The 65392-nt window shown below is 36.6% G+C and overlaps 5 protein-coding genes across 14 annotated transcripts; 2 read left to right on the top strand and 3 right to left on the bottom strand.

Moving 5' to 3' along the window:
* Positions 1 to 12173: 12173 nt before the first annotated feature.
* Positions 12174 to 14939, bottom strand: dimt1l (DIM1 dimethyladenosine transferase 1-like (S. cerevisiae)). Its single transcript, XM_016291512.1, has 10 exons — positions 14755 to 14939; positions 14557 to 14630; positions 14292 to 14378; positions 14127 to 14188; positions 13950 to 14043; positions 13563 to 13612; positions 13161 to 13284; positions 12491 to 12583; positions 12343 to 12407; positions 12174 to 12222 (listed from the first exon to the last, which is right to left on the bottom strand). The coding sequence occupies exons 1-10, from the start codon at positions 14810 to 14812 to the stop codon at positions 12174 to 12176; spliced, it is 756 nt and encodes a 251-aa protein (XP_016146998.1). The 5' UTR covers positions 14813 to 14939.
* A 75-nt stretch (positions 14940 to 15014) lies between these two features.
* pola2 (polymerase (DNA directed), alpha 2) lies at positions 15015 to 20671 on the top strand. Of its 3 annotated transcripts, none has more exons than XR_001610705.1 (19): positions 15015 to 15112; positions 15371 to 15488; positions 16136 to 16260; positions 16389 to 16474; positions 16579 to 16636; positions 16860 to 16969; positions 17173 to 17366; positions 17543 to 17631; positions 17799 to 17951; positions 18199 to 18261; positions 18368 to 18422; positions 18995 to 19119; positions 19235 to 19273; positions 19368 to 19441; positions 19527 to 19635; positions 19846 to 19952; positions 20091 to 20147; positions 20296 to 20394; positions 20481 to 20555. XR_001610705.1 is itself a non-coding variant. In XM_016291493.1 (19 exons), exons 2-19 carry the CDS (start codon positions 15407 to 15409, stop codon positions 20631 to 20633), a joined length of 1806 nt encoding a protein of 601 aa, XP_016146979.1. In that variant the 5' UTR covers positions 15015 to 15112; positions 15371 to 15406; the 3' UTR covers positions 20634 to 20671. The 3 variants fall into 3 exon arrangements, 2 of the variants coding, with proteins under 2 accessions (XP_016146979.1, XP_016146980.1); XM_016291493.1 differs by having other exon boundaries at positions 20268 to 20394; positions 20481 to 20671; XM_016291494.1 differs by having other exon boundaries at positions 15018 to 15112; positions 15365 to 15488; positions 20268 to 20394; positions 20481 to 20671.
* A 428-nt stretch (positions 20672 to 21099) lies between these two features.
* cenph (centromere protein H) lies at positions 21100 to 23756 on the bottom strand. Its single transcript, XM_016291496.1, has 10 exons — positions 23622 to 23756; positions 23183 to 23314; positions 22676 to 22731; positions 22552 to 22588; positions 22387 to 22455; positions 22225 to 22281; positions 22081 to 22144; positions 21917 to 21968; positions 21544 to 21701; positions 21100 to 21427 (listed from the first exon to the last, which is right to left on the bottom strand). Exons 2-10 carry the CDS (start codon positions 23296 to 23298, stop codon positions 21341 to 21343), a joined length of 696 nt encoding a protein of 231 aa, XP_016146982.1. The 5' UTR covers positions 23299 to 23314; positions 23622 to 23756; the 3' UTR covers positions 21100 to 21340.
* A 119-nt stretch (positions 23757 to 23875) lies between these two features.
* On the top strand, positions 23876 to 26592 carry kgd4 (alpha-ketoglutarate dehydrogenase subunit 4). Of its 4 annotated transcripts, none has more exons than XM_016291497.1 (5): positions 23876 to 23989; positions 24634 to 24699; positions 25511 to 25574; positions 25812 to 26020; positions 26169 to 26592. In XM_016291497.1, exons 2-5 carry the CDS (start codon positions 24649 to 24651, stop codon positions 26184 to 26186), a joined length of 342 nt encoding a protein of 113 aa, XP_016146983.1. In that variant the 5' UTR covers positions 23876 to 23989; positions 24634 to 24648; the 3' UTR covers positions 26187 to 26592. The 4 variants fall into 4 exon arrangements, with proteins under 4 accessions (XP_016146983.1, XP_016146984.1, XP_016146986.1 ...); XM_016291498.1 differs by having other exon boundaries at positions 24631 to 24699; XM_016291500.1 differs by having other exon boundaries at positions 23905 to 23957.
* Positions 26593 to 29339: 2747 nt separating this feature from the next.
* On the bottom strand, positions 29340 to 35500 carry mier3b (mesoderm induction early response 1, family member 3 b). 5 transcript variants are annotated; one of them, XM_016291528.1, is made up of 13 exons: positions 35358 to 35500; positions 34616 to 34640; positions 34108 to 34253; positions 33851 to 33985; positions 33642 to 33765; positions 33224 to 33297; positions 32143 to 32212; positions 31887 to 32032; positions 31688 to 31769; positions 31507 to 31601; positions 31289 to 31416; positions 31050 to 31201; positions 29340 to 29823 (listed from the first exon to the last, which is right to left on the bottom strand). In XM_016291528.1, the coding sequence occupies exons 1-13, from the start codon at positions 35364 to 35366 to the stop codon at positions 29378 to 29380; spliced, it is 1632 nt and encodes a 543-aa protein (XP_016147014.1). In that variant the 5' UTR covers positions 35367 to 35500; the 3' UTR covers positions 29340 to 29377. The 5 variants fall into 5 exon arrangements, with proteins under 5 accessions (XP_016147014.1, XP_016147013.1, XP_016147015.1 ...); XM_016291527.1 differs by having other exon boundaries at positions 31887 to 32036; positions 32144 to 32212; XM_016291529.1 differs by having other exon boundaries at positions 31507 to 31598; positions 31887 to 32036; positions 32144 to 32212.
* Between the last annotated feature and the right edge of the window lie 29892 nt (positions 35501 to 65392).

The following is a 65392-nucleotide window of genomic DNA, read 5'->3' as shown; positions in this document are numbered from 1 at the left end:
TAGGCGGCAAATTTTTTATAAGAATCCCCCCCCCCCCCCCCCCCCCCCCCCCCCCCCTCCACCATGACAGCGAGAAAGAGGAATTGCAGCTCTGGAAATCACATCTGACAGAATTTGCTGATGGAACACTGTGATCAGAGACAGTAACAACGTCTGCGTGTGGCGGCATGCTTTGTGTTTGCTTGCATGCTTGAGCGTGGGTTGAGACGCGCCTTAATGAAGCACCCCTGTGGGACAGACATCCTTCAGAAGTGGCAGCTGTCTGTGTGTAATTTTTTTTTTAAAGTCAGTGGAGGCAAGAGGAAATTAGCCTGAGGTCAACATCCTCCCCACGCACACACGCTCATGGACCAATGACACACTGTGATGGAGAGTTAACGAGGCGGCTTAGCATGAGTTTGACCTTCACTCTTTGAACCTCCAGAGAAAAACTCTGATATGAGGCTTAGCAACCAAACACCTCTGCTTGACGAACGCCTGCCTTTGAACAGCAGCCCAGAGTCACCTTGGAGTGACGTATCTGAAGTCTAACGGGTCAAAGTAGAATAATTTTACATATTTCAAACCACACTTTAAAGGTGCTATGTGGGTGATATGATACAATATAAAATTGAAAATCTGATCTTTCCCTGTCATTTATAGACCCAAAAATGTAAAAAAAATAAATAAATAAACATCTCATGAAATCACTTGGCAAGAGCAGTTGTTTTTTTCTGTGTTGACATTTTTATTGAAACAGGAAGTGGGGATACTTTACAATAAAGATCAATCAGTTAACATTAGTTAATGCATTTATTAGTTAATAGCATTTTTTAATCTATAGGTTTATGTTAGTCCATAACTATACTGTTGTTCATTTGTTAATCAATGTTTGTTCATAATACAGAAAGTAATGTTAATTTATAAAACTTGAAATGTAAAAAAAAAAAAAAACCTTGAAAAATGTTGCTCATTGATAGTTCATGATACCAAAAACTGAACCAATAGTAAAACATTACCCAGGAGTTTTGGACAAGAAGTACCAATAGATTGTCCCATTTCATAGTCAATAGGCATTATATGTCACAGCAATGAACTACCGTTGGCTACTTACTAGGGGGAGGGACATTCTCATTCTAGAGAGCATTTGATTGGACAAAAAACTGTGCAGTGCAGAACGAGTCATCAATATTTCTGGTCCATTTTCCTGGACAAGACAAACTGTACATTTTAAATGCGCATACTACCATTCCTAAAATGTATAACGTAACAAAAGTTTCTATTCAAAAGAAAAGTTGTTCTTTTGAATATTCTACAATACAACTGTTTTCCACACTGCTAAACATTAGAAATGTTTCTTGAGCACCAAATCAGCATATTAGAATGATTTCTGTAAGACCATGAGACACTGAAGACTGGAATAACGACAGCTGAAAATTCATCAAAAGTGATTATATTTTAAAATATATTAAACTTGCAAACAATTTTTAAAAATCATAATTATATTTCACAATATCACTGTTTTTACTGCAATTTTATCAGATAAATGTAGTTTTTGTCAAATTCTTTCTATCTGCTAAAGGTTAATTTAGTAATATTTTAAAATATATTAAACTTGCAAACAATTTTTAAAAATCATAATTATATTTCACAATATCACTGTTTTTACTGCAATTTTTATCAGATAAATGTAGTTTTTGTCAAATTCTTTCTATCTGCTAAAGGTTAATTTAGTCAACTTTTAGGAGTGTGCTAGCATAAAAATGTCTTCAGTGCTAATAAACATGGAATAAAAGCCACAGGGAGTAATCTGTGAAATTTACCTTGAACTGGCCTGCTCACGATTTGTGGGACGTGGAACATGTCCGATTACAGTAAGCACACGCGCAGATAGCAGCCTGACACTCAATTAAATGAGTGAGATTCCCTTCCGCTTGCTCTCCTGGAGACATAATTGCTATCTAACAGCCTAGACCTTGGCACTCAGCTCTACCAGAGAGGGTTTAATGGTGTTATTCAAGAAGAGAGCTGACATTCCTTCACACCTGAATTTTAAATTATCAAGAAGATGGCCATGCCGCTCGAAGACGAGGAGAAATTACTGCATTTGTGTTTGCTCAAGTACACTTACCTCAAGACTGAATTAACATCATATATAGGATGTATCTTTTAAGAGTAAGTACTAGAGTTTTATATGCTGAGAATGCGATGCTGTAAATGTACAGAGCAGGACTAATATCAGAGAAGATTCACAGTGAATGCCTAGCTAACAGGAAACGTTCTGTCAAGGTTCTCTCAAAGTTATAAACAAACATTATTTAATAATTAAATAATTAACATTAACAGAACATTTGTTCAAAGTTATCTGGTCATTATGTACTCAAAATATATTCTTTATACATATAAAAAACATTTTCTGAAATGTTTTTGTTGAATGTTTGTCTATACTCTTATAAATAAAGGTGCTTAAAAGGTTCTTCACAGCAATTCCATATAGAAGAACCATTTTTGGTTCCACAAACAACCATTCAGTCAAAGGTTCTTTAAAGAACCATCTCTTTCTTACCTTTTTGTAATCTGAAGAACCTTCTTTTGCCACAAAGAACCCTTTGTGAAACAGAAAGGTTATTCAGATGTTAAAGGTTCTTAATGGAACCATTTAGACAAAAAGGTCCTTCTATGGCATCGTGAAGCACCTTTATTTTTAAGAGTGTAACGTTTTTAAATGTTACTACTTGTTTCAGTATTTTTAGAGAACATTCCCATAGTGTTTGCAAAATTGAATGGAATGTTCCCTTAACATTCGTATAAGAAAAAAAAGCATTTAAAAAAAACTAGATGTGTTGAACATTCAGAATTAACTAAACATTAGCTAAACATTTTCAAAACACATTTATGTTAGCTGTGTTAACTGTGAACGATGTGTTCCAGTTTTGGCTGAGCTGGGCATACTTGGAGCATGAATTTAAAAAATATTAATATGAATATCAAATCATCTAATTTTTTGCCACAGGGAGAGATTATTCCCCTTAGTCTGGCATTAAATGCATCAAAATCTCAATCGAATTCATCCCCTGTGGCATTCTACAGCATTCTAGAACACTCTAGAAGACCGAGTTCTAGAGCTTGCACCCGGGTGAGCGGGGTTGTTTCCGGCTGGCAGAACGAGGGCTGCTCACCCGCTCCCCAGACGCCTGTCCCGCCCCCTCTGGAGGTTCAGAGGCAGCCTGCACTGCACCAGGAATTAACCACAGCCGGGGGCAGCTGGGTGTCTAGAGGACAAGCTTTCAAAGCTTCTCGCCATCAAAGAGGGAGCTAATTCATTCAAAACCACAGTGTAAAGAAGAGAAGAGAGAGAGGAATTGAGTTTGCATGGCAGGTTCAATTTTACTGGCATCTTCTGAATCCTAATGACTGGAAGTGGGAATTGTTTAAGTAATATGGGCACTTAGCCAAAGGAAAAAGTGGTATGTTGTAGTAAAGATACTAGCAATCACCCTTAAAACATTTTTGAAACATTTCTAACAAAATACTGTAGTTACCGACATTTTTTGTTTTTTTGATTCCATCCAGTCAGAGGATATTTTGAGCCCATTTATAAAAGGCATATGCATGTTTCTCTGTGTGTTTGCTGTATTCAGAATTACCTGAAAGTCTTGAAGAGTGTGATCTTCAGTCATTTAGTGTATGATGCCCAGTGTTTGAAAATCTGCTTTGATTTTAAAAATTGTATAGTGATTTCCAGCATTTAAACTGTTAAAGTAGCCTTTAGAATTATTATTTCATTTTTACTTTTTTAATGACAGTGGTGGATAATACCAAAGACTATAGAATACACAAGACGTGTCACTGGTATAGTTTTGAATGGGGAAAAATGCAACGCTCAATATGGCCGCTCAATCGCAAGAACAGTTTAATATGTTGCAGGCTCATTTATTGGTAATAAATAATTGATAATAAATAATATTGATGATAATAAATAATCAAAAAAAATGTGGGCTTGTTTTGGGCTTGTTTTTGAAGCAGCGGTTGCTTATTTGTCTTGCGAGAGTTGGCAACAGTGCTTAGGACTGCGCATGCGCACTGGCTGATCTTGCCTGAAAAATAAGCTTTTTATAACGCTATTTGAGGAAAAGAAACAACATTTTTGACACAGTTGTTGTCAGATTTCTTTGGTGATTTCAAATATGAAATTTAATCGTGAGCTTTGAGAACAGTTTTGGAGAATTTGATGTTTCCCCATTCAAAGAGATAGGAGCTGCACTTGCATGCCTGAGAGGCGTTTCAAAGATGGCCGCCGAGTGACATGACTTGCCTTAAAGGGGCTTTGATAATACCAGTTTACCATATCTTACAGTTTTTCTCGATTGCTAACACACAATTCATGAAACAATTCACCCTTTTTTCACAACTAAACACAATCTCAAAACTAATCACCAACTTGTGCAAACTTCAAACTTCCAGGACAAAATCAAAAATTTTAGTCACTTTTGTAAGACTCAAACTTTGGCCTCAGATGGTACACAAAGCTGTCAAATACACTGACTATTTTCCTGCCTAGAGAGATCAGTTCAAAACACTGTTACAAAAACCTCCTTTTGGGAAACAGGAATCCTTTTGCTAGTCAATGTCTACAGTATGTAGTATAAATAGAGAGGTGCAGATACAGTAAAATTCTGCAGGAAAGTTTAGTTTCATTACACTGCAAAATGATCTTACAGTAGATGAAAAGCAGAAGAGAAATTTTCAAAAACCAAACAACAGAATATACAGCAAACACACATTGGAATATACTGTCAGTTACTGTAAATAAATAAATACTTTATACAAGTTTAATATGCATTACAGTATTGGTACAGTAATATCCTTACATATTTGTTATACTATAGCAGTTTCTTAGTCTGGCAAAATACTTTTTCTGCCTCTCCTAGACAGTCGACTCTCAGTTCTGCACAAATACAGTACATGTAAGAAGTACTTGGCAACAAATCAATTCAACAGCTCCGAGTTTGAGGGTTTGTGCTACAGTATTTACAGTACAAAGAATAGTGAAAGTTATCTCATCTGAAGTACTGCTACTATGTAATGTAATTGTAATGTGTAAGTAGTGTAAAAACCCTGTAGATGAGCAGGCCAGCTTTCCTTATGGTCATTCCATACACAAGAACATGGTCAACTATAGGGCTTTGTATTTCATCAGGATCAAGTGACCTTTGACCTCGCCCCCTTCATTTTTCTTTTCTCCTCCTATTCCTCTTTGTCTCCCACTACTAGGATTCATTTTTCAAATCACATAATCACCTGTGCTCTTGTTCATATCATCCTGAGATTCTGACTGGTGTGTCATCAGTTTTGCTACTTAATGTTCACACGTGGATAAATGTGTGCTATTTGTGTTCATTTTGTGATTCTTGAGGTAGTTATATTGTGTGTTTGTGTTTTCTAAATGAGAATATGGTTAATCCAGTGCAAAATGATGTCGTTCTTGAGTAGAGTTTTGCAGAAAACACTAAGCAAATTGTAACGTGTGAAAACAGGTGAAAAGTGTTAAATTTTTTTGAGAAATGTGTCTTTGTTTCGAGAACTGTATGAATGGTTTGGAAAATTGTGCCAAATGAATCAGTTACAGTGTGTTAGCAATCGAGAAAAACTATAATAGTAGCAACAAGTTATAGTATGTTGGCAGAAATTACATATTCAGCTCTCAAAATGCAATAAATAAATCAATAAATATCATTATTATTATTGTTTTTGTCATTTTAAATAACTTATTTTGTCACATGCGGGCCAGGGATACTCACATGAAATAGATAATGCTGGGAATGGAATTTTTATTTTACGTGAAACAATAAGCACTCCAGATTTCAAGCTCCACATGGTGGTCACGTGATCTCACAATATTACGTGATTGTCTTCCATCCACCTTAAAATAAAATATCCAGTTCATGTTTTTAATTCACATTACTGTAACATGTCTTACCTTTTGGCAGACTAATCAAATATTACAATTTAAAAAAGAGATTGCAGTTGAATTTAATTTGGGTACTGGAAAGATGAGGTCAAGTTGAGCACAGAGCATTATGGCATACAATGTTCCGTGCAGTGCGCTGTGTCATACCCTGCACATTGCAAATGCATCTGGGTATTCTATGTGCAAAAAATGTTGCACAATTTACATATAATACACAAATAGTGCAGAAATAGTAAGAGAAGTATGTTAGTATGCTACTCTGAATAAAGCCAGAATTCCTTCTTGTGCCTAAAGGGCACTGATGTTTAAATTATGAAAATTAAAGTTGCAGAATGCACGAGGCTGAGCTTCACAGCCTCATAAAATCCATGCCTGTTATAGTCAGCGGGGCGAGCGCAGGAAATACGGCTCTCCATTCAATCTGTCTTTCTCTCTCCCTCCCCCTCCAAAAGACCGCCATGCCACAGCCTCATGACATCCCTCAAACCTGCTTGAAAGGGGCTGCCCTGACAGGTTGCTGTGGAGAGGCCTATCACAGCAAGGCTGGCTCTCAAAAACTCCAGATCATCGTCTCCCATGGGGAAAATCTTTCTCTCACTAACACACACACATACACACCTGTCAGGATCTCTTAACTGGTGTCTGGCTAACCTTGGGCAGCTGAAAAGGCTGAACAGCATTTTTTTTCTCTCTCTCTCTCTCTCTCTTTCTCTAGTAAGCCCTCTCTCATCCCTCCCTGCGGACCATCAATAATGCAGTGTGAATCCCTCCCTTATATGATTTATCAGGAGCAGGAGGGGATGAGGCTGCCCTTTCTGTATGTGAACATCTGCAGACATCAATATCCGACAGGGGGGCGCAGGTCAGACCCCAGCCGTGCTCCTGTGCCACGTCCCACTGAGCACACAGGGAATATCCCACTGAGCACACAGGGAATACCTCAACGTACAGCCACGCCGTGCATTTCAAGCATCCGTTAGTCTGAGAGAGCGGGAGAGGAAATATATGAAGAGAAGGCAGACAGGCCTAATCATCAGTGTGAAAGCTCTTAAGAAATTAACTTGTCACTGGGGTATCACTAATTCAAAGGTCTAGTGTGAGATCACATTAAATTAACAAGGGAGTAATGTCAACAGCATTTAATATTAAAAAAGTGAAATATTTAGAAAGAGAAGAAATTACATCAGTATTTCAATATACTGCAAAAAATACTTCTTGATGAGTTTTTAATTAGGTGTTTGAAAAAAAATGGTAAAAATCCTTAAAACAAAATTAATTTACATGAGAAGCAATTCTGCACAGGATATACAGACTTGTTTTCACATCTTGTTTATCAGATAATAACTTGGTTATATTTAAAAAGTGAGAATTAAAGGCCAGTGCAGGCAAAATACTATTGTATTTAAGATACATTCTCTGAAAAACTTGCTTGAAGGAAACCTTTTAAATGAATAAGTGTACAATGATTTATCATCATCATCATTTCATGTACTGCAAAATAATATTGTCTTAATCATCACTTTTGATGTTTTCCAGTAAAATACCCAAGCATCCATAAAACCAAATAAATTAAGTAGAGAAGCAAAATGCACTAGATATAAACGCAAATTACAGCATTTATTTCTTGTTAAATAAATATTTAGATTTCGGTTTAAAACAAAAAAAAATTATTATTGCCAACTTATTTAATTCAGGATATAGTCTCTGAAAATCGACAGTACACCCCAAAATGGAAACTCTCATCATGTATTCACCCTAATTTCATTCTAAACCTGTCTGGCCTTCTTCTGTAGAACACAAAAGAAGATATTGGTGGGGGGTTTTATAATACGAGTCGATAAAGTCAGTGGGGTCCAATATTTTTTAGACCCCCAACATTCTTCAAAATATCTTCTTTTGTGATCAGCAGAAAAAAGGACAACATACAGGAATGGAACAGCATGAATTTTGGCTGTAAGTATGTTCACACATTTTGAAAATACATATAAAATATAATAATTACTTGTACACGATGTTATGATCTTCTCCACATCAGTTCCTGTCCTCTCTACCCTAATAATAATTAAAAAGTCAACATTTAAAAAAAAATAAAAAGTGCTTTGGGACTCTGACTACCTCAAATGCTGGCTAAATGAATAAACGATTTCAATAGCACCACAAATTTACAAAAACACATTCTGACACATCTAAGATGCAAAATCTATAATGGATCCCAATGTGATAGAATGACTCATCACAGCCAGCTAACAAATTCAATACTGCGATGAGATCCTCATCGTGACCTTCTCGTTGATGGAGTCCCTTTAAGATTAGCTTATCATGGCATCAGTGTCTGGGGGTCGTTAAGATCGTCCCGCACCATTGACTCTGACAGCAGCTAAATGCTACAGTGAGTATTTATGGGACACCCCCACGGTCTGCTGCAGCCAGCCAATCAGAAACGGCCACTACATTCATTGCAACACAGAGGTCAGTGAAGGCAAGAAGAACTTCTACAACTACAATAGAAAGCAATAGTGACTTTGAAACATCAGATTAATCCATGCAGCGACTGATGCTTGAACCACAGGTCAGATATTTCCCATTGCCTCCAGTCGCTCAGAGTTCTCCTTTATTCTGTATCACAGAGAGTAATCAAGAGAATCTAAGCGTCTGCCCCAAGTGAACAATTTAATAGGGAAAAAAGAACCAGATACAGTAGAAAGATAGATAAATAAATAAATTTCAAAGTCAAACACGTTTCACAGGATCAATGTGTAGACTGGGTTGGCATGTCCTCCGGGTGCCAGACTCAAAAGCTCTCTTGCTTTACTTCAAAGAAGACATTTGAATTTCTAATCTCAATTCTATCAGCAGGCCTGAGGCTTAGCGACTGGTATACAGGAAAACTAGGACAGTATCCGGGCAGCATGAGAGGGATTCACACCTAAAGCCCAATTAATAATTTTCATCATGACTTCAGGAGCCAAGCAGAAAATGGAGAGTCTGTGCAAGGATAATTGAGTGTTTGTGACTCAGCCGGAAAGTTTCTAATACTGCTGAAAGCATTTTGCTGTAAGGCCACAAAGATTTCTCAAACGATTCAGTCACATCTGCCGCAAGATAAAGCGATATGTTGTGAAACAGTTAGAGAGGGATCTTTTTAAATGAGCAGGTGCAATGCAAAAAAAGTTCAGCTGCACTGCAGGATGTCCTGCAATAAAAGATACACCTGTTCAGGTGACATTTAGCGCCGGAAATGTCAAACATAACTGTGTGTGCTGCTTAATTTCATGTATTATGCATCGCTTTAAAATATGTGATTTGTGAGGAGTGTTAAGAGTCAATGTGGGGAGTTTCTAAACTTTCATAAAACTTAAAATGTATCTCCATCTCTTTCAATGCATCACTGATGCAAAAATAAAAATGAGTAAATGAATCACCTATTCAGTACGGTTTAAAAGTTTAGAGTCGGTATAAAGAAATTAATACTTTTATTCAGCACGGAAACATTAAATCAAAGGCATTTATGTTTCGTTATAATGTTAAAAGATTTATATTCCAAATAAACACTGTTGTTTTGAACTTTCTATTTATCAAAGAATCCTGAAAAAAAAGGATAAGGTTTTCTACAAAAACTTTTAATCAGCACAGCGGTTTTCAACATTGATAATAATAAAAATGTTTCTTGCACACCAAATCAGCATATTAAAATGATTTCTGAAGGATCATGTGACACTGAAGACAGGAGTAATGGCTGTTAAAAATTCAGCTTTGCCATCACATGAATCAATTACATTTTAAAACATTTTACTATAGAAAACAGCAATAATATTTCACAATATTACTGTCTTTACTATATTTTAACCCTTTGGCCCTCTTCGTTTAGGAGTCACACTTGCCTCCTTCGCGGTCAAAGGTGACCGAACTGCAAGGAGGGATGGCAGAGGATCCCCAAATCCAGGTGTGAACAACTTGTTGCATCTTTCCCAAAAAGACTCATGGCTGTATTAGATCAAAAGGGTGCTTCTACTAAATACTGAGCAAAGGGTCTGAATACTTAGGACCATGTGATATTTCAGTTTTTCTTTTTTAATAAATCTGCAAAAATGTCAACAATTCTGTGTTTTTCTGTCAATATGGGGTGCTGTGTGTACATTAACGAGGAAAAAAAATTAACTTAAATGATTTTAGCAAATGGCTGCAATATAACAAAGAGTCAAAAATTTAAGGGGGTCTGAATACTTTCCGTACCCACTGTATATCTAGACATTCTAAAAGACTACTTTTTGTCAAGGTTGAGATATTTTTGGATAGATAAGTATCAGATTTTACATTATGATTACAGTCAAACATTAAAATCTTGTTAGAAAGGCAACACATAGAAAGCATTTTGTTACTCATTAAAAAATCTAACAAAATAAGGAATGGATAGTGATAATTCAAAACACTTTATACAAACATTTTCTAATTTAATTGATATTTTATTCAATGTAATTCAATAAATGTTAATAAAACTTCAGAACAGAAATGAATTTTTTTCGTATTTCCCATTCATTTCCTATGTCGGTCATTTTTGACCGCGAAGACGTCAAGTGTGACTATTTTTTTTTATTTTTTTTTACCCTTTAACATATCCTAATCATGTCCATGATTTTTTGTGTGTGTTCATACTGCTAATGTGACAAAAGTCACCAAGCATCATCTCATTCTGATAAAACTAAGATTTTTTTAAATTTCAAAATATAAAATTTTTCGGTCAAAAATGACCAAAGAGGGCCAGAGGGTTAAATATACTGTAGTATATGTATAATCGACTCTATTATGAATGCAGCCTAGGTAGCATAAGAGACTAAAAAGAAACCTATCGACCCCAGAATTTTTAATGGTAATGAATGAAAAGGTAAACAATGAGTAAAAGTGAACAAAGTAAACAATATGAAAAAGTACAATTCTATCTATCTCTCTGCTCTGCCTGTGCATGAGCTCCATCAGGCAGTCAACACAAACTCTTGTATTGACTGACAGTAGAGGCCATTGTCACTCATGTGAGGTTGTGTACACCTGTTGAGCTCCAACTCTTAAATCAATTCCTTCCTGTTCCCCATAGAGCAAGACACCGGAGTTGAATGCATGAAGAAGCCTACCATAAAATACGGATGCAGAAAAGATACTTAACGAACACCCCTCAAAAAAAAAACAATAAAAAGTATTTTTATGAAGCAAAGTGCATCATACTTACACCATGAAATCATCTATATCCATGGAACGTGCCCTCTTGTCGCTAAACTTCGACTCTTGAAGGATGCTTTCAATTTTCTGAGCAATGTTGAAATCCTGTTGTATTTCCTGTAATACAATTTGGAAATGTATTTTAACGCAAGGGTTTCTGCACGCTTTAAGAGGGTACATTGTTTAAACCAATTAAAGAAAATTAAAGGAATAAATTAAAGGGAACGACATGTCAGCATGTTCTCTAAATGCAAACCTTTTTTTTTTTTTTAAACAGTGTAAAGAGAATATGTGAATAACTTTTACTCTACCTTCAACTACCTGCCTAATTTTTTTTCCTGTGCAAACATCTAAATCAAGATACATTTACTTCATAAGCAAAATGGCATACAGTAAGATAACATGTCTTGCTTTCTGAGGAATTGTTCAAAATAAAGTGAGTTAAAGATTAAAACAATACAAAATATCTGCAAATGGGCTAAAAAAAAAATCAACTTAATTCAAAGGGAGAAAAAAAAGTCTTCATTCCTTCTTGACAGACATTTGTTTGTGTTTTACTCAAACACTTCATTTTGTTCAATTTATCAGAAAACAGACTTCAACTATGTTCATTTTGCATCTCAATTAAATGAAACTAGTTTAAGGCTGTACTTTACAACAAGACATAAATACTAAGAAAGACCATTTTTTTTGCAATGTACGCGACATCTAATGCAATGACTATGAATTTAGGACTTTCTGCCTAAATTTGTGGAAGGGTGTATTAATGCTGCGTTCAAGTCCTCCTGGAACGTTCGTACTTACGAGTTGACAAGTCATAATTACGACGTCAGGTGCGTTCAAGTCAGTTTAGTCGGCACAAGATGGCGGTGTACCTTCTTTTAACAAATTACAAGAAAATACAACATGGTCTGCATTTTTTTACTTGGATTTCAGCTGCATAACAAGAACAATTTAAGTTTATAGGACAACTAAACTATCAATTTAAACAAATTACCGTCAACTACAGCATCTATCGATTCCACCATGTATTCTCCAATAACTGTTCAACCGCAGCAGACCTACATTTAAAAAAAAAAAAATAAATAAAAAAAAAAGGTCAGTTCCATATCATGACTCGCCAGCTTCTTAAATTGATTACTATTGATCACTCAGCAAAACGCCATTTAGGGATGTCTTACTTGAAGGCAGCACTGAGTGTTTTGTTCTTACGGACAAATGCAATTCTGACAAGACCATCCCATTCCTATAAATGTGGAAAAACAAGACTATATTATTTTCAATAACTGTAAAGTCAGTATACACACTTTATTTAATAAGGACACTTACCTGGAAGTTGATAGGCGGTGGAGGATTTTTGGGCTCTATCCTCACCACGCTGGACTCTACTTTTGGAGGTGGTCTGAAATTATTCTTTCCCACCTTCATAAGCATAACATTTTAGTGCAAGATTTTACATATGAATTATGATGAGAATGCATTACGGCTGCACAATTAATCGAATTTCTAATCGCAATTACAATTATGGATGCCACAATTACGTAATCGTTCAAAGCGGCAATTAATCGTTCAAAGTCCACTTATGTTATTCTGCACGCTTAAGATTTTCAGTAAGTAAGATTTAAGTTTTTTTTCTTTCTACATGTTATCTTAAGGGTTTTTCCATTGTTTTAGTATAACATTTTAATACCAATCATATTTGTACTTTTTTTTTTATAATTTAAAGAAAAAACCAATCCGATGTATATTTGACATTTGAGGCTTAATACTATTGAAAAGTACTAAAAGTTTTCAGTTAGTGTTTTCAGCTTGTTTATTTTCATATAAAAATACAGCATGCAGTTGCATCGAACAATGGCGTAAACATCATTCAATGTAAATTGTGATAATCGTAATTAATAATCGCAATTACAATTTCAAGGGAATAATAGACAATTATGAGTTTTGTCATAATCGTGCAGCCCTAGAATGCATTTAATTAATCTGAGCAGGCACCAACCTTCATGAGGTGGTCCACACGGGCTAGGAGCTGTGTGTTGATGGACAGCCTGCAGTATAGCTTGTCCCCAGGTTTAGCCACCAACCGCATGGCAAATTCCCTCTGAAACATCAGCACAGCACACCTACAGACAAAATAAATACAAAACTCAACTCAAACTGATCTAACATTTCATTATTATTTTCCATTGTAATGCAGTGGGTTTTAACTGGTTTTATAAAGTCGTAGACGGTATAATGGGGAGAAAATGAGCCACTCTTACAAATATGAACGGAAGAAATCATAATGCTCAATATGATGGCACTATCTTTCAATTTAAAGTGTGAAACAGTAGTTTGCTTACTCTATTCTACATTCACGTTTACAGAACCAGCCTGAAAAACAGTTTCTCCAATTTCTTACCTAAAAAACGGCCTGTGAAGTAACAGCTTGAACACGAAAGGTGATGATATCTAGAAAAAAAAACTCAATGTGAATACCAGTGATTTGTTAACACTTTACAATGAGGTTTCATTTGTTAACTACATTAACATGACAAATACTTCTAAAGTTTATCTTAGTTAGTTTCTGTTAATTTCAACATTTACAAACACGGCACATTATTAAAATCAAATCTATTAATATTATCTATTGGACCTGAGCTAAGAAACAAAAAACAGCAACAAAAATAATAAATACTGAAACATTAACTAACATTAACTATTAAATAGGACCTCGTGAAGCGTTACCACCAGTAACTCTTAAGACAGATCTACAGCGAAAAGAAGAAACAAATCTCTGAACCAATACCTGATATGGCAAGTTAGCCACGCAGACATCAAAAAAGGGGAGCTCTGTCTTGAGGACGTCTCCTATGAGGATCTGAAGCTTGTTTTGCATTGGACTGCATTGAAAACAGATTTTTCGGTCAAACAGGTGCTGAGATCTTGACAACAGTGGCAATGAATGTGTATGAAAAACACTCACGTGCACTGGACTCGTTTTTGAAGCTCAGCAACAAGCCTGGTGTCCAACTCACATGCAACCACCTTTGAATTATAGCAAATGAAGTAATTGTGTGAATAATAATAAATAAAAAAAATATGCATAGCTACTGAAAATCTAACAATAAACATTTAATGTAACATTTACTTTCTTGGCTTTCTCCAGAAGTTTGACAGTCATGTTACCAGTTCCAGGACCAACTTCCAGAACCACATCTGTTGGTCGCAATGCTGCCTGCAAAGACACTTGTGTGTTAAATCAACACACAGATTATGTTGTGCTGATACAATGTGGTGACACTGACACATACAGAAAGCGGTTATCTTCTTTAGCAGAAAGATGACTTGCCAGAAATATAAAATGAAAACGACAGAACATTTTACAGACCATTTCAAAATTCCACATTACCGACCTTCTCTATGATGCCGTTGACAACCAATGGATTTTTTAAAATATGCTGACCAATACCAGTATTGAACATAATTCCTGAAACAGATCAATAAACATTGAAAGTTTAAACGTCACAATAAACATTCTTTATGGTCCGAAAAACAGGCTTCATTTTCTTAGTCATACAGCATACACAGTACAAAACATGAACGCAACCTACCTTGACTCTTCACCTCCTGGTGTTGTCGAGATTTTTTCTCAGCTTTAACCTTCGGCATTTTGATAAGTTATGTTTGAGATTCCAAATTGTCAAATTGACAGTACAACTCTGCGTATACGTTTACTGTATCGTAAACACGTGCAGCAACTGCTGGCTTTAGTTCCTTCGGTTTCTCTCAGCTGATCGGATGGAAATCAGTCGACAGCCTCAAGCTCCCTCTGGCGTCGTGGAGGACACGTGGCGGAACCGGAAGTGACCTTCCAGTGCTGTTTTGCGGGTTCTTTTTCGCGGCAATCCGAACGTGATGCACAGATTGAGGAGGAATATGACAGCTGATTTTTTTATGTTAATATAGAAGGTAATGTTTAATATTACTATATAATCTGTGTTAAAGATAAGTTTCTTATTTCGAGCTTTATCTTCCGCCGAATAAAATTGTATTTAACGTTAGAAAGCAAAAGAGGTTGTCAAGTTGTTGTGTTTAGCGCCAGTTCAGTGTTTTGTTTAACGTTAGCTGGACTCTAATATTTCTCTTTGATACAATTGCGACTGATGAAATCTGTTATTCGGAACATGTAACGTTATGCATCTTCTTGCTTCTGTTCTTAAGTTACAGATTCTTCATATTTGAACATCGGAGGACACAATAACAATGGCATCAGTCACTGCAGAGGACATCAAATGTGAACTGGACACTTTCAACATCGCCTTCAACAATGACACTGTAGATAAAAGTAAATGTCAAGTTTTTTATGTTGTTTTAATTTGTTATAGTATAGTTTGTGATAGTATTATAAATACGAATTTAGTGAATATATGTAATATACAATAAGAAAAGAATATATAAATGTGTGTATGTGTACACACATATATATATATATATATATATATATAGGTGTGTGTATATCTGTATGTATATATATATATATATATGTATATGTATATGTGTGTATATAATAATAATGTATATATATATATATATATATTTATGTATATGTGTGTGTGTGTGTGTGTGTGTGTGTGTGTGTGACCCTGGCTTTGAAAACCCAGCTCATTTTTTTTTGGTGTGATTTACGGTTTTCTACATAAAAGCATCCTTCATAAGGTAAATAACATTCTGTGAAAATGTAACCATGATTTAATATTGACTGAGTAAGACCATGTCAAAGATTGAAATCATAGTGAAATTAATGGTTGAAATCAAACTTTGATGCTTGTTATCTCATTATTAGATATTGAGACTTTAGCCTGGATTTCACAGAGAGGGTCTCACACACGCACACATATATACATATATATATATATATATATATATACAATATATATTATATTATATTACACTCTTACAGTGGTCATATGTTGTAATAATTGTCTCTTGTAGTGTTGGAGCAGTGTTTGTGTCACAGGTTGAAGGGGGATGAGATCGTATTTGAGTGGTTTGCTTTCAGCTCCAGTAGAGACCAGCTGCCTCTCACTCTTGGTAATCTGGACCAGTTTGAACATGAAGTTAGTATAAGTGTGCAAAACATGGTAACTGCAACACAGATACTGTAAGATCTCCAGAGATGCCTTAATGAATAAGAAACCCTATGTTTCCCTGCTTAATTTGTGTACTGTTTTTGTACTCCTTACAGATGCTGAACAAGAAGAAAAAGCCTAAAGGCTCATCAAAGGGAATCCAGTTTAACAAGACAAGAGACATTAATTCTATCCAGGAACTGTATCCTTATCGCTCAAACAATCACTGGGTTGAATTTGATGCAATTTTTAGGTATTTTATTCACTATAAATGCTCAAAGTAATTTTCTTAACAGAGTCGCACAGAATCCGAGCAGAAGAGGAAGAGGAGAGCTTGTTAGATTCCTATTCAACACCTGCCAAAGTAAGAAAAATTGGAGACAGATTAATATGGGACGCTTGATGGAAATGTAGATGGATAGATAGAAAATCTTGTATAGCTCAGCTCTTAAAAGTAAACCCAACTATTTCTTTATTTGATCTGCTTAAATGCTGTCATTTTCAGTATACTGAAATTGTCTTTCTTGGAAACTGGATTGGTAAGAAAGCACAAATGTAAATGTATTCCTATCTCTATGTGACTGCAGGGCTCTCAGAAGCGTGCGCTGACCACCCCAGAACATTCTCAGTCCAAGAGAGGTGTGGCCCGACTCACCAGTCCCAGTCTATTGCTGTCACCTGCCAGCTTTTCATCAAGGTAATAAAATCATCAAACATTTATTCAGATTTGAATATATGAGGTCTTTGAGGAAAAATCGTTAGTGCAACCATAACCTGACCTTCCAAAAATTACCTTAAAGACAGTGTGGAATAATTGGCATGGTAACCTTTTAACTTCCAGATGATATAGTCAATTTAATATAGTTAACTTTAATAAAGTTGTGTTATGTGTTTGTGTAGTGCAACCCCTTCTCAAAAATACGGCACGCGTTGTGGGCGAGGAGAGGTGGTTTCGTCGTTTGGGGCAGTGCAGGGTCCTCGCTGGACGGGTAAAGGACAGAGCGCTGTGAGGGTTGAGATGCTAGAAGGAGGAGAGAATTCACTTATCAGCAGCTACAAATACATGTTCCAGAGACTGAGAGACGTGCGGGACGGTGAAGCCATGTTCTTGTTCTTTTCCAAATGTGCATTGTCATGTTGGATGTGGATTCTTCCACAATTACTGCAACAGTTCTACCTGCATGGCGGGATGTAGATTTGTGTTTGTGTTGCATGAAGCATACAGATTGGCTTTTTTGATAATTATATATGTTCTCTATGTTGTCTGTAGTTTTGACCGAAACGATTGAAGAACTCGGAGAGGAATTGCGAAGTCATTTTAACATAGAGGAATTCTCTCCAGTTTCATTACCTGTTCAGGTACAAGCACAGACATTATCGTGGACATTATAAAGAAAAGAGGCTAAATCATTCTATTTTTGAAGTGATAAAAAGGAAAATATCTGTCTGCAAAAGTTCATTCTGCAGTCTGTGGGTATCCATTTGAACTAGATGTGATCTAATTTTTTTTACTCTCTCTCTTGTAGGATAGCATCACAGTGCTGGGGCAAGTGTGTTGTGACAGTAACGGGAAGCTCAATACCCAATCTGTGCTGCTGGAGGCCAGACAGGAACAGGGGGGCAGACAGGTGCCTGTGGATCTGTCTGAGCTCAAAGAGTTCTCACTTTTTCCTGGACAGGTGAGATACACACCTACTATTTGATACATATTTTTTCTTTTTGTTTTATGTTTGTATTTATCTTATTACGAAGTAATATTTTTATATTACATATAATTTTCAGGAACCAGAATTTTTAGTAATTCACTTAAAATTCTGATTATTATGTATCAGGGGATGTATTTTTCCCCCATCTTTAATAATTATGCAATGTGTTTGGCATATATTATTATCTATATTAGCAACATTCTATTATTCTCTTCTGTAGGTTGTCGTGATGGAAGGTATGAATCCCTCTGGGGAGAGGTTTGTTGCTACCAAACTATACGAGGTATCTCTCGCAATTGGCACTTTTTAAATGAAACCGGTTTGGGTTAAGTTCGAATTTGGTCGATTGTGAGTTATGATATTTATTCTGTGATTTGTTTCCCCACCAGGGTATTCCCCTGCCTTTTTACTGTCCTTCCGAAGGGAAACAAGAAATGGATGAGGGTAAGATTGGTGATGGACAGGTGAGATACACACCTACTATTTGATACATATTTTTTCTTTTTGTTTTATGTTTGTATTTATCTTATTACGAAGTAATATTTTTATATTACATATAATTTTCAGGAACCAGAATTTTTAGTAATTCACTTAAAATTCTGATTATTATGTATCAGGGGATGTATTTTTCCCCCATCTTTAATAATTATGCAATGTGTTTGGCATATATTATTATCTATATTAGCAACATTCTATTATTCTCTTCTGTAGGTTGTCGTGATGGAAGGTATGAATCCCTCTGGGGAGAGGTTTGTTGCTACCAAACTATACGAGGTATCTCTCGCAATTGGCACTTTTTAAATGAAACCGGTTTGGGTTAAGTTCGAATTTGGTTGATTGTGAGTTATGATATTTATTCTGTGATTTGTTTCCCCACCAGGGTATTCCCCTGCCTTTTTACTGTCCTTCCGAAGGGAAACAAGAAATGGATGAGGGTAAGATTGGTGAAAATGTATTAAGAACTTCCCTGTTGAGATCAATGCTCATATTAAACCCTTCATGACACAAATTCTCAGTGTCTGAGCCTGTGATGGTCATGATGGCTTGTGGACCGTACACCCCCTCTGAAAGTCTGACCTATGACCCTCTGATTGACCTCATTACTATCATCAATAAAGATCATCCTGACGTGTGCATTCTGGTAGGTATATTTATCTCTCGATCATAAGAGTATAACTGCTTTTAGGGACATCTTAATACAATTTATTTAAATCTGAAATTTTTGACTAGTAATTAACCATTTATTTCTCTTATAGTTTGGGCCTTTTGTTGATTCCAAACATGAGCAGATTGAGGTAAACCAGGTTTTGTGTGTTTTTGAAATTCCTGTACTAACATTTTTCATCATGGCCACAAATGTAACCATTTGATGCTCAACCATTTCAACAGAAAAACCAGGTAACAGAAACATTTGAAAACATCTTCAAGAGATGTGTGGACAGCCTAGTAGAAGGAACCAAAGGGTGTGTATATACATTTTTTCTTTGCGTCTTTAGGAAGTTCTCACAATGTACAACTGTTTTCATTGCATGCATTCTTTTATTATAGGTCAGGATGCAGGTTAGTGTTTGTGCCATCTCAGAGGGATGTCCATCATCATTACATTTATCCTCAGCCACCCTTCAACCTGAGCAACCTCAGCAAAGATGATTCAGAGGTGAGATGATTAGCTAAATGCTTTGAATCTAATTGGCCGTCTTCTTTATTTTTAAGTGCTGGTGATTTAATATCATGAACTTATCTTTGTGTTATTCAGGGCAAACGTAATTAGAAAGGCATGGCTTTATTTAATGTCTTAATGCTTAAACTGAATAATTAAACCATTTCTGTCTACTCTTGTTGTTCAATATACATTTTCCACCCCTAGCGAGTGACCTTAGCCCCTGACCCCTGCACACTCCTCATTGGTAATGTGACATTTGGCCTGACCTCTACAGACATTCTGTTTCATATGGGAGCTGAAGAGATCAGCAGGTAATGCTAATAAACCAGCTAGTAATTATTTCATGAAAACAACCTAAAACTGACATGTGAATTTACATTATTTCATTAATGTTCAGTGGAATGAGTGAGCACAAGCACTGATTTACGGTATAATTATGGTTTTTGCAGTGGCACAGGCACAGAACGTTTCTCGCGGATCATGAAGCGCATGTTGACCCAGAGAAGGTTAGAGCATTAATTTCTCATCTTTAAAATGAAATTACCTCCGATTTGATTTGTAGTAAAATGTTGTTTGCCTGTGCTCTTCTCTGCTATTCCTGAGATTTCATTTCATTGTTCTTTTAGCTACTATCCTCTCTATCCTCCTGCGGAGGAAGTCAACATGGATTATGACAAGTTTCAGCAATTCGGCCAAATGAACCTCACACCTGATATTCTTATCGTTCCTTCTGAACTACGGTATTTCATCAAGGTAAATCACTCACATTTTCAGATACCATGTCAAATAAAAGATTATATTAATTCTGACTGGAAAACTAATTTAGCATTATTTCTCAGGATGTGATTGGCTGTGTGTGTGTCAATCCTGGTCGTCTCACTAAAGGACAGGTGGGCGGGACTTACGGAAGGTTACTCATTCAGCCAAACCCTGTGCTGGTGGAGGGGAAGAGAGTGAGCCCATGTATAGCAGGACAGGTGGTGAAAGTATGATACAATTTACCTTTCCTACTGCTAGAACTTTATTAAATCACGTCTGTATTTTTTTTATGTCTGTATTAAAACTTTTCACTTAAAGTGACTGGAAAATAAAATACTTTATAAAAGGCTGTTTTGTCCAGTTGTTTACCATGTCATCAAAATCAAAACCTTTCTTGCACATTCTTGGTGTTATCAGTACTTGTTATTCCGAAAACAATGTCATTTTCTTCCTCTTTTCTGTATCATTGACATTACTTAGACCAGTGGTTCCCAACCCTGGTCCTGGAGGCACCCCAACACTGCACTTTTGCATGTCTTAGACTTAGACCACTGACCTAGACAACAGGCTAATGGATAATGTTCATCAAAAGCCAACTAGCCATTTAGGCATTCAGGTCTGGCTTGATTCTGAGTTGAATTGGCCATTTTACTTGTTGAATAACCTGTTTCGCTCAAATGCATGGCATTACAGAAGTAAAACTGGTAATGAATGTGGTTATATATAAACCTTTATTATAGGATCAGCCTGAACTTTATTTTAAAAAGTAAAATCATTGGTGAAATCAGTTCATTTATCTCGCATTCAGAATGCTACTAAAACATTCTCAAATGAGCTGTTATAAAAAGCTTAAATATACATTACACTGAACATGGTAACAGTGAGCACATTTACAGGTAAAGTATATACATTAATTGGAGAACTGTGTTCAAACAGGTCTTTAGTTGGGAATGTTTTCTAGTCCCATTGCAATGTCCCTTAATTTAGGATCATCCCTCCAGTTGACTTTACTGGCCAGTATGATTCCCTGAAAGCAAGATTTTTATGACAAAGAGGTTCAAAATGCAACGTTTCTAAATAAATAGACAGCAAGGTAGATAAAATTTCAATATGTACACAAGCAAACATTGAGAAACCACATACCCGCAACACATTTTGTAAAATGGTGGTGACCTTCTGGTATTTCTGTAGGACCGCTTCTGCTCTTTCCTTAGCTCTCTGTTGAACTTCTCCTTGGTTCTCCTTCATCTGTTTCAACTCATTTATCTCCTGCATTTTCTTCTTAATTTGTCCTTTTAGGTCTAGGTAAAATATGAATGAGATTATTTTCTACGAAATTGCAAAATCACAGCAGAAAATGCTTCATTAAAATAGTAAGTAGGGTTGCAAAGGGGTGGAAAATTTCCAAAAATCCCTGGAATATTCCAAAAAATGCTGGAATGTGGCCAAAATTTCTGGAATGTTACTGAAATTTACTGGAAATTTTCCACTTTTTTGCAACCCTAATAGTAAGTACCAAGTCTTTCTTTTTGGATATCTGTGATCTGGTCCTGAAGCTCTCGTGTTTCCTGGAAAAAAAGTTGTATATGTTATATGGCCATAAAATTGTTTACAAATTGAATTATTCATAAAATGACAATGCTCTTTCTAAAACATACAGCAGAGCAGGGATTGTCCCACCTTTAAAATTTTCATGGTCTTTTCACAGAGCTCTGTGTTCTGATGGGTCAGTTCTTTAAGTGCCCTGTATAATGAAAAATATTATTACAGTAACTGAATATCAGACTACATAGATAAGATGTATTTAAATTAGGATTCACTCACTCAGCATCTGCATCATTCTGAATCATCTTTTCAGTAATGACGTTCCAAATCTGCATTCTACACAAAAACAAAGAATCACTTTGGACACAGCTGGACATTGGATTGCAAAAAAAATAAATAATAATAATTTAAAAAAATTATGTGATACCACAGCATCTTTACCTGTTCAATACCAGCGTTTTGTTGAAATATGACAGTCTTGCCTGCTCTATTTCACTTTCATACTTGGATCTACATAGTTTTAAATATATGAACGTCAGGTTATTTTGTAACATATTGTATATGTACAAAGTAAACATACATATTCATAAATTCAAACACACTTACAGATCTGCATCACCTTCACATGACTCTTTATGTTTTCCTTAGAAACAAACACTACAGTTAGCATTAAGTTAATTATTAGTGGTCAATATAAGTGTCGTTTATTCAAGCATAAATTTAAGCTTACCCATGCTGACTTTAACATTCATTTCAAAACACTGATTTTCCATCATTTCTTTCATTCTTGAGGAGAGAAAAAACAAGACATAAAAGAAACAGACCGAGTATAGTTATACTTATCTATTACATATTGTGTATATGTGAAACGTACACCGTTCAAACTAGGCTGCTTATGTTGAAGTGTTTGGGATGTGGCTTTTAATGATGAGACCTTTTTTGTAATCAGGCTCTCAAAAAGTATATAACAATTTGGATATAGATTTATCGGCCAACATATCGGTTATCGGCTTTCAAAAATAAAGAATAATCGGTTATCGGTATCGGCCAAAATTTCCATATCGGTGCATCCCTAATCCTAACAATCCATACATCAATGGAAAGCTTATTTATTCAGCTTTCAGGTCTCAATTTCGAAAAATTTACCCCTATGGTTTTGTGGTCCAGGGTCACATATAGTGCTCTACGCATTAGTGCAAGAAGATACAAATAAAATAATACAATAATGGAAAATCACTTCAATAAACGTGTGGGTGTCACCCCCTCAGAAGCTGATGCTGAATCAGGAACACTGTTGTTTATTTCAGCTGGATCAACATCTGAAGAGCGTTCATCATGATTACTGAGACTCATCTTTGTAACGTTATATCTGTGCAGAAATGAAAACACCAGAAATCCTATTCAAAGTTCGGTTGAAGGTTTTAGAGACCCTAGATATAAAGCGTATATAGATTTTATTTTAGATTTATGATACAAAATAGATAACTGATAACAACAGCAGGTTAAAGCATCAGTAATGGCTGTCAAATGAGCTTTGAACAGGTCCAATGTTCCCGCAGCGTATAACCAATGAATTCCTTTGACTTCCCAGTTGTTTACAATAACCGTATAAGGATTTTTTTTTTTAACTACACCAACCAAGTAAGCGTATTTAAACAACTCTCCGTTTCACTTACCGTCGCTTCTTGTTCTTTCTGTTGCTGCTTTTGTTTACTAATATTACTTTTTATTGCAAGCTTCCAAACCGCGCGACTTCAAATCAGTCTTCTTCTTCTTCTTTTTGTTCAATGGCCGTTCACTCCTTAGGAGTATTACCGCCACCTACTGCTTTCAGTCTAAACTGCCGCCTGGAAGTCTTGGCGTCACGTGACTGTCATGTGACCACGGTGATGATCCACGAAACCCCGCCCACCTGCATTAATCTAAGCATGAGCAGAATAAAGGGCTGGCCGTCACAGGCCACGATCAGCCCAGTGTTTAGTGTGTTTCGGAGGTCAAGATGGGAAACTAAGGTTATAATACAATACGAGATAGCGTCTTGTTGGTAAGACTGTATGTTTATTGTGCTTATTAAGAAGCGTGGCTCTATAGATTTGAAATGTAGCGTTATTTTAAAGGCAGAACCACTTGTGATGAATGTTAGCAGGATGAGCTATTGTATAATAAATTAATTTTACGCTTTGCTGCAGTAATCTATTATTGATATGTGATATTAAAGCTCATTAATTAGAAAAATTCGCATGTACGTGTGCATGAATTGACAGCCTGTTTCAAGTTCATTCCATATGATTCAGTAATGTGACCGCTTCTCTGCTCTAGACTCGCACTTTATCAGTAAAGGAAACGATTGTAGTTATTTCTAACTAAATAATGCAACATTTAAGCATTAATTGTCCTTTATGATAGTCCTTACATGCCCTCGTCTGGTTGCCAAGTCTAAAAGCAGAAGCGATCAAAACGTTAGGTCGAGTCTTTTCAGTGAATCAGTTGAGTCGGTTTGTAGAATCGGTCTGAAGAATTCAAGTCAATTGTTGAATCAGTTCTTTTCAACGAACTGTTCAAAAGAACCGATTCGCGGAAATGACTCTGACTTCCCATCGCTGCTTGTTTGCAGCGTTGAGTTCTAATACAACCGCGCCCTCTTCAGGTTGCTAATGCATTCACTTTGTGTGTCTGAACCGGAAGCAGTGATCGGATGTCGACATGGGAAGCAAAGTGAGTGGCAAGATGGCAGCCGCCAGTCGGGTCGTGCAGGTAAACAGTCGCTTCTGCTTGTACACTGTTGGGTGCGGGTGCGTTGTTGAAACGATGATCACTTATCTGCCAAGTATTTAGTAATTTTGATTTTGAGTGTTTTTACTTCACCAAATCGCATTGATTTCCCTGGTTTGACAAACCAAGTATCTTCTCTGTATATTTCTTTCCTGTAAACCACAATGCCATCTCAAGAGCACACTAAGCATTGAGTACAGTAAATGCAATAAAATGCAGTCTCTAAAAGGTTTTTGAAGCATACATACAGGGTTTAATTAAGATTTAAAGAGTTTTAATTCACCTTTCCAAAATTTAAAGCCTTAAAACATCTTAAATCAGAGCAGGAAGTCATAAAAATCCATAGTCGTGGCATTGAATGTTGCAGGTATTGTGAAAAATATAAAGCATTATGTCTTGGTTTCTGAAACAAACATCCAAATGTACTTCAATCAAGATGCATTACTTGAGATGCAAAATAAAGATATGAAGTCTGGTTTTCTCAGAATTTGAACATAATGAAATGGGTTTATGATTTAAAACAAGAACAAATGTCATTGGGGTGTGAAAACACTCTTTCCTTAAGTTGATTTTTTATTTTTATTTTTTTTCTGAGCTCACTAGCAGATATTTGTTTTATTTTGAACAAATTCGCTTAAAACCATACTTTGGGGGTTGGGGAAAGGGCTTAAAAATCTTAGGTCTTAAAGGTTCAGAAGTCCACCTTAAATGTACCACCTTAAAACCTTGTAGACAAGTCACTTGTGCACAACTGTTTTGTTTTACTGTTCTCATGAGATTTATTCATTTGCAGGTTGTGCGACCTCATGCACCTTTAATTAAATTTCCAGATCGGCAGGGCATCCTTAAGCCAAATGGTCAGTAACAAGCCTATATGTTGCTGTCATTGAATTTAGCTTATCCATTATTTTGGGAAATACAGTATTTTTATTTGTTTAATACATTAGACGTTTTGGTCTCAAACGCAAAATAATAGAAAGTGCAGTAAAATTAAGACGACAAACATTAAAAAAAAAAAAATCATGGTAGCAAACATTAAAGCTGGCTCACCACTACTTTGTTGGTAACACATTTTCCATGTGCTGTATTTCCAGTACAAGAGGCACTGAAGGTGCTTGCAGCCAGTCTCCCACAGATCTCCCCATCCGCACCTCCACCTACAGCATCAATACCACCTCCACCCAGACCACCGGGACCCATCAGCCGACTGCCTGGCACCCCTGACAGCATTGATGTAGTTCGAGGTCTCCCTCACAAATACCGCAGAAGAACCCTTGCTTTAGATGAAATGGACTACATCCAGGTTAGTGTTCACTTTAATTTGAAATGACAGTAAAGAACATTTTGGATTTTTCTGAGGCTAAACAGACAAAATTATGAATGCTAACAAGATTAGTAAACAATAATGGACATGGACAAACCACTGATAATAGTTTTGTTCTTTCTTTCAGCGTGGTGGGCCAGAGTGACTGTTGTCTGGTCCAGTTCATTCAATCAGATTCTATGTCAAAATCAGTTGCCTGACATTTTTTTTCAGTATAAGAGGAGTTCATAATATGTTATGCAGCAAACCAAACTAATTAAATTAGTTTTATTGTACGTACATATTATTTGACAACTGTAAAGCCTGTGCATGGTTGTTTCATTATTTAGGTGCTCTGTATTTACATTAAAATGCAGAACTCTTTGCCTTCTTATTCTTCAGTCCATCCATAATGTGTGTACACTGGCTAGCACCTCTAATGACCATCATGAACAGAGTTTATGAATTTCCTCTTCCATTGCATTATATGTTCTGGATTCAGAGAAAAGCACTAATCCGAGTGCCAGCCTATTCTACAGGTCTAAACAAAATGGAGTATTGTGAAACTGAACAATTAAAATATTTACAAATTTGTGAAAGCTTGTTGCAATTTCTTTTTTTTCTTGTTTATTTAGCCAACAAAATTATTTTTTTATTTTTTTATTTTTTTTTTTAATACTGGAGTGGGATGTCATGTTTTCAGTCAAATTACCACACATTTGTTTCCAGGGTTTTTATTTCTGGAGCTTTTTACACCGAGTAATAAAGTACAACAAAAATACAAAAGAATGAAAAACCAAACAAGAAGCAATACAATTATATGTACATATTTTATAAACAATAGCGATATCTGAATAATTCTGTAATTAATTATGATTGTCTGTATATATGGATATACATTTATAACCCCCCCCCCTGTTGAATGTGAAAACCTATTTAATAATTCTTTTAAAATTCTAAATTAAATATATAAAGCGCGCGCACACACACACACCCAAATCCACTGAGGACAATTTACCAAACTTCTCTCAATAATTTTAAGCTGTAAAATGTTTACTTCTATAGGTCAAAACAACCTGTACATTCTGGTATTTTAGTTTGTTTTTAAATTGAAACAATCTGCAAATATTTGGGGATAAATGTGCTTCAGCAAAACTGAAATTCACTATCATTTATAAAAAGTACTAATACATAATAGTAGGAGCACAGACACTTAAAAGTATGAAAATAAAAACTTTTTATATGAGCACCAAGTACTACATTTGTTGTATGTTGAGCATGATAAAGTTCTCTGCTGGATGTACATACTGAAAACATTTCAGACAAAACAAAAAACTGACAGAGTAAAACACTTTGTAGGCATCTACAGATCCATTTCGATCATCGTCTGTATTCGCAGCTCCAAACATGCTACTAACAAGTACTTCTCGAATTAACAATGTAGATGCACAAGACTTTCAACTCGACTTATAATTGCAACTGCAGTGCATTTAATAGAAAATAGACTCTTCACATTACTAATAGCAGCCGTTAAGTATCAGGAGTAAGAATGACGGTGAACAAATGAAACTCCTCAGTCTACTGAGCAAAGAGATGAACAAATGGCTTTAAATGGGAGTGTTCATAAATTATTTCCATTTCCATTTTCCATCTCTCTCCAAAAAAAATCAGCATGCATCTTTTTGACGTCTCTTACTGCAGTAAACAAAACAAAGATGAAAACAAGCGATGAATATTGTAAGACTCACAGAAGTACAACAATCTATACATATCGACATATTATTGCCATAAACAAGACCATTTTTTCAGCATTCTGCATTGCCCTAATCAAAGTCAGGGCTTTTAGTATACAAATTAATTCTATGGTAAATTGTTTTAAAATGCAAATAGCAGGAAGGTCTCGAACTCGGAGGCGGTATCGGTTCTGATACAGTGCGGCAAGCTGACTGCTTTTTGGCAATTAATATTTATCAGCTTGAAATATGTCAAAAGGATCAACAAGAGTCCAATCTGCTTCATGCATACAATATACAACAACGGTAAAGAACTTAAGACAGTGAGCTTAACATAAAGAGAGGTAAAGAGTGATTAGCAATTAGCTCAATTAACATTCAGGTGTTCTCAGTACCCCTGGCAGCTACAAAATATACATAATGCATAACTGAAAAAAAAAAATAACACTGGTTTAATCGGTACTAAAGCGCCTGCAGTTTAGAGCACCAGCAGAAGTTGCTGATGATTTGTAAAAAATAAAATAAAAATAACCTGTGATAGTAATGTGTAGCATCTAAACAGCTTCATAAGCTCAAAGGGGGATCATAAACATCACTTCTCACAGTCTAATATTTATACACAACTAATGATAATACTGTCAAGTGCAGATGACTGCCCTCTAGAGTCAATCTGTCTAATATAATGATATTGAAGCTTACATTATTATTATTTGAGTGCCAAATCTTGGACAATAAGAAAACTTGGGGACTGGAAAATCTAAATTATTTTTACAGTGCGCAGTTGAGAAAGATTCAATCTGTGTTCATTTCAGTCATGCTACTTGAGAATTAAGCAAAACATAAAAAGGCATCAACCAAAAAAAAAGTTTTAAATGTTCGGATTACCACAATAAATTGAGTTTAAAGCTTACACTTAAAAACATCCTAACTCGAACACCAATCAATAACGAGATCCAAAACCTCATTTGGATAATAAAAAACATGGATATCTCAAGGCTTCCTTAAAAGAAAAAAAAAAAAAAAGAGGCCAAAATATCTCAGCAACTAGAAGTGCTCTTTGCTGCTTTGTTTTTTGTCTTTTGCTCCATAGAAATCACTATTTTCAATTACAAAAGCCAGTTTCCTGATATACAAAATGCTACATTTCCCAAGGCTTAGTCTATCTCGTGTGGTGTAAACACTGGAAAAAAAAGTACCAAGTTTTGAAACAAACACATACATGGAAAATCCTAAAACATCAACAACAAAAAAAATGCAGTTTCGGTGGCAGCGACAACTTTGTGAGACAGTAAAACTTAAAGATGCAGGTGTTGGGATGAGTACAGTAAGAGACCACGGCTCTCTGCTCCAGCATTTAGGTTTAACTGTATATCACCGAAGACAAAAAGGATATTAAATATCTGAAGGACCAGAAAAATAAATGGCTATTTAAACTCTTGAGAAATCAAGATTTCTTAGCTCTGTGCAATAAAGACATCACTGATGTCATATTACAAAAACAAACAAACAAACAAAAACCTGACCAAAAAGTATATTCATATATATATTGACATTTTTTTTTTATTTAAAAAAAGAACTAATAGTCAGTGAGCGGATGAATGTGTGTCTGGATGACAGAAGAGAGTCAGTCGGACTGAAGTGCAGTGTGTTGGTGGTGTCGTGAATGAGAGCCGAGAAACCTGTTAGTTTCGCTGCTCCCTATGCTGCTGAAGTCTGTGACCGACACTGCCATTGTGGCGCCTGTAATGCGATGTGCGCGTCTGCCCTCGAAGTCCAGGTTAGTAACAGACACGTCGTTGATGAAGGACTCCGAAAGGCCCATCTTGAGCCTCTTGGAGGGCCGTTCGCAGTCTTTGGTGCTGCACATGCTGATCTGGCCCAGGTCCGAGCGGTAGAAGCCAGAATCCAGCATGTTGAGGCAGCCGCTGTCTCCGTTTGTAGTATAGCTAAGCTGATCATCATGGTTCAGGGCTCCTCGGTGTAAACTCTCCAGAGGGGGGAAGTACGGGGAGTCTAAACAGCTTATGTCTCCTGGACCATTGCACACAGTTGCTACGCTGTTACTAATGGCTGCGAGAACAAAAAGGGGGAAAGAAAACAATTTTGGGATATGTTTGAGGAAAAACAGGGATGTATGAGAAAGAAAATCTTGCTGATATTCAATAAAAGTGTTTCCTACAGAAATATGTTTGGTAAATTAATGTTTACATTTTTATTGAAATGAAGATGAAATTGGGATAGTTCACCCAAAAATTAAAATTAGCCCATGAATTACTCACCCTCAAGGCATCCTAGGTGTATATGACTTTCTTCTTTCAGATGAATCCAATCGGGAGTTATATTAACAATTGTCTTTGATCTTCCAAGCTGTTTAATGGTAGTCAGCGGCTGTTGCAGTGCATCAGTTCAAAAGAAGTGAAATAAAGCCATCCATAATAAAAAGTGCCTCACACAGCTCCGGGTGATGAACAAAGGCCTCCTGTAGCAAATTGATGCGTTTTTGTAAGAAAAATATCCATATTCAAAACGTAATAATCACTTTAATCTAGCTTGCGCCAACAGTTGTACACGGAAGCAGTTCCGGGAGCATGATGTAAGATGTCGGCGTTGCACACGTGCCGGTGAGTCTCGTGAGAACCAACGTTTGTTAACAGGAGCAAAGGAAGCAAAGTTTCCTTACTTTAGCAAAGGAAAACCAGTCTCCTCTTGGCTTATATGGAAACCCTCCGACATTCTTCTTTACAAATTCGTGATTGTTTTGTTTTGATCTCTCCCCTGCGCTTCCACGCTCGTCACTTCTGAGCGGCACATGCGCAACGCCGCCCTCATACATCATCTGCCTGGAACTGCTTCAGTGTACAACAGTGAGCGCAAGCTAGATTAAATTGATTATTAAGTCTTAAATATGGTTATTTTTCTTACAAAAGCGCATCGATTCGCTACAGGATCCGTTTCTGTCAAGGGAGGGTTGTTTCCCCCCCCCCCCCCCAGAGCCGTGTGAGGCACTTTTTATTATGGATGGATGCGCTTAATTTCACTTCTTTTAGACTGATGCACTGCAACACGTGCTGACTGCCATTAAACAGCTTGGAAGATCAAAGACCATTTGTAATATAACTCCGACTGGATTCATCTGAAAGAAGAAAGTCATATACACCTAGGATGCCTTGAGGGTGAGTAATTCATGGGCTAATTTTCATTTTTGGGTGAACTAACCCTTTAAATGAAGAGATGCAGCTCTGGTTCATAAGAATAATTTCTTGATGAATCTAGACTACCGTGGCAGCTGAGTTCACCTGTGAGGTCACTGGCAGTGATGGAGTTGAGCAGTCCGAGCTGTTGCTCTGCCGATGCCTCCATCCGTCCCCCAGGTCCTGCCGAACACACCGATGACGAGCTGTCCACCGCCAGACCCTCCGCCTCGTCCACCAGCCTGTCCATCAGGTCTCTGCAGAGGAAGCCAACACAGCTGAGCCCAACAATTAAAATTTACACACAGGCACAAGGAACAATAATTACACATCCCAGTACTTACGTCACACCCGGGTAACAACTGTACTTCTTTTTGCCAAATCGGTTTTGTTGAGCAAAGTAATCAAAACGTTCAGACTTTTTCCACATATAATAAAAAGCCACACATTCTGCTACAGTCCGGGTCTGAACCTGAAAAGAAATAAAATAGAAAAAAAGCAATGAGAATACAGACATTCACAAGACAAATAAGATAAAGGTGAAGTGTGTAACGTTACTTGCCTTGTGTTTCTGAATAAGATGGAAGTTTTTCTCGTAAATCTGCAGCGCATGTTCAAAGTTTCTACATTCATCCTCTGACCACGGTGGGGATTCTTCTATCGAAACAAGATAAAGAGAAGTGAACATTTATGCCATTACAGGTACAAAAGATTTCAAGCTGGTCATGTACTGAACAGCCTACCTTTCAAAGTCTTCACATTACTGCGGTATCGTGTCAGCGCCTCACGGGTGTCATAATTACATTTCAAAAGCTCAAACAAGGCCTAGAAAGGAGGTCATAGAAAAAAAATGCAATTAAAACCATAGCAGCATCTCTCACATGGGCAAAAGATTTTCACATTAATTATATTAATTAATGAGAGTATTTAGAGAGCACAGACCTGTTCGTTATCTCGTATGTTTTCAGATGTGGAATTTTCTGTACTGTCGTCTGTAGACTGTGACAGCACTTCTCTGAGGTAGTCTTTCACTTTACACTCTGACAGTGCGTCAGGACACCACAGCAGCTGATCCTCCTCCTCGTACACTTTAAACAACACATTAAAAATGGTCATTTACAGTTATTGCAATAATTTTAAAGTTAATTACAGATCATTTCAGTTGAAAGTCACACTAAGCAATTTAAATACAACTTACCTTCATCATCATTATATTGGCTAAGCCCCACTGGAACTTCTGCTTGATACTGAGATCCAACCATTATTTCCTGTGTTTTAGAGGAAAAACAAATAATTCACTTTAATATTAATTTATTTAATTAAATAATTATATTGTTTTTCAAAAAATAATTTTAGTTAATACTTTTATTTAGCAAGGATGCATTAAATTGATCAAAACTGACAGAAAAAAAAATTCATAATAAACAAAATATTTCTATTTCAAATAAATGCCGTTAATTAAATGTAATACTGTTTTCGATGCAACTGTATTCAAAAGAGATGAAGAAAGCTTTTGAGCATCAAATCAGCATATTAGTTTAATATCTGAAGGATCATGTGACACTGAAGACTGCTGAAAAATCATAAAAACATTTTTAATCTAATTAATTACATGATGTGGCAATTAATTAATTGCACATCAATTTTGGCTGAGAAATTACTCCCAAAAGATCATTTAAAGTCATTGTTGTGTAAAGCATCAAACAGACATTACAAAAAGTAGCTTCAGCAAGAAATATTTTGTTTGATAAAATGCATTAATACATATTCTCTTTTGGACCATGAGGGTGAGTAATTGATGACACAATAGTCCTTTTTGGGTGGGTGAACTATACCTTTAATAATTCATTTTATTAATATTACTATGGAAATATGAAATTATTTCTTTAATGAAATGATACTCTAAATAATAAACTAAAACTGCCAGTAGATGGTGGTAAATGTCTTAACGATTAAGTCAGAGTCATTTATTTATTAATTTGATTCGTTCAAAAGGCTGATTCATTCATTCAATTAAATGGTTCTTTATGAATGGTCCATTGAATCATTAGGCTTGTTCGACTTGAAGCGGACTGATCGTTGTGTGACATCAAAGTACCGCAAGAGCTGTAGAGAGCAGACACCGATCGATCCGTGCATGCGCCGCTTCAAATCCACGCCAAATGGTTCACCCAATTATTGCCAAAAACAAGACCCTTTATTTTCACCGTAATTAATCTAATTAACGCATTAACTTACCAGCCCTAATTGAAATAGTTATCTGTATGAATGAGACTAACCTTTCTAGAATCTTCACTGCTTACACAGTCCTCCTCCCCCTCAGATTCTTTATCACCATCATATGTTGCATTGGCTAGAAAAAGAAACAAACAAATTCAGTTCATTAAATACATTTGCAGATACCTTTAAAAAGGACAAAAACATTAAAGGGGTCATATTACAGTTACTTTAGATATCACGTTTTTCCCTGCAGTCTGCCTATAAAGTTAAAGTTTACTGTGCAAAAAAGTAAACGTAATTATGACCACTTACCACTTTCTATGTGGAAATATGTTCTCTATATTGAGTAAGTTTATAATAAATGTAAATTATTAAACTATAAACACCTCCAATAGTGACAGAGGAAACATGGACAGTTTAGTATTATATGAAGACACATAAACTGTACTAGTAAAAGAGTGTAATGAGTCTCCTCACATCTGAGTGTTCTAGGGAAGAAGTCGGTGGCCTCGTGGGAGGTAACAGAAGGGGTCAGGTCATCAGCAGAGGACTGGGTCTCCTCCTCATAATCTCCTGACAAGAGATCTTTCGCTATCTCCTCCTGCAACAGAACACCATTAGTGATTTCATCTTATAATTTTTGTTGACAATTTCCCCTGGCACTGAAACAAAATCATGTCAATTACCTTATCCAGGGTCATGTCAGGCAGATCATCAGCTAGTTCAACAGATGAACTGTCCATGCTAGATCCCGCCCCCGTACTGACTGATGCCTCATAACGATACATAGCCAACAACTCCTCGATCGGCATGTTCCCCTCCTATCCAAAAAAAAAATACAAATGTGTCAAAGCAGAAATATTGCCCTTATTATCCAGATATTGCAACATGAATCATACAGTTTTTAATGAGGAAATAGTGGATTGTTATGAATGCACGTTACCCTCTCCAGGTCTGACAATTCTGCAGAGAAATTCTTCTCTCCCTCCAAAAGCTCTTCCTCCTCCAAAGTTCTCTCATCGTCATACTCATGAATTAACATCTCAGCTGTTGGGTCAAAGTCGTGATCCTCTGAGGACAATGAGCCAACTGGGGGGAAAAAATTTATTGACTTATTATAGTACAACATTTAATGGAACATGACAGAAAATGAAAAAAAAAAAACGGCAAGCAACCAAAAATATTATAATTACCTAATCTCTTGGGTTAGTTAATTTTTTTAAAGTATTTTTCAAAACATTTTTGAGTAAATATTGTGTAAAATAAATGTTCGCTTCATGCTAATATTTTGCTAATTGTATTGTATATAATTAGATTTTTTGTATATCCTTACATGAATCAGTATTGGCTATTGAAAAAAAATACAGTTTGGTCAACTATTATTTGCAATACTACTAAGATGATGATGATAATAATAATAATACACTTATAAAATTAAAAATGAGGCCTACCAGGGCTTGAACTCCCAAAGGAAGCCTGTGCAGACAGATGTAAATTAAAAGAACAAAGAAAAAAAGGGGAAGAAATAGGTTATCACATTATGCAAAATACATTACAGTGCAATGATGAGCATTAGAAAACATATAAAACCGAATGAATATTCAAATAACACTAAAAGTAAAACCCATGGCAGTAAATGTACATCAATGTCAATGGAAGCCTGTGTCCCTTTTAAATATTGTCCTGATAAAAATAACGCTTAACTACTTATTAATGCATCAGAGCTACATTAATGCCACAAACCAAACAGCCATCATCTCTATACGAATGCTGTCATCCTCTCTAAACACTGCAAAAACCCACCGACTCGCACCATAAACAAACCTTTCCAGCAAGTTAACAGACAACATGCATTATGTTAAAACAGGATGAAGCCTAAAAAAATCAGATGCGTCATGAAAACGACATTTATGTCGAATAACGTATCAATTAAAGGCGAAGATTTCTTGTTTGTTTGTTTTTTTCCTGAGCTAACGGGGATGAGATTCAGAGGCCTTTCCGATCCAGATAGATCACTCTTCATTTAAACCGGTTTACTATCGTCGGTTTCACACAATTATTGCTATAAACCCCCGGCGTATATATATCAGGATCTATTTTTACGCATATATATCAACGAAAACCACCACTATCACAGTAAATCGTTAAAGAGATGGATTTAAAATCGAATACTTTTCCAGCTATCCAGCTTACCTCCGCCATATTGGTGTCTTTGGCCTCATAGGTTGGCTGTGCTGCAGTACCCGGATGTGCACAGGGAGCCAATGACAAACGCAGTACTTTTGGCACACTTTTCAAACAGGTTTACAGCAAACCGGGTTTTAGATTTAGGCTGTTCATTGACCTCACAGTAGTCTGTATGGGTTACACTTGATAATTAGCTTTGAGATTTACATATGTATATTTATATACAAGTTTGTCATACACATTCACTTTATTCAACCCCCCAGATTGCATTATAAATAATACCCTAGGTAAGGATAAAATTAATTAGGCGATAGCCTATAAGTTATGAAGAAAAATAACCATACTAATAAAGATGTAAACAACTTAAACAGAAGTCATGATGCTTGCAATGTAGCATTACAATATGTTTCTATGCAATAGTCACACTAAAGGTGCCATAGAATGGAAAACTGTATTTACCTTGGCATAGCTGAATAATAACAGTTCTGTACATGGAAACGACATACCGTGAGCCTCAAACACCATTGTTTCCTCCTTCTTGTGTAAATCTCGTGCATGCAAAAGACCACTGAAAAATAGGCGAATCAGAACATAACACCGACTAATAGTTACGCCCCCAATATTTACATATACCCGCCCATGCTCTACGCTAGCCGGACCTGCACAGCCGAATCATCAGAAGTTCTGCAGGTATTGTGAAGAAACAAACGAGGATAATAGCGAAAATGGCAGATCATGGAAGTAAACGTTATGTTCCAGTCTGTGCAGCAGATGTGATGTGCAGGGATGGGTTGGTGCCTGTATTCAGAAAGCCACGGAAAACAAATAACGCGCGTTCTAATAAAATAACGCGAGCCACTAAAGGGACATGGTTAGCTGCTTGCTAGCGGTAGCCTGTTACATTGAGCACATAGTGAAAGTAAAAAGCGATCGTGCATTTTATATACAGTATAATTACCCAACGATATAACTGCGAGAGACAGTATTGAAATATATATATTTCCCTGTTTCCTTCCTGCTGTGTGAGCTACTGAAATGAGCCGCACTGTGAAACAGCCAATCAGAGCAGAGCTCAACATTGAGCCGCACTGTGAAACAGCCAATCAGAGCAGAGCTCAACATTATTATTCATGACCCTTCCAAATAAGGTAAAAACAGACCATTTCATTCTAGGGACAAATCCTAGGGTTGTAAATGGACATGTAACCGTTTCTGGAGATGTATTGCCCTTACCTAAGCCACATACCTTCTATGTAGATATCAGAGAACAATTTAAAATATTGCATCAATGCATTCTATGGCACCTTTAATCTATACACCCAGCTAACAAATATGTTCTGAGAACGTTTTGCGAATGTTCCCATTAAATTACGAAAACGTTTCTGAATATTCTCTGAACGCTCAAAATGTCCAGGTTTTTAAATGTTTTTAAAAAAACTTTTTTTTTTTCTTGGTTATGTAAACGTTTTCATAACCTTTTTTTTTCGTTTTGGAAACATTATGGAAACGTTACTTTTGAATGTTCTTTCAAGGTCCTGAAACTACGTTAGTAACATTTTAAAAACATTAGACTGATGTCCGACTGAAACGTTTCAGTAAAAAAAAAATGTTCAATAACTTTTTTGTGTTAACGTTTTGTGAATATTTTGAGCACAACTTTGAATGAATTAACATCATTGGAAGGATGTTTTGTTTTGCTGGCTAGAGCTCTATATAATAAAGATGTTTCAAAGAAGCTTTGCAGTAATAAACAGTGTTGCAAAATACATAAATTATTAAACAAATTAAATTTCAGATGTAGCCTAAAGCTCTACAGAGGACAATAGTTTCATTTTAGTTCAATAACTGTTTCAATGTTGCAGTTCATCAGTTATATAACAAACATACAATTATTCGGCTCCAGTCAGTTCAGTATTATTCAGTTCAGATCGATTACAGTGCAAAGTTCATTGATTATTAAACAAGTGCATAGCATCTATAAGCAGAAGGCAACCGTATCGTACATATCATATATTTGTATCTATGTATATATGCCTACTGACAATTAATATTAATAGATCTCTGATGACATCCATCTAACACGAATGAACATTTCACAGTATATGATGCCAGTCCTCCACATTGAATTATGCTCATGAATATGCTGTCCAGCAATGCCCTAGCAACCACCAGAAATATCCTAGCAACCTAGCAATGCCTACAACCCTTTAAAACTTCAAATTTATTTTCCAGCATTCAACCACATAAGACTGTTTTTGAACTTGCAGCCAAAGCTTTGTCAAGTTTAATAAATCTTTTTTTTTTCATTAAAACTGAGACCATTCCGTAACTGAAGTGAAAATAATTTTTTTATTTTAGCTAGTTGCCAATGCATAAACAACACTACTGTACAGCAGTGAGCCTATATAATTCTCTAAGTCTCACAGTTGCATTATTCCACAGGGTGGCAGTAGTAGCCAACACTGGACATCTAGTACCAAGGCACTTATTTCAAGTTTTCATGTTATATTTGATATATTCTACCAGAAGAGAAGCAGTTAATGTATTTGTTTGACAGTTCACTCTTTTCCAGTTTCTTCAGCCACCTAAACGGTAGCAAACTGTTGACAAGTAAAAATTTTGATAAACGTTTGTCATCTGTTTAAAAAAGGCACAGCTTCTGTTTCTTATACCATTGTAGTACTTTTTTTAAATCACTGCCATTTCTGCCAGGCTGTCTGTGATTACTCTGACCTCAGTTCACAGGAACTGACTTGATATGTTTTTCTGTTCTGCAATGACGTCAGTCCCAGACTGTAGTAGTACAAGGTCATGCATATTTAATACAGATTTACTGTTTGGTTGAGCATGACATTGACTACTAAAATCACATTCCTATAATAGTGTGAATGAAAGCATTATTGCAGGTAAAGTAGTTTAGACCTGCTTTAAATTGATCCATCTTGACCGATTTCTGTTTCAACCCAGTCGTAATTATACTATATCGTTTTTAGCATTATTTTTTTTATTCAAATTTAAATGCAATAAGCTTTCAAATGTTTTCATTTTTACAGTACATTTCGGAATATTATTTAAAACATTCACTGGAGCATTTTATATAGATTATCCTTATATACAGATTATACAGGTTAACCTTGGAACTTAAAATGACCAAATCATCTGTACCAAAGTTTTTATGCTTGCCAAGTGTCCCATGTATCTACATAAAACAACTGACAAGGATAGGAAAATTATACCCAGACCCCTTGCAGGGTATCTTAGCTTGAAATATAACAATGTGATTTTGCTTCAGACATGCTAAATATAGACCATGCCCTCCCTTATCCGTGAGAAACAGGAGGTTTTTATTTTAGCAACATGTTCCTCTCACCGGGTTTAGACACTAATTGCTAGTTTTTGTGCACATTTCCTCTCAGTATTTGTTTATATTGTGCACTGGCACATACGCACCACTGCAGAAAATATAAAAGATCTTTACCCTGTTGAAAAGACCAGCATCAATTTCATGCCAGTCTAGGCTACTTTATTTGGGTTAGTGGTGTTTTGGTCTAGCTGGTGGACCAACATGGCCACGTTGTCTTCCTTTGGTCAACCAATTTGGTTATCTGTCTTTGACATTCTGCAGCCATTACTGAAGTTTACAGTAAGGATTCTTTGATGAACAGAAGAAATCTTTCAATTTAATGTGCATTGATGACTTAAAAATATATAAGCATTCTGAGCTGGGTGTTCGTTACATTTCACACCATTGTGCTAGACTCTGTTCCTTGCGGAAGCTAGGAAGTCCTGCTGCAATGTTTCACACTGACCTGAGCTTGGACCCAGCTGTCTCAGGACACCTTGTCCTGCTTTTGATGACCCCCGGAGCAAGGAAATGCAGAAAGACCCCCGCCTCAGCTGTTATCATCACACATGTCAAAGTGTCACATCTGTTCTGTCAGGCTCTCCGGTAAGGCCACACCAGTCCCTCTATCTTTTAATGTTTTATAGAAAAAAATTCAATGTTTGTCACAAAAGTTCTATTATATATATATATATATATATATATATCTGGGTCCTCCTTGGTAGAAATCGCGGTACGGGGGCACATAGACCGGACCGAAAGGGCACTTTAGCGCCAGCAATTAAAGGGGCAGGGGTTCGAGACCCCCTCATCCCCCCTGTGCACACCACTGGCATGAATCATATCTCAATCAGATTTTTTTGCATATGTTCTATTACTATTCTAAGCAATTAATCAAACTTAGATTTTCAGATGGCAATAGATAAAACGGAATACATCACATAGACTGCAAGATCTACATGTTGGCTACCAGATCTTTATATAGGCTACCAAAACATAAATACTTTTTTACTTTGCCCAACAAGAGTTAGCATCTACATCATCCAGAAATCATGGTGGCAATGTAATCTAGTTCAATATGTTTTCAGTCATGCATATCCATTCCTGTGGTATAATAATAGAGGCAGGTGAAAGGAAGTGAGGTTTCAATTGCACAATTTTACTGCACTTTCTAGTGACAAGATGACGCAATGATGATTTGTAGTCCTAACACTCAGCGGTCTGAGCTTAAAATAGTGTCTGCCTCACAGCAAGAAAACATCAACAGATTGTCATTTTGACAGTTTCCCATCCATTATCTTCCCAAAGCTGTCTAAATTCATTGTGTTGATAAATGCGACAGTGGCCCAGATAGAGCTTTTGTGTGACCATTTTGCCCCTAGATAACGCTTACATAGTCCCATGCAACCCCAAAAATATCTCCATAACAATGAAAAATACATTCCAGGTACAAAAGAATATTTAGATAGATAGATAGATAGGTTTTGAGCCTCTTTTTTGCTTTACATTTGCTATTTTGCATTGACGTCCTCTGTTTGGACTCCTTTGGACTTGTCACATGGGGAACTTCCTCCAGGTTTCCGTTCCTCTGTTTCCAGGACCACTGAGAAAGGATGCCACACATATCCTCTGCAGATGCTTCCAGCTTCTTTTATTCCCTAAGCCCAATTGAGAGTTTAGTGTATGCATTTGTATGCAACTCCCACTTCCTGTTATCAATGCACAAACAAGACCTACAACACAAAGGCAGCCTTATGCATTTTCCAGAATCCAATTAGGAAAATTTAGATATTCAATTGTAAAAGACTATTAACTGAATCCCTTCTCCATTTAGCATTACCTACATGTTCTTTTTAAAAGGCATGTGGTAATTCATGTAATTCAGTGATGTAGAGCTATTAAGTCTTGATGTCAATTTGTAGCCCACCAAGTAGGATAATTCACCATGGCTTCCCCAGGATTGCTAATGCGTTTTAGAATAGCATTTGGGTTTACTTATAAAATAAGATGTGCGGTTAATTTAGCATGATGAAAATGTTGTTTTCTTAGAAATTCTTCAAATTTTTAAATGTTTCTGAATTATGCTCACCAACACAACATTTATTTGGTCAAGATACAGATATATGGTGAAATATTATTTTAAAGTATTACAATTTTATAATATTTAATGCAACTATTTTCTATTTTAATATATTTTAAAATGTAATTTATATTAGTGATGGCAAATCTGAATTTTCAGCAGTCTTCAGTGTAACATAGTCCTTCAGAAATCATTCTAATTTGCTGATTCAGTGCTCAAAAATATGTCTTATTATTATCAATATTCTAAACAGCTGTGCTGTTATTATGTCTTTGTGGAAACTATGATCCATTTTTCCCCACATTAACCATTCTTTGATTAACAGGAAGTTCAAATGAATAGCAATTATTCATAATAAAAATCTCTTAAAAACATTATAAACATCAATTTTGATCAATTCAATGCATCCTTGCTGAATAAAAAAATCTACATCAGCTTTAAGTATGACTGTAATTTATGTTAAAATTGATTTTAACCAATTTAACTCATTTTAAAAAAAACAATTAAAACATTTAGGAGGAAACCAATGGCTTGAAACTGTTAAAGGGGTCATATTATGCTTTTTTAAAGATCATTATTTTGTGTATTTGGTGTAACAGAACATGTTGACATGCTTTAATGTTCAAAAAACACATTATTTTTCAAATACTGTACATTATTGTAGGTCCTCTATGCCCCGCCTCTCTCAAACGCTTCGTTTTCTACAAAGTTTTCTACATTTGGGCGGCATTATGCTAATATTTCCACATAGTGAGGTAGATATGTGGGGGCGTGTTAGAACGAGCCATTTTAGGGGGGCGTGGTCTTAACTTTGATAAAGAATATCTCTTTGGTTTTGAGACTTTAATCTTTGCAACTTCAGGGATCTTATCTATGCAAAATCAGCTTGTAACACTCCAAAGAGAAAGGAAAACTTGAAATCGCATCATATGACCCCTTTAACTGAGTAGGGGTGAGCCTCCTAAATTCTCCTATATATTCCCTGTGAATTTATAATGTAGCAAAAGTAGTTGAGACTACATGAAGAAGTTGAGGAAGAGTGAAAGACAGTTGAGGGTTACCGGGTTTCTCGTCTGATTCACGGGAACATCAGAGAGAATGTGGGCGGGTGAATCTCCCTGCTGTATCCATAGAGATCGGATCCCTCATAAAGCCCAAGTTTACGATGCTGGCCTGCGGTCTCCTGTGTCCACACTGCTTCTCTCAGCCAGGCCTTTATGAATCACACCACTGCGAGCTATAGCTGGGAAATTCAGATCTTGATGAACTGTGAGTATATGTGCACTGCCAGTGTAGATGTAGGAATGCCTATTTGTATGTGTTGTGCCAGTTTAAGTAATCTTAATACTGTGAGAGTAAGAAATGTATCCCCCAGCTATCTCAATTAAGGCAAGGTTAATTCAAGGTAAGCCTGATTAAAGAAATAGTTCACTCCAAACTTCTTTTGATATTTTGAAGAATATGTCACTGGACAAAATTAGGTAGCTACAGATAGACAGGACAATATAATGATAGATAGAACAATAGTGATGGATGGATGGATGGATCGATACATAGATGGAACGGCAGACAGAACAACAAATAGATCACTACAAAAAATATTTTCTTAGTATTTTTGTCTTGTTTTCTAGTATAAATATCTAAACATTCTTGAATCAAGATGCATTACTTGACAAGTAAAGTGACTTAAGATATTACAGTAAGTCTTGTTTAAAAAAAGTATCAACATTTTGTTAGTTTTTGCTTAAAACAAGTAAAAATATCTGCCAATAGGGTAAGAAAAATCATTTTAATTTAAAGGCTACAAGATTATTTTTCTTACCCCATTGGCTTGTTTTAAGCAAAAACTAAAAAAAAATTGATATTTTTTTTTCAGAAAACAAGACATGATATCTTAAGTCATTTTACTTGTAAAATAAATGCATCTTGATTCAGTAATTTTTAGAAAACAAGACCAAAATACTTAGAAAATCATTTTTTGCAGTGATGGATGGATAGACAGAGAAAAAAATCAACACAAATAGAATGATAGAATAAAGGATGGATGGATGGATGAACAAATCGATACATAGAAGGAACGGCAGACAGAATAATAGAAACATTGAAATATAGATAGATAGATAGATAGATAGACAGACAGACAGACAGACAGACAGACAGACAGACAGACAGACAGATTCATTTTTGGAAGAATTATAACTTGCTTCTTAAGTTCAAAAACATTTCTAAAGATCAGCCATCTGTGTTCCTGGTGTGACCTCACTTATGTGGGAATGTCCTGAGAAAGCACCATGCAGGAACGTGTGACTGAAATGAAACTGTGCGCACACTGGTTAGTCATCATCACTTTCCAAGCGCAAACGGGGAAGCCGTTAATGCGCTGATGTCATCTCATCATGCGAGCTTGTTGTCTTGCATATATTTACTGGCTTGTGTTGAAATGAGAAGAAAACATGTCTAGCTGAGATGTTTATGACGAACGTTTAATAACCGCTGAAGTTTTCCAATTAATTGACTGAAGATCACAGGAAAGAGCACACAAAGTTTCTCTTTCCTTTGATCAGCAGTTCTGCAGTTAAGCTGATGCCCAAAATGGGAAATGATATGCCACAATCTATGGCATCAAAGGTATGTTCTTCCAGGCACAGCCGTGAATTACAATAACTCTTCTGACAAGCCAGTACATGGAATGTAACTTAACTTGATTAAGAGTAGTTTGCAATCCATCAGATGAGTTTACTGTAACCTCAAACAATGCAGTGATACAGCTGATTTATAAGTACCAGCTATGCGGACAGAAACTAGCATGTGTATTTTTCATTCTTCAGATCCTTGCGATTCCATTCATTTTCTGTTTGACAGAGGTATCTGGTAAACTCTTTCTGTTCTGTCCGCTTCCGTTTCAGCTGAAATACCAAAAATTTAAGTTTGATGTGTTGTGCAGCAGGAATGTAAAGTAGATCTTGTTAAATCCCATTAGTGTATTTTATAATGCTATAAGTATATTGAGTGCAGAACATTGTATTTTGTAGACTTCTACATTACTGTGCATGTCTGATTTTTATATTACCCATTAAAACCCAAATTCCTGCAGCTTTCTTTCGGCTGTTGTGCAAAGTAAGGCAAACTAGGACGTCACCTTTGTCTCAAGCATTCAATGCGTTTCAATGTGAGGTCGAACAATAGGTGAGGTCACTCTTTCGAGGCAATGTTCTGTGTGCTGGGAAAAGAAGGGCAGGCCGTGGTGAGACCTCCTGACCATCCAGCATGACCAGCTGCTTCAGCAAACAATGATGTGAAATGGAAAAGGAGAAAACAGGATCCAGAGTTTGGGAACTCCCTTTGCCTGCAATTACAACACGGTTATCTGGGTTAGAGACCTTCGGTGGGAAAAAAACAATGACACCAGATCACAGCAGGTCATATATAGTGTTTATCACAGGTTTATCATGGGTTTATGCCAGGTCAGTACACACAGCTTTTAAATATTTAAAAATTATTTATGCATATATATATATATATATATATATATACTGTACACACTGCTCTGCTCACAAGTTTACATACCCCTTGCATAAGACAAGTCCACAAAACAGCGTAACTTAATTTACAAAAATCAACCAGTTCAAATGTGTAAATGGAATCTTAATTCTGTGTGTTGTTACCTGGATGATCAATGACTGTTTCTTGTTTTTCAAGTCTATTGTTTGTTCTGAGCAGTTAAACTGCTCCTACTCTTCAGAAAATTCCTCCAGGCCCTGCACATTCTTTGATTTTCTAGCATTTTCTGCATATTAGTACGCTTTCCAAAAATAAAAAACTATTAGAAAAGTTAAAAAAACATTCACTGATGGAGGCAACACAGTGCACTAAATGGAAGGGGTGTAAACTTTTGAACAGGATGATGATGATATGTAAATGTTTCTTGTTTTTTTCCATTTAGTACTGCCCTTCAGAAGCTATATAAAATATATAGTTGTGCTCATAAGTTTACATACAGAATGTGCAAAATGTTAATAATTGAAACAAAATAAGATCATGAAAATTGCATGTTATTTTTTTTTTATTTAGTACTGTCCTGAATAAGCTATTTCACATTACTGATGTTTACATATACTCCACTGAATTTATAAAAAGACCCCATTCAAAAGTTTACAGACCCATCTCAATATTATGTGTCATTTCCTGGATGATCCACGACTGTTTTTATATTTTGTGATAGTTGTTCATGAGTCCATTGTTTGTCCTGAGCAGTTCAACTGCCTGCTGTTTTTCAGAAAAATCCTCCAGCTCCTGCACATTCTTTGGGTTTCCAGCATCTTCTGCATATTTGAACCCTTTCCAACATTGACTATATGATTTTGAGATCCATCTTTTAAGGGACTCGTACATAACTATTACAAAAGGTGAAAACATTTACTGATGCTCAAGAAGACAACTTGGGGGTGTAAACTTTTTAAATTGGATGATCAGGGTAAATTGTACTTATTTTGTCTTCTGGGAAGCATGTAAGTATTTATGTAGCTTCTGAAGTCCAGTACTAAATGAAAAAATATGATCGTTAAACAAAATGTGACCATGGAGCACAAAACCAGTCATAAGTAGCACAGGTATATTTGTAGCAATAGCCAAAAATACATTGTATGGGTCATAATTATCCATTTTTCTTTTATGCCAAAAATCATTAGGATATTAAGTAAAGATCATGTTTCATGAAGATATTTTGTACATTTCCTACTGTAAATATATTAAAACTTAATTTTTGCATTGCTAAGAACTTAATTTGGACAACTTTAAAGGAGAAATTTCCTCAATATTTAGATTTTTTTTTTTTGCACCTCAGATTCCAGATTTTCAAATAGTTGTATCTCGGCCAAATATTGTCATATCCTAACAAATAATACATAAATGGAAAGCCTATTTATTCAGCTTCCAGATGACACAAATGAGAAGAATTTATACATGACCATCCTGTTCAAAAGTTTCAAAAAAAATTCTGTCTACACATGACCATCCTGTTCAAAAATCCCCCGGGTCTTAATGTATTGTGTTGCCTTCTTGAGCATCAGTAAATATTTTCACTTTTTGTAATAGTTATGCATGAGTCCCTCAATTTCCCTCAGTGTGAAAAGATGGATCTCAAAATCATACAGTCACTGTTGGAAAGGGATCAAATATGCAGAAGATGCTGGAAAACCAAAGAATGTGCAGGAGCTGGAGGATTTTTCTGAAGAACAGCAGGCAGTTGAACTGCTCAGGACCAACGAGGGACTCATGAACAACTATCACAAAATATAAAAACAGTCGTGGATCATCCAGGAAATGACACATAGTATTAAAGGGGTCATATGATGCGATTTCAAGATTTCCTTTCTCTTTGGAGTGTTACAAGCTGTTCGTGAATAGATAAGATCTCTAAAGTTGCAAAGACATATTCTTTATAAAAGTTAAGACTGGTCCACGCCCTCCTAAAACGCCTCGTTTAAACACGCCCCACATGTTTACGTCACTGTGTGGGAAGATTTGCATAACGCCGCCCAAATGTTCATGCAAAGAAAGAGGGCGTAACTTTATTGTTGCTGCCACCACCGCCGCCTTGTTGTGATGCTGTGTGTTGTGTTGTGAAAGCGAAATGTATTCGGCCAATCACAACACACTGGATAGCTGGCCAATCAGAGCACACCTCGCTTTTCAGACCAATGAGCTTTGTAAAAAATTGACGCGTTTCAGAAAGGCAGGGCATAGAGGAGAAACAATAATGTACAGTATGTGGAAAATAATGTGTTTTTGAACCTTAAACCGCATAAACACATTTCATTACACCAAATACACAAAATAATGTTCTTTTTAGCAACATCATATGACCCCTTTAAGATTAACTTTTGAATGGGGTCATTTTTATAAATTCAGTTATTATTGTCTTGTGGAGTATATGTAAACATCTGTAATGTGAAATAGCTTATTCAGGACAGTGCTAAATAAAAAATAACATGCAATTTTCATGATCCTTCTTATTTTGTTTCAGTTATTAACATTTTGCACATTCTGCAAGGGGTATGGAAACTTATGAGCACAACTGTATACACAATTACCAGAAGACAAAATAAATAAAATTTACCCCAATCTTTCAACTGAAAAGTTTACATCATGCACTTTGTAAAGAATATTAATAAAGAATATTTTTTAGACTTATGGTCTGAGATACAAAGATTTGTAGATCAGAAAATTGAGATTTCAACAAGATATAAAAACTATAAAACTCTCAAGTTTCCACTACATTAATCTTCAAGTTAAGAGTGCTAAATGATGCATGACGATGTGTAGTTCACACGACTTCCTCATTGGCACCTCCTTCTCAAACTGGCACTTCTCTCCGACACACAAAGATCCATGTGCAATTCAGCTCTGAGTCAGCAGCACTGAGCTAAACTTTTCTCGCCCTGTCTGTCTTGGCCTGTGCACTATGGTAAACACCAACCAAGCAAGTTATAGTTAAGGTTAATCTAACAAAAAAGTATTGTGGTGGTACTTTGATAGTGATGGTGACAGAAAGTACCATATATATACACCATGATACAGAATGATTACCATATTCATATACCATGCTATTTACTTGCAGTACTCAAAGTAATTCAATGAATGCCGTAGTATTACCATAGTGCATGTAAAATACATCATGGTGGTACAAAAAATCATGCTGAAAATGTCAAAAATAGTTTTGTAATTCAGTTGCAAAATGCGATTTGTGCCTAGAATGTGAATGCAGCATGCAAAATTTTCCCATAGAAAACCATTACAAAGAAAACACTTAATTTGGCTTAATGCATTGTGATGTTATAGGAACAAATTTAGAATACAGCTTAGTAATAAAACATATTATGTGCAGCTACATGACGCCAGAATATGAACGCAACATGAAAAATTTTCGTGCTAAGCGTTTTCCCATAGAAATCCATTAATTAATTAAATGCTTAACAATTTTTAAATTTTTGCATTCATATTCGGGTTTTGCATCATCAACAAGGTATACTGAATTTGATCTTTTAAAATCACTCTCTTACTATCCTACATCAAGCCACGTTGAGCATTTTAGAATGTACCACTATTTTTAGTGATTTAAAAATTGTGGTGGGCAATGTATACAACGTATATTTCACATATCTTTTTTCTTCTTGTTAGAGGTGATCTAAATATTCAGATGGAAAATTGCCAGGCCTGTGCTGTAGTTCTACAGCGGATGTTTTGCCCTCCAGCACTCTGCGCCAGTCACATGACAAAAAAAAAAAAACTATGAATAAAATTAATGTGAACTTGAACTTAAAGCTGTTTAAATAGCAGTAGGAAAAAACAGGAACCAGCTGCAGTAATGCATAAGGGAGGAAGACAATGTCATTGTTGAAAAAATCTGTCTGTCATCTGTCAACAAGACAAAAAGAAACATAAAACAGGCTCTTATGTAATATTTCAGCAAGGCTTTGTATGTATAAAAGCTTGTATGAAGCCAGTAATGATTAACAAACTAGGAACAAATCACCAGCATCAGCTGATCAGCATCAGCTGTCCTCATACACTCTGAAAAATGCATGGCCAATTAAAAAACTAAGTGTGCCATCACGGTCCTACAAAGACAATAATGTTAAACTAAAGCATCAAGTCATGCTGCCTTAACATCGATTACAAACCTCAGAACATTCTGTTCCCTGGACTCGTTGCTGGTACAAGTACTTGAGACACAGTTCAGCTGGCTGGTTCTGAGGAACATTAAGGATACAGATACTCTTGTTCTTGTATCTCTGGGCTCAGCTTTGCTTTTTTCTCCTTCTTGTGAAAACATCACATTTGTATTCATGTGAAGCATTCTTTGCAAGAACACAATATAAAGGAGTAATTTTATTGCAGGCCAGTGATTAATGGATCTGGATGAAAAGTCCAAGCTGATCCTATAATTAAAGAAGCTGAAAGAGCAAATGGGTCACATCAGATTATTACGAAAATAGTAATGTGGTCCAAATGTGTGTGTGTGTGTGTGTGTGTGTGTGTGTGTGTGTGTGTGTGTGTATGTGAATGCATATTATATATATATATATATATATATATATATATGCACTGCATATACTGTATATATTATACCATGGTCTGTCAGAACACTCGATTCTGATTGGCTGGCATGCATAAAAACCATTTAATGCACAGGTAATCGCATCGGGCGGTTCAAAGGAGTCCTCTCTAATATGGAACATACTTGGAGAGTTGAAGTGCAGAGGCCCTAATGTCTTCATCTCAAAATGACAGACACGCAAACAAACCTCTCCATATTTAACATGATTCTTCCTGCCTCTTATTTAACAGATTGCAGCCAGGTTACAGACATTGTGTCCTTACATAAGGGTGGAAGGAAGGGAGAGACGATTGGAAGGGACTGCAATATCATCCCTTCACCCTTTCCTTTCAAGTTTGATAATTAATTTAATGAGGGTAAAGGCAAAGAAAAAGACAAAGAATATAATTGCTATGAGTGCAGGAAAATTTCATTAAATTTGGAGTAACTCTTGGAGACTCTTTTATTGTAGATCTGTTTGTCTGAAGGATCATTAGTAGAAGTTTTGTTCTGAAAGTAGGCCTACATTTGGTTCTTATTTTGACCAAGAAAAATGTATATGAAACTAATTTGATATGTTACTATTAAAGGTATGATGATACAGTTCACTCAGGAAAGGAAGAGAAAGAATGTTGTTACAAATCTGTTTGACTTTCTGTCTTTCCTGTAACAGAAAAGTTTCAAGAGTTTCAATTTGATTGCCTAAATTGTATTTTTGGCTTTGTTTCCCTACTGTTTTCACACTCTGACTGAAAAGCACTTTGACCAATATCATGCATGCATTGTACAGAATTGACCAATCGTGGAATGCGAGAAGGTGGGATCTACAGAGAACAGTCAAAAAATGCAAATACGCATACATATATGAGGAATGTAGTGAGCATGTTAATATGAAAACAAAGCCAAAACCTGGACATTTTAGACAATAGAAAACCCAGCCAAGACACGTCCAGGATAATGAGGATGTATAGTCACCACATTTAATTCATTGAAAATAAAAATAAGAAATGTGTTCTGGGAAATTAAGTGCTTTTACACTTTGGTCCACAAATTGTTTATGAAATATATAAATCAATTTCTACACTCTAAAAAATGCTGGGTTAAATACATCCCAAAGCAGCACAAAATAATTTTTACGGACTTTTAAATTAAATGTTCTCTCCTCGTGGAATGGCCTGCCCAACTCAATCCGAGCAGCTGAGTCCTTAGCCATCTTCAAGAATCGGCTAAAAACATATCTCTTCCATTTTTATTTGACCCTCTAACTCAATTCAATTCAATTCAATTCAATTCAAAAATTGCTTTATTGGCATGACTGTAAATGATACAGTATTGCCAAAGCTTAGTATACATGTACAAAAAGATAATAATAAAAATATAATAACAATAATAATAATTAAATGAACATCACAGTAATAGAATTGAATATTATAACATCTTAGAAATATTAAACTGTAACAAATTATAACGTGTGAACATTTGATACCACAGTCTTTAACTTACATAGAAACACACATACATACTAAGGATCACTGTGGTGGACAGTAGGGTAACACACTGAGGTCAGACACAATTCACATTCAGCTGCTGTCTTTCTCTCTCTCACACACACACACACACACACACACACACATTCATCTGCTGTCTCTCAGGCTGTGGCACATCCACACGTATCTCGCAGCAAGTGCTGCTGTCTGTCCCTCTCCTAATACTATCTTTATTTGTTCTGTTTCACTAATGGCTGTAAAGTTCTTTATTAAGTTGGTGAATTTGTTGAAGTAGAGGTTTCTTATGGATATGTATTTATGACAGTGAAGGAGGAAGTGCAACTCTGTCTCGATCTCTCCTGTCTCATAGTGAGCACACACTCTTTGCTCTCTGGGTAACCAGCTCTTTCTGTGTCTGCCGGTCTCGCTGGCTAGACTGTGCTCACTGAGCCTGTACTTGGTACTTTTAGATTGTTTGTTAATTTGATTTATTTTGATGATGCATTATTTAAGATGCATCCAGAATTTGAGGGACCTTTTATGAAAACCTGCTACCTACATAAGTTTTTTATTCATAAATATAGTGATTCGATTCTTCAGTTCTTCAGAATTCAGGGCTTGGATACATTTTTATACACTGTCTGGAGTCAATTTGTATCTCTGCTGGACCTGATACATTTTGCAGGTTTCCAGCTTGTTTTGTTCTGGTGTGTGATTTGTTTTAATATAAATGTTAGTTTGGTTATGGTCAGAAAGTGGAGTTCACTGTTTGACAGTGAATGCACTGAAGGAGGACGGGTCCATGTCAGTGATGACATAGTCAACTACACTAGCTCCAAGACCTGAACAACACGTGAACCTCCCTAAAGAGTCCCCTCTGATCCTGCCATTAAGTATGTACAGGCCTAAAGCTCGGCAGAGGTGCACAGTTTGGTCAAGATTTTTTCTCGGTGGAAGTTTTCTTGTGAGACTTGGGGAGTTTTGGCCAAAGATATATTTATTGCCCTTTGGATCTATGTTATCGGGTTCAGATCCAGTTCTTGCATTAAAGTCTCCACACAGCACCACATTTCCCTGGGCCTGGAAACGGCTGATCTCTGTGTGGATTTTGTTCAGGTATTCCTCATCATGGTAAGGGGATTCTGTTGGGGGAATATAGATGGCACAGAGATATATGGCAGTAGTTGAAATGCCAATTTGGTTGTTTAGTTTTAACCAGCAGTGAAATTTTCCAAATGTAATAATAGAAATGTGTTTGGCCAGAGCTTCCCTGTAGCACACCAGAATTCCTCCTGAGTCTAGTCCACGATGCACTGTCCTTAATTTAACTGAGGGCACAATTACTTCATAGTAGCTTGAGGGACAGTAGGTAAGCGCATCATTTCTACACCAGGTCTCGGTGAGAATGATAATATCAGCATCTTTGATATTTTTAAGAAATTCTGGGTATGTGCTTTAGAACCAAATGTTGAAGAGTGAAGACCCTGAATATTTCAACAACTTATATGAAATGAACGCATACGATTTTTAAAGATAAACCTGGTTGGTAAGACAGAGAGAAAATAACGTGAAGCTAGTGTACTTATGAAAACGTGCATGACAAACTATTTACATTAGTATTTTTTATTTTTGTTGTTGTGATTTTTTATTTATTTATTTTTAATTATATTTATTTATTTATTTATTGTTTGTGGATATTGTCCTTATCTGTTAAGGAGCTGGTTGCACAGTGTCTGCAGCATCTCTCTGATCCGACTCAGTTCGCTGGCAGGTGTGGAGGTGCTGGGTGCAGCAGGGGGTGTAACGGCCAAAACTATGTTTTTGCATGCATCACATTATAGTGCGGTGTGCCCTTTAAGAGACTGATCACTTATCTTATAACGCGCGCTATGTGGTGATGACGTAGAAGGACTACGTGACTGTGTAATGAGAACCACTATGGATGATAAGTTCGCTCTGCCTTCTTGTTATTACTTTGTCTTTACTTTTATTTGTAACACCAAGAAAGAGTTAATCTCTAATGTATGAGAGGAGCGCGTTGCCGTGTACCAGCCATTAAATGTGTGGGACCCCAACTGTTCGTTTTCCATCTCTTTCATTTCATGGGTTTAACGAGTTATCCAAGTCAAAGCGTTACAGGGGCCGGGCTGCAGCTTCAGCATAGCTCTGTGCTCTCAGCTGTGGGGGCTTCTCTTGGTGTGGGGTGGCTTTTGGTTTCTTCTTTCTTATGGAGGATTGATTGTCTGCAGGTGGTTGTGAAGTTGGTGACTGTAGGTTTACAGCACTGTGGGGAGCTACTGTATAGGTGGGTGTGGTGGATGATGTGGGATCCTTGTCCAGTCCATGTTTTTCCTCACCAGGGTCAGAGGGGTGTGTCTGGGCATGTAGGGGTGAATGGGCTGGTAGGGTTCTGGAGTCGGTAACAGGTGCCTTGATGATGATAGTCTGCGGCCTAGGGCTGCATCCTTTAGGGTTTTTGCAAAAACACGTACTGCATCTTTATGGAGGTGTAGTCCATCATACAGATATTGGAGGCCGATGTGGTGGTGGTGGGCCAGGTGTACATTAAGGAGCGAAGAACATCCATGGAAAATTTCAGCAATAATGCTGTAGATGATGTGTGGTGGTGTGTCGCATCGTGGGAGAAGTGTGGAAATTATGATTCGGGACTCTGGGAACTTTTTGCTGGTGATTTCTGCCATTTTCCTCACAGCATCAGCAGTATTGTTGCACAGTGAGTGAAGGTCATTAGTTCCAGTGTGTATAATAACACGTGAGGGGTGTCCTGTGAAGTCTTTGATGATCTGGTGGGCATGGCCTGTTGTCCTGCATCGTTTTGCAGTGACTTTTTGATGTGGGAAAAGTCTCTGTGGGTCCAAGAACTTTCCATTATAGTCCATGAGGTGGAGAACATCTGGATCAGGTTCAGGATGGTGGGCAGGTGAGGTTTGTGTTTCTGTGGGTGTCTGTGTGTTTGTGGCAGGCTTGTTTTCTGGATATGCGTGTTCTGATTTGTCTGTAGTAGGAGCTGTACTGTAGCAAAGTGTGTTGTCTTTTGTGTTATTTTGTAACTGCTCTCTCATTTCTTGCAGCTGTCTGGAGAAGTTCTCTTCTTTTCTCTATTTGTCCTCTTATAGCTTACCTATCTGTACACGGAGAGTTCGGTTTACTTCTTGCAGTTCTCTGAGAAATCTTGTGAGTTCAGTGATGGAGGAGTTAGTGTTTTTCTTCAGCAGTTGAAGTTCGTTTTCGAGCTCTTGGATGTAAAGATTTGTGTTGTGTGTGTCTGAGAGTTTAGCTTGAGTGCATTCTCTGAATTCAGTGAAGTCCAGTTCCAGCAAAGCTAAACTGTCACTCAGTCGATGATCAGGTGGTGAAGGTGAATGTTTCACTGGGCCTTCCTCCTCAGAGTCTGTGCAGTCTTCTTGAAGCTTCCATATTCTAATTTGTTGAGATAGTGAATTGGTGGGTTTTTGTTAAATGTGAGCCAAAATCATCACAATTAAAAGAACCAAAGACTTAAACTACTTCAGTCTGTGTGCATTGAATTTATTTAATACACAAGTTTCACAATTTGAGTTGAATTACTGAAATGAATGAACTTTTCCACGACATTCTAATTTATTGAGATGCACCTGTAGAGTGGTGTAGAAGATGAGGTTGTTCACACGTTGTTCTCTTCCCATTGAGTTGAATGTAGTCAGCATACAAAACATCAGGATTGTCTCTGAGGGTTTTCTCTTTGTGTTTTTTTCTGGCCTGTACACTGTTTGCGCCAGGGTTGCCATGGTGATCAGACTGGGCACTGAGCCAAAGCTGCAGCTAGCTTTAGCCTTTAGCTTGTAATAATGAGAGATTTTACTAGAAGTAAAAGAATATATAAAATTTTTGTTAAAGTTTTGTGCCAGAGAGCGCTCACCTCTCTGTTTAGTATCTGAAGATCAACAATTGTGAGAAGTTTTTCAGTTGGAGTTCCTTTAAAAAAATCCTTTAGAGTTTTGGAGGGTACTCTGCTGTTAGCTGATAGAGTGGTGATCCAGCAGTCAGATGCTAATCCACAGTTCCAATCTTCTTTCTTGATTTAAAAATGTTTTTCAAGAAGAAAACTTAGTCTTTCCATGAATCCAAGTTGTTCCTCTGTTGTTTGTACTTGTTTGTTGTCATTATCTCACTCTCCGTCTCGCTTTTTGGTTTAATCTTTTATGAATTTTCAGGAGCTCATCTTGTGGCTGATCAGTACAGTCTCTCTCTCTCTCTAGCACTCTCTATTCTAATTCTATTCTTTAAAAAAAACACTTGTCCCTTTTAGACTTGCACTCCATTCATTTGCTGCTTGTTTTCTTTAAAAAAAAAACTAACACTTGCTTTCTAATCTTTTTGTATTCTATCTGTTTTCTATTCATTTATTATACAATTAACAAAAGCAAAAATACCTCTAACACTAGCTTGCTCTATTCTCTTTCTATTCTATTTATTTTCTTTCTTTTTATTTATTATATTATTGAAAAAAACCCTTGCCACGTGTACTGCGTTAAGCTAACTGAGACTTTTTATAGCACTTGTATATCATTGTTCTTTTGTTGATTTTGATTGCTTCCATTGTCCTCATTTGTAAGTCACTTTGGATAAAAGTGTCTGTTAAATGACTAAATGTAAATGTAATGTAAACCCAGTGCTGGGTGAAATATGGACAAACCCAGCAACTGGGCTGTTTTGACCCAGCGGTTGGGTTAAATGTTTAACCCAGCCTTCTGGGTAGTAACCCAACCGCTGGGGTTAATATGGGTTGTTTTGACCCAGCAGTTGGGTTAAATGTTTAAACCAACATTTTGGCTAGTTTTACTTAACTCAACTATTGTTTAAAAATGACTATATGGCTGGCTTAAAATGAACCCAAAATACGTAAATTAAAAATCTGACATAATTACTATAGGCATCAGCAGGTGAACATTTATTAATGTTTTTTTTTATTTGATTATTATTTATTCAACTTATTAATAAATGTTAATCTATTGAACATATTAATAAATGTTAATTTCCAACCTATTTTGCATTCATTTTAAGCAAAAAAAAAAAAGCACATTTAACCCAACCACTGAGTCAAAACAACCCAATCGCTAAGTTTGTCCATATTTCATCTAGCGCTGGGTTTTTTTAAACCAGCATTTTTTATAGTGTAGGTAACATTTTTAAAAATTACGTCACCCTCCCTGCCTTCATCTTTTCACATTGTACTTTTGTCTCTGAACCTCATCACTATCATTAGTGGCAGCTGTTCGCCGTTGTCTCTTGTAACATCTCAGCATGAGAAGATTCCATACTGTTTTATCTGTTTTTTGTCACTTCAGATTTGCAAATAAGCAAAATTAGCAAATTAAGCCATTTTTTTTCTGCTAATCATGTACTGCAGAAATGGGCTAGAGGAATAATGTATTAACAGAATATGGTGCTATATACTTCACAATGCTGTACACAATACACGAAAATAAAATTATGGCATAATATATTTAAAAAACTTTATTTCACATGGATCTAGACAAATGTTTAAAAAATAATCTTGTCTGTAGCCAAGTAATTTTTTTATGTATTAAATGTGCCATGTAAACTTTGGTTACATTTTGAAGACAATCTGCAATGAGAAATGTATTGTACAATTTAGCATTACTTGTAGCATATGATACTGTATGTCAACAACTGCGGATCACTTTCAGATTGCATCCAAACTGCAACCTATACCAACATTTCAAGCAGACCTGATGTAGTATAAAACACTTTCACATCAACCAAACACGAACTCTGAAGACAAATGGACTGGGGTCAGCATGAAAGCAACATAATTTACATCGATTTGCATACAGAGCTGTGATTGGTCTCGTCTTGCGCATTTTCAACCATTTATAGCTGCCTTTACGCTGCACTGTGATCATGTTTTGATTCTTACGTGCAGTAGACAGCAAAGACGTGCACTGAGTGTCATGACAACGCTCTGATGCAAACTCATTTTCGCAGAACCACAGCCTAAAACCTAAACTTCTATTAAACGTTCATGCTATTCTGTTGCTGTCTTGAACAACTGGTATTTCCTTCAGAAAATGCAAATCCCCTACCCCTCTCTTTCAGTTCTAAGCCTCAGTGTGGCAGACCAACAAATGGAGTGGAGAGATTTCGGTAACAGTTACAGAATCAAATGTCTAAGGAACAAACAGTCCAGTCCTCATTCTCTCTACTTCCTGTATGTCAGTTTACTTCCTTTCATGTCTTGTTTAGAGTGAGAGTACTAAGAGCATAACACCTGCGAGCGTTACATCAATACAACCTATTTTCTGACACTAGAGTAAGACAGAAGTGGCTGAAAATTTATTCTAATTATGTTTCTATGTTCCCTCTGTGACTTTCTCAGTCGCTTAAAATTGCTGGTTGCCGTGGAGCCTGCCGTCATTGTGATGTGGTGGATGACTGCAGGAAGAGGACACTGAATCAGTATTAGCGAGGATGACGAACCAAAAAAAATAACATCTGTGTAAAAAAAAAATGCTCAGAGAGATCTGCTCTCCTCACGCGATCGCATTAGTATTCTGCTCGTTCAGTCACCGTCTGATCCTCAGACCTCTACGTAAATCTCCTCTTCTCTCATTCCTCCTCCTCATCTCGCATTTCTGCGTGGACCAGAGCTGTGCATCCGGTTTTATGGAGATAGAAAAATGAAAATTCATCTTCAACACTTTAAGCTGTAATTTTGATATATTTAACAAAAATATAATTTCATTTTATAGAATCCAATTAAATGGTTGTCTTTTTTTGTCTAATATATATATATATATATATATATATATATATATATATATATATATATATATATATATACAGAGTGTGTGTGTGTGTATATATATATATATATATATATATATAATATTTCATGTCTATAAAATCTACATTAAAAACAATTCAATTTGATTCTATTTAAATTCACAAAATTCAAAACTAAGAAATCATTTATAAATAATAAAACACACACACAAAATGTATTTTGATAAATGACAAATGTCTAAAATTCATATTTACAAAATTCCAATCTCTTTGTTCTTTTCTAGCTCCATAATGTTTGGGCCAGGTGGTTTCATTCACGTCTGAATAATTAACAGGTTCTTTGGGATTCTGGGTGAGACATGAATCAAGAAACAGGCTTCATTATGATGAAAATGCTTCCCTGCTTTCGTCTAGCTCTACCTGAGGCTGAGTCCAAACAATGCCAAGTCCAGCAGGACTGCTGGTTCTGACAACACACAGACACACAATGGCAGAGCAATAAATTGAATGTGTTTATTCTTGTTGAACCAGTATGCACAAACACAATCTCCCTATGCTCTCCTAGCAACACAATTATCCGTCTTCCCAGAATCCTCTGCTGAACTGCACCATTTAGTTTTATGTTTAAAAACCCATGCACTCAAAGGGGTTGCGTCATGTTGTGAACTTCAAAAGCAGCCCGACTTTGCATAATTCTTATACACATTATTCCACGTACTATGTTCTGGCATGAGGAGCTGTTTTTTGCTTATCCGTCTCATAAAAAAAGAACGATTAGACAATGTGTACGTCTTTGTGAAAAACACAGGGAGGGATAAAGGCCAGAGCGAGAGAGAGTGATCGTGAGTCCTATTGAAGTAGAACAGCACAGTGTGCTTTTGAGTGGATGCGGGTTGCTCTGATGAGTCACGAGAAGAGGGAGAGAGAAAGCACCACCCCCAGTCGACTCTCTTCCTGTTATACGCACAGAAGGAAAATATCCTGGCCAGCCCACACAAACAGGAAAATCGGAAGTCGACCGATAATGACAGCGTGAGTGGAGAAGCATATATACCTGAATCAACAGACAATAACAAGAAGAGTCCTTTTATCCACAGATTGCTGCTAGAACAATCCTGTGTGCTTAATTGAATTGTTTGCTGCTGTGAATATCACATGTATTCAATAACACAGAATAACCGTAATATCCTCAATTAATGAAGCCCATGTAGGGACTATGGACGCCTGTTTCCACCTCAGAATAGCAAAGAAGAGAGAGAAAATGAAATGAAATAAAGTCACATTGTGGGATATGAATTTATGAGACTGTTATGAGACATGAGTCACAACCACAAGATATGAAGTCACTAAAAGAATTAAGGCCTGTTCACACCAAGAACGATAACTATATTAGCATCCACACTCATGGATGATGATGTTTTATTATAAATAGTTCCCTAGTAAAAAAGTTATATACTTAAAATACTTTTATTTCATACTAAGTATAGTTCAAATCTATTAACATATTTACTAATATATCGCTCAAGACTTACTGATATAAAAATGATAATTAAATTTGATTTGGGGTACTACTTGTGCACAATGCACATTTCTTAATATTAAACATAAAATGTGTTTTAATGTCACTACTGATGAGGATTGTATGAGCTTTGAATAATATCAGGTATTATTCAAGATAGTTAAAGTGTACCTGAAGTATACTTGCAATAGGTCCACTTTAGCACAGTCAAATATACTTCAGTATATCTTTAGATGGATTTCAGCACTACTTCCACACAATTAAAGTGCATTAAGTACAAAAGAGTTGTTCCAATTTAGCAGACTTTAAGTATACTACAAGTACAATTGCAGGGTGTTTAATTGAGCATATATGTAAATGTATTTGTAGTATAATGTGTAGAAACAAATTGCACTGAGTAAATTTCATAAAGAAACAAAGTAGCACATTAAATTAAATTTGAATTTATGAAGCAGAGAAACTACAATATTTTCTTGTAAAATGTATTCCAACAATCTTTGCTTTAGTTGTTAACTTTGAAAAAGCATTTTTTACAGTGTAGTTATAGTTATCCTAGATGTAAGTGGAATTTTTGAGCCATAAGTTCCTTCAAAAATATCCTATGGGTTTTTAAAATGATGGTTGTTAGCAACATGTTAGCAAATTTCGTTCAAAAAAAATTAAAACCAAGTAGTTTTTTTGTTGTGGATTCAAGTAATGTTAACCACAGGCTGTATTTTATTATAATACAAATTTTTATTATAAATTTTATATGAATTCCTGAAGAAACCAGAAATAGCAAAAGACCAGGTTGACCAACAAAATGATGTCATCACAGATCTGTTTACATTAACTAGATTTTTACAGTAACCAGATATGAGTACAAATATGAGTGAATGCCCATTCCAGTCACAGCCAATGATATGATGCTAATTGGTTGCTAAGTGTTCTGTGCTGTTTTAAGCCCATTTCTACACAGTTGCTATAGGGACTTCTGGGTCATTGCTAAGGTTGAGATTGCTAAGGTTGCCTACCTTAGCAATCTCATGTGTTTGCCTACCCATTTTCAAATCTCTACGATATTCTGTTATATGCACAAGAAGACTATTCTCCATCAGTGTAAGGTTCTGCTGCCCATTTTAACATCCAAAAATTGCAAATCTGTTTGCTCAGAAAAGTAGTACGAATTGAGATATAATTCATGTCCACAGTACAAAAGGACAAGTTAAAAAAAATAAAAATTTTCAAATCGCTAACCCTATGTAAGAGCAATAGTGATGCTTGCCTTGGCAATCACCACTAATATATTACAAAGCAAGGAACATTGTATATAATCGGTGACCACGCTTTGTAAATAATAATGAAAAAAATGTTTATGTGCATGTGGGGGAGGGGGATTGACTAATGTTAGTGTTTACCTTATTTGTAAATACTAGACAGCTTGAAGATTGCTGCGTTGAGCGTTGATTGCTGTTTGTGTGTGTGTGTGTGAGTGAGCGTGTGCTCATCTGAAGTACTCTCACTCACTCTCTCTCTCTGCGTCATTTCTGACACCTGTTTCCTGCCCCTGCCACACTTCTGTATGACCCTTATCCACCCACTGCAAACCATAACTCTCCTGCCGCCCTGCACTACTGTGCTTCACGCTGAGGCTCACTGACTCACGGTCTGCAGTGGGAGACACATTTCTGCTGCATATTGCGCTTCTGAGCTTACGGAAACGAGGACAGAAACGTGTAGTTTAGCAGAATGAAAATGAGCTGTGATTATGGAGAAATTTACATAGTCAATCACGGCTTAATTAGAATCACACATAAAAGGAAATGTGTTCCTGAGAGGATGATTGCTGGCAGCTACTCTTTTCACACATGACTGGCACATTGCTACACTGACATCAATGTACTCGTTTATTTTTTTGTCATTTCATTCAAACCCAGTTACAAAAATGTACCATGGAAAAACATTTCAGGATAAAAAAAAATACAACATTTATTGTCTCCTGTAAAACCATACCTAGACTTTTTTATTTTCACAAGGAGATATGAGTACCCTGCAAATTAATTAATGCTAAGAAGTTGGCAGTGGTTGCCACTGTGTTGCTATGTGGTTGCTAAGGTATTCAGTGGTTACTAGGGCATTGTGACACAATAGTAAAGGTTTTCTGAGTGGTTTTTAATATGTTGCCGTTCAGGGTGGTTTTTGTTGCATTCCATGTGGTAGCCAGTGTGGGGGAAAGTTACTTTTAAAAGCAATGCATTACAATAGTGTGTCACTCTATAAAGTAACTAGTTGTGTTAGTTACTTTTTATGCAAAGTAATGCATTACATTACATTTGCCTTACTTTTTGTACCTGTTTACACTTGGACACTTCATGCGTTTTTGCCCTGCAAAATGCTTTCAAGGCGGATTTAAATCCAGTTGCTCAAACCACTTCAAGAGGTGGTCTGGGCTGCATTCCAGATGAAACTGGGCAAGTAAATGCATCTGATTATTGAAACCACATATATCAATTTTAAAATAATAAATGTGTGAGATGTGTTATAGTCAGATATGGCACCGCTAATACAACACGCATTGCTGCGGATGAGTCTCTTCAGCAAGCCGACACACAAACTGCTGCAAATGAAACTTCTTCATTAAAAAGTAGTGAGACTAACTTATCTTTCCAGTGCTGATGACACGCTCTCTCCTGTTGCTGTCTTTGATCTTGAAATTAGCTGATGAATAAAATGCAGCGCTTATCTGTTGCTTTCGTTGACGTGAACTCCTCTAAATTTGCATATAGCGTGGGGAGATCGGATTTATATGGCCACGTGTAAACAGAAACGTTTTAACAAATCAGATAGATAGATATGATCAGAGAAAACGCATGAAGTGACCAGGTGCAAACATGCCCTTTGTTACCTGGGCTGGGCTTGCTTTTTTGTTTTTTTTAATAACAAAAAAAGTATATATATATTTTTGGCAACTAAAGGCCCTTTCACACCAAAGCTGAAATGAATAAGCCTCAGGCTGAAGGAAGTGCATCTGCACCTCACTCCCAATTTCTCAGTGAATAAATGGGAAAACAAACTAACCTGCATTACTTATTTGAAAAAGGTTGATGTACTCTGTATTTGATTGTAAATTTAAAAAGTAATGCGTTACTTTACTAGTTACTTCGAAAAAGCTATCTGATTATGTAACTTGCGTTACTTTTTAATGCGTTACCCCCAACACTGGTGGATGCTAATGTAACAGAGGCCAGCTGGTAAGAGCTGTGCAGGTAAACTTCACTTCCCTGATCTCAAAACGTGCACTATCGACTGAGTGATTCAGAGTGGTTTTTAGCACATTGCTATGTGGTTGCAAAGGTTTCCAAACTGCTTTTTACATGTTGAAGTGAATAGTGCGCCACACAGTTGAGATCAGGCAAGTGAGGTTTATCTGTGCAGCTCTTACCAGCTGGCCAGAGTGGTTCCTATCACATTTCTACTGTATGTGATTGTAAAGGTTTTGAGTTTTTTTTTTTACATGTTGCTGCGTAGCACCGCTGAAGTGCCATTTTGAAGGGTGTGCATGTGCATAATTGCGTAAGGGAAGCCTGTAGTAGGACGTAAAGTGAAACTGATGGATCAAACATCAAATAAGGCCAAAGGACAAGGAACAAAAAACAGTAGTCATCATGTGCCGTGTTCATTACAGCAGTATCTTTGAGAACTTTAATCACTTAATTAGTAGAAGTTATTACTTTATTACATTAATGGCCATCTTATATTGTTGAACCAATGTGGTTCAAATGATGGATGTGCGACCATGTTCAGGAAACATTTGTGACTAGCTGGTTAGTTTCTGAAACAATGCATCATACTATGGTGGTTAAGCAGTGAGTTATATTGTTATATGGGAAACGCACCTCTGAGTGGTTTTTAGAGCATTGTTATGTGGATGCCAAGCCACATAATTTGACAAATGCAAAGCAGTTTCCAAAGTTTTACAGAAATATCAACAACAGTAACTATTTTGTTGAAAACTATGGTTGCAAAGGTAATGGCATATACAATATAATCTCATATACAAACACAATTGAAGAGTATTGTTGCTATGAATGCCATTTTGTGAGAGGAAGTGTATCTTCACTGTTACAGGTTAACATCCTTTGGCTTCCTGAACTAGTTTCAGAATTCACTTTGTTTAGGTTTGTTAGCCAAGCCAAACGAACCATATATGCTAAGAGTGTAGCCACTGCTTGAACCCTCCAAACGCAGAGAAGATAAACATTTCATAAATGTGCTTACACAAGTGTCTCACTATTTACATAAAGTTTATGAAGTATATAAAGCTGCTGAACCTGCTCCCGGTGCTGTATGTTTGTTTTTTTCACAGTTTCCAAGCACCTGGGCTGGCATGCCATAGTGCCAGCCATAGAGTATTTCATAAGCACGGCTGTTAGAACATCAGTTTATTGAAAGATAAAGCCTCTGGCCACAGTCTCTGAGCTCGCAAACCAGATGTGACACACTGACACAGCGCAAGCACTCCCGGTGATTTTTCAGTATTTCAGCTGCTGTTTGGGTTGTGTGTCATTTGAGGGGGGGCTTGAACATGTCTGTTCCTGACACATCCTTCTCAGACCTTAATGAGGAAGATCCAGGATTCTGTCTGCCTCCGTTAAAGCTCAAGCAGACATGATCAATTTCTGCCCACAGACAGAGCTCTGCATGAGTCACACACACACACACACACACACACACACCCCCTTGCGTCAAGGTAAAAGCGATGTGCTATAAGCAATGATGCATAATAAGCATTTCATTTTTCAAAGTCCAGTTTTCTATTAATATTGGCCAGATTTGGGGTCATTCATGGGCAACAAAAGGTCACAGCTTCAAAAGCTTCACAAACCTGCCAGGGGCACTGTGTTGTCCACAAATCACTGAGTGGGCTGAGGATCATCTGTGCTCAATTACAGAGCATCAGCCCTGCAGATCGCCAGCAGGAGATTTGAATTCGAAATTCGAGCTGTCAATGTGCCCTCAACCTACCTTTCAGTAATGAGAAACTTCCCCCTCAGGACAAAATGTAAAACCTAATGAGAAACAAAAGCAAAATGTCAGTAAAATTGGGAAATTTGAAGACCAGTTGCTTCATGCATGTTGATAACAAATCCATACAAAATTGCTGTCAAACTAAATGTACTAATAACAACTTCCTTGCCACACACACACACACGCAGTATTGTTCATTCATCCGATTGACAAAACATGGGATATCCACTAGGATGCATGTCCAGGATTTCACAGAATAAATACACACCAATATTGTTAGTTCTGCCACTGTTGACAGAAACTTCCCAACTAGCATGTTTGTCTTGGGTGTATCCAGGCCTAAGAAGAGAGCAGCTGATGGTTCTGGCTTGCATTCCCCTCAGCATGGTGGCGTGGGTATACCATTCCCCATAGCGATCCCTAGAGGACGCAGTTCGAAGTTCCCATGAAAGGGAACGTCTCGGGTTACTTATGTAACCATGGTTCCCTGAGTAGGGAACGAGACACTGCGTCCTCTAGGTTTCTTGCCATGCTGCGGACGCAAGCTTCAGACGAAGAAGTGAATGATGTGTAGCTCCCGGCGCCGATTTATACTGGAGTCGCACCGGTAGTGACGTCATGGCTGTCGCCGGCCAACGAGTTGGTGTTTTTTCAATGTATGCTTCAGACACGGGTCACGACGAGGCGTTCCCCATAGCGACCCCTAGAGGACGCAGTGTCTCGTTCCCTACTCAGGGAACCATGGTTACATAAGTAACCTGAGACGTTCTGCCACTGTTGACAGAAACTTCCCAACTAGCATGTTTGTCTTGGGTGTATCCAGGCCTAAGAAGAGAGCAGCTGAGCACAAATTCTTCACATTAGGCATGTTTTCTGGTATTTCAGTGAGAATTTTATCTGAGCTGGCATGTGTCGTTAGGAATTTTCTTCTGTAAGCTAACACATAGTTTGACAACAAGAGCAAATTTGTTGCTCAGAACTAAGATCAGTCCTATGTAACGATTCCTAACTCTTAAAAGAACAACCCATTTCAGAAGCAAAAGCATTAAGAAAGTGTTTCAGATAAAACTATGCATCATTGTGCAAACAAATTGCATTTCTCTGTTATCAGCACACATGCCCATATGCAGCATGATGCCATCCCATTTTTGTGGTATGTTATAGTTATTTTGTGGCAGCTTTTCTCCTGTAAGCAACCACTGAACCTTCTCTGGTAATTAAATGGCAATCCTCCAAGATGCATTCAGACCACTTGTGGCCTAAGGGGGATCGCTTTTCCCCAAAGACACACATTAAACTCTGTTCACTGATAACATTTGAAATGTTATTTCTCGGAACTCATATGGTTCAGAAAGTCAACATGCCTCAGGGATTTGGAAATCTCAGGTATGTTTAAGGCTGAGAAAACTAGAATAGAAGAAAAATAATTGGAATATTGTTTAGTGCCAGTTTCACTAGCAAAAAACATACCATGTGTTTTCAGACATGGTGCCATGGTAATACGTTGTTTTTTGTACATGTAGCACGGTACCATCGTGGTATTCTTTAAAGTACCTTGGTACTAAATAATATGGTAGTCACTTAGTAGGTATGCATTAATGTACCATGGCATCACCATCATTATACTTATACATTATTCAGTAAGGATATATAATATTGACAGTAGACAGTTAGATTTAATGTTTCAAAGGTTTTTATAT

Source organism: Sinocyclocheilus grahami, unplaced genomic scaffold (assembly GCF_001515645.1).
Source record: "Sinocyclocheilus grahami isolate Dianchi unplaced genomic scaffold, SAMN03320097.WGS_v1.1 scaffold272.1, whole genome shotgun sequence".
Classification (NCBI taxonomy): domain Eukaryota; kingdom Metazoa; phylum Chordata; class Actinopteri; order Cypriniformes; family Cyprinidae; genus Sinocyclocheilus; species Sinocyclocheilus grahami.
Note: the sequence above shows the minus strand (reverse complement) of the source record. Positions and strands in the feature narration are given on the sequence as shown.

Coding starts and splice junctions, on each gene's coding strand:
- kgd4 (XM_016291497.1), top strand. CDS start 24,649: ATGGGAAGCAAAGTGAGTGGCAAGATGGCAGCCGCCAGTCGGGTCGTG. Junction 24,700..25,510: donor CCGCCAGTCGGGTCGTGCAG/GTAAACAGTCGC, acceptor ATTCATTTGCAG/GTTGTGCGACCTCATGCACC. Junction 25,575..25,811: donor GGGCATCCTTAAGCCAAATG/GTCAGTAACAAG, acceptor CTGTATTTCCAG/TACAAGAGGCACTGAAGGTG.
- mier3b (XM_016291527.1), bottom strand. Junction 32,037..32,143: donor GCCAATATAATGATGATGAA/GGTAAGTTGTAT, acceptor AATGTGTTGTTT/AAAGTGTACGAGGAGGAGGA. Junction 31,202..31,288: donor AGTTGTTACCCGGGTGTGAC/GTAAGTACTGGG, acceptor CTTCCTCTGCAG/AGACCTGATGGACAGGCTGG.
- pola2 (XM_016291493.1), top strand. CDS start 15,407: ATGGCATCAGTCACTGCAGAGGACATCAAATGTGAACTGGACACTTTC. Junction 16,637..16,859: donor CCTATTCAACACCTGCCAAA/GTAAGAAAAATT, acceptor ATGTGACTGCAG/GGCTCTCAGAAGCGTGCGCT. Junction 19,120..19,234: donor ATCCTGACGTGTGCATTCTG/GTAGGTATATTT, acceptor TTTCTCTTATAG/TTTGGGCCTTTTGTTGATTC.
- dimt1l (XM_016291512.1), bottom strand. CDS start 14,812: ATGCCGAAGGTTAAAGCTGAGAAAAAATCTCGACAACACCAGGAGGTG. Junction 14,631..14,754: donor CCAGGAGGTGAAGAGTCAAG/GTAGGTTGCGTT, acceptor GATCTGTTTCAG/GAATTATGTTCAATACTGGT. Junction 12,223..12,342: donor ACACTCAGTGCTGCCTTCAA/GTAAGACATCCC, acceptor TTTTAAATGTAG/GTCTGCTGCGGTTGAACAGT.
- cenph (XM_016291496.1), bottom strand. CDS start 23,298: ATGAGTCTCAGTAATCATGATGAACGCTCTTCAGATGTTGATCCAGCT. Junction 22,145..22,224: donor CAGAATGATGCAGATGCTGA/GTGAGTGAATCC, acceptor TTCATTATACAG/GGCACTTAAAGAACTGACCC. Junction 21,702..21,916: donor TATCCAAAAAGAAAGACTTG/GTACTTACTATT, acceptor TATTTTACCTAG/ACCTAAAAGGACAAATTAAG.